A 72,089-nucleotide genomic window follows, 5' to 3' on the forward strand; every position below is an offset into this window, starting at 1 on the left:
TCTAGGTTTGCAGCTGAACTATTATAATTATCTATGCTGCAAACCAGACAGCTAAGATCCCAGATATGAGGCTGGTGTATCGCTGCAAGGGCACCGCCGTGTGCCAATATAAATCCCCTGTATGAATACAGATCAGGCAGATCTGTGGGGACCCCGCAGAATGGAATCAGCCGATGGCTGGCAAATCTCATTTCTGTCTTGTTAATAAATAGCATCTAATAACAGCTCTGATATTGACACTGAAGACAACACAAATGCACAAGTCTGGAATAGATAAAGCTATACGATACCTGTGTTACTATGGGGAGACTGCTGTGCCTGTGTAAGAGGCACAGGGGCAAGGCCTACACCTATGCTCGCTGCGCATACTCACCTCGCTGCCCTCCGTCTCTTACCTTCGGGCCGATGATGGTCCCGGTACCTGTAGGGGAAACGGGGAAAGGGGAATCCCACTGGGGGGGGGGGGGGGGGATGATCATCACAGGCACTAAAGGCCTCAGACTGGTTACACCCACTTGTGGAACACGGCCGGTGTAACTCGGGTGGGAGAACGCTCCGGGGAGGGAAAGGAGCACAAACAACACAACAACAGATGAGACACAGGTGATACTCACCAGCCGCCTACCGGTCTTCTGACTCGCTTAGGAAGCTGGTACCGGCACCTGAAAATGAACACACGTAACCTCCTGCTCCCTAGGGCAGGGCAATACGCCAACGCGCCTGTGGCTTAACGCCCTCAAAACGTGCGGCCTGAAGCTGTTTTATGTAACCTGCAACCTAGCGACGGATCTTCAGATGCCACGGCCTAGCGTCACGCAACCTGGCGTCCTACACCTGCGCAACCTGCAACCTAGCGCTGGATCCTTAGATGCCACAGCCTAGCATTGTGCAGCCTGGCGCCTAACGCCCGCGCAACCTGCGACCTAGCGTCGCGCAACCTGCGGAGAACACAATCTGCACAGGGCCACAATTGCATGAACCCAAGTACAGCATACAATACAGTGCAAAACAAAACAGTACAATGCAACAAGACAACACTGCACCAGCACCTAATGAGGGCTTACCTCCCTCTGGCTGCTCCCAGCCATACCACAGTAGTTCCTGTGGTGATACCTGGATTCACGGCCTGCTGCCGCAGACCTATTACCCCTACTGAGAGGCCTCAGACCTAGGAGGGTCTGGGCCTAGTACACAAGGGCCTAAATCACTTAGGTGAGGGCCAGGAGGGCCCCAGCGGTACTTGCTCATTGGCCTAAACTGACCCGGCTGCCGTCCCACAGACCAACGGGCCTAAGGGCCGGCTATATGGGCCTAAAGCCCAGAACACCTATGAGCCTAATGCCCGAAACACAAAAGGGGCCTACGGCCCGAGGATGGGCCTAATGCCCAAAACACAAAAGGGGCCTAATGCCCAACGCAACAAACCTAAGGTGCCCACGGGCCTAGAGCCCGACTATGGTGCCGCAGGCCTAGTGCCTGAATTGGGCCCACAAGCCTACTGCCCGAACACCTGGTGGTCTAGTGGGGGCCACATGTGGACTTACCCATCCTGGGGGCAGCTGCTGGACCAAGCCTGGTGCAGCTACACGTGCAGTGCAGTCTTCGCCCGGAGGTGGGATACCTCCCACCACCTCCGGGCTTGCTGAAGTCTTCACCAGGGCAGAGGGGGCCGGGGCAAGCTCTTTAGCGTTGCACCCCGCTGCATTGCACCCCGCTGAGTTGCACCCGCTGCGTTGAATAGGGTGTCAAGGAGGGCTGGCAGCGAATGCTCCAGCCCTCCGGAATCTCCACATATGGGCGTGTCTATGCTTAAATGCTTGTTGTTGCAAGATATATTTCTATATAACATTAGTAACAATATATTTTGGGAAGTTTTGTGAGTATTGATACTAACATTGCTGCCTGTAATACATGGTTTCTTGTTTGCAGTTATATATTTGCTGTGATATTTCTGTTTTTCTCCCACAGTACAGTATACGCCAGGGTAGCCTACTCCAGTCCTCAAGAGCTACTGTACCAACAGTTAACATTTTCCAGGTCTCCTCACAAAATCACAAGTGAAGTAATTATCTCTACCTGTGGATCTTTTGTAATTTGTCAGTGAGTAAGGAGTGCACCTGTGTACCTGCTAGGTTGTCTGGAAAACATGAGCTGTTAGTAGCTATTGAGCACTGGAGGCTACCCCTGGTATACACAATAAACGTGATGTCTATGCCATAAATTCCAAATGCAATTTGACCTTGTGTAAATTCATCACTAAGCATATAAGTCTTTGGATTTGGATTTTTTTTAAAATGGTCAAACGCCCAAATCACATAATTTTTATGGTTTTTTTACACCATTAACCTCAATAACATTTCCAGCCCTTTCCAGACAATTTTGACCACTTTACAGCTCACAATGTTGTTTTCATTCAATTTAGGCCAAGGTCTGCAGCAAGCTGGCTGGTAATTAACACACAGAACGTCTGACAGTATCAGTATGGTGGATTGGGGTGCAGTACACACAAACAATGAATAAAGAAGAGAAAAATTGTTTTAAATTTTTACTGTTGTTTTTTGTCATGTGCAGCTTTTATAATGCTGCGTGGAGGCAGAACAATCACACACAGAACTTATGATGTATACTATTGGGGTGCAGTACACACAAAAAAAAATTAAAGAAAAGCAACATTTTTTATGTTTTTTTTTTTTTTTTATGGACGGGGCTTGTATAACACTGCGTGGAGGCAGAACAATCACACCAGTGGCGTGCGGTGGGGTGAGGCAGGTGAGGCACAGCCTTTTTCTGTCATACTAGCATATATGCCGGAGTTTTGAGTTTATAAAGTATGTCAAAAATACAAAGAATATATAATAAAAATCTTATTTTTATTTTTCTAATAATTTTTATAGTCAAAACTCTGGAGTAAAAAGTCTATGGCAGGTGAGGCAGTACCTCTCCTGGCTACCTTTTCTGCACATCTCTTATAAAAACTCAGTGAATCTCCAGCAGTATATACTACTACACATGTGTATAATACCGGCATGTAGCCAGTCGCGTGTAAACTGAGAAATATACTGGGTCGGGGGGGCCCGGGCGGGTGGGCGGAGAGCCTGGTTTCACTCTATGCGGATGATTTACTGGTGGGGATGGCAAATTATAAACAGGATCTCCCTTTGGTGATGCAAACTCTCCAGGAATTTGGGTTATATTCAGGGCTAACAATAAATAGCAGTAAATCCCATTTATTAGTGGATGAATTGTATAACAGGGCAAGGGTGGAACCCAACGTAGTAATAGATATACCGAGGGTAGAAAGATTTGACTATTTGGGGGTAGTAATCTCTAAAGTTGCATGTGACTACGTCAAATATAATATAGACCCAGTAATTGTTTCAATTAGATCTAAATGTAAGAATTGGCTCAAACTACCTTTGACCGTGATAGGCAGGGTAAATCTCATCAAAATGATGATTTTACCAAAATTACTTTACCTAATGCAACATTCCCCTGTATATATCCCGGATACGATATTCAGGAAAATTAACGGGATAATAACCTCCTTCATATGGAGAAATAAACTAACCGAGAGTTAAACTAACCACTCTTATGAGATCAAGAGATCTCGGAGGGCTTGCCCTCCCTAATTTTAAACTGTATTACCTTTCAACGCAATTGGTACATCTCCGAGACTGGGTTGTAGATCCGTGTCAATCGGCAGAATTAACAAACTTAATAAATAAGTCCATTCCGGGCCACTCCCCAATACAAGCTATCCTGACGAATAAATGCTGCAAGAAACATCCCCCGATTCTCATCCAAGCAATTAAAATCTGGAAATGGATTTCCAAGGTAATGGGTTATAATGATATTGACCCTGAAACAAGTCTCTCATCCCTGGATTCCTTTAAAAATCTTAAAAAACACCAGGGAATGGCAGTCTGGTCGCAGTTTGGAATAGGGAATGTAGGCCATGTGGTCACGCAAAGTGGGGTTGAATCATTTGCCCAGCTGCAAATAGAATTGAAAATTCCAAATAGCATGTTTTTTCGTTTTCTGCAGCTCAGAAGTGCTATGGAAGAACACCTGCATGTATCCTCCTGTAATATAAAAGATCACCCAGTTAAAATATTCCTAAGGAATATGGGACCGTCTAAAGGTGTATCTAAATGCTATAAGTATATTTCATCCTTATTGCTGACCCCTGGCCTGTGTGACCTTATGACAAAATGGACCAGGGAAATCCCTGAGCTCACACCAGATGACTGGGACAGGGCTCTTACTATACCCAATTTAGCTACTACTTCTCTTAGGACCCAGCAGATCCAATTTAATATCCTGCACTGTACTTACATAACACCGATTAAATTAAAAAGTTTGCAAGGGATAAAAGTGACTCTTGCCCGAAATGTAGGGCTGTAGGATGTGACTTTTGGCACTTAATATGGCAGTGCACAACTCTGCAAAAATTCTGGAAGGAATTTGCGGATGTGCTGATAAATATAGGTATCCCTCGAGGGGAAATATGTCCCAAGGCGTTAATACTGGGTGTATGGTCTGGGTCGGGGCTGTCACCGGATTTAAGGCAGTTGGCCATTAATCTTGGCTCACTTGCCAAGACCTGCATCGCCAGACTCTGGATGGCAGAAAAGGCACCGGATATTAAGGACTGGGTCAATACGGTTAACTATACGTTCGAACGCGAGAGAGATGCTTTTCTCTCTAGAAATAATATTGGCAGATTTCACTTAATTTGGGATAAATGGTATGTCTCCCCATATTCTAAAAGAGTTTCGGACACTAATTGATACAATAATTGAAGATATACACACTACGTTTATAAAAAAAAAAAAAAAAGAGCACTAACACTTAAAATAAGTATATAATAAATTCACGATAGTTCGTAAGATCTAAACTCTAAACACTAAGATAAATAAAAGACTAACTCACGTGAGATAAACACTATGTACAATTTTTATCACTAGATAGATAAAGTAACTTTTTGTAACACTAGTAAAATTAAAGTAAAGCCAATATTGAAGGATAGACTGAAAACAAAGATAACCAAGGGGATTCAGTTGTCTGGACATATGTACCTAGGCAGAGAAGTGAAATAAATCCGAGGGGCCCAGGGTCGAGAGGTAGGGCGGGGGAGGATTGGAGGGACATGTGTCCTAGTGAGATCTTAGGGGTAGGACGATTCAAGGTTCAAGGGGGGGTACCGATCTAGAAGGAAAAAAATAGCAACTCACCAAATGTTGTATGTATGTTGTGTAATAATTGTAAGTTATGTCTTTTTGCTGTATTTATGTATGTGAAAGAGTATTGTATAGTGTATATGTATTTTGAATTTGCAAAAACAAATAAAGAAACAAATATATTACCGGCAAATCTGACTCTGGTACTTTGCCATGGACTCCTCAGCCATTTACCTCATCACACGTCCCTGAATCACACATACTTCTGACAGTAGTATATGGTGTATTGGCAGGGGTTAAAGTGAGGGGGAACGGGGTGGAACTGAGTTCCACCACCTCTAATGGTGAGGTGGAACATTTTAACCTCCACATTGGCCCTGCACAGTAATTCTCACAAAAAAAAACATTCTAGTTTGCAGGGGGATGCCAAAAACCCTACCACTGGCCCTGTCTCTGCCTAATGGGGGTAGGGAAGGGGGGTTAATTAGGTGGCATAAAGAAATTAGTTCCCCCCAGGGCCGGATTAACAATGGGCCTGATGGAGCTAAAGCTCCAGGCCTACTCTCCAAATAGAACCCGTTTTGTAGCTGAGAACCGGAGATACTGTAAGGCAAAGCTGGAACGTTTTCCCCATAGGATAACATGGGATTGCTAATTCCCCCAGTTCCAAAGACTGCCAGTTCCCCCTCCGGCATCACAGAAGCTTGGTGCCGGAGAGGGAGGTTGATCTTATTCGAACCCAAATCGCTGGGCCTTCAATCTGATACCAGAGTGATCCATATGGGTTAATTGATTCCAGAGATATTGCTGATTTTTTCATTTCTGCAATGAAATTTCATGGCTGTACATGTTTGAGGGCAGATTTCTCTAGAATCAAACAGCCCAGTTTCGAAGCCCACTCAAAAGTTCTTAAATATGATATTGGTCTCATGTAAACGGGTCAGTTGGTTCCAAAGATATAGCTGTTCGGTTAAAGGGAGGGGTGGATTTCTCTCCCCCTCACACCAGAAAATGCAGGGACTAGGCTGGTGTAAAAGGGGTAGAGAATTTCCCTGCACGATCCCGGATCCATATTCCCGGGTAAATCCCTGCATTTTCTGGTGTGAAAGGGGTATTATTTCAAATAGCCGGGACCTGCAGTGCTCTGAATACAGCCGGGCAGCCCCCTGATCTCTGCTGGCTGTCAATGGCTGTCATTTCTGTCCGGCGATGGCTGTCCCCCAGTTACTGCGAGCATGTATTCCCCCTTGGCAATGAGCATGTAATCCCACATGGCAATGATCATGGAACCCCCGGCAATGAGCCTGGAACCCCTGGCAATGAGCATGTAGGTAACCAGCACTTATGTAGCATAATTTTTAATAGCCATTATGGTGTTTGGCATAATACGTAATGGACATTATGGTGTGTGGCTTAACAGGTAATGGGCATTATGGTGTAAATTTTTAATCCGCGCCTTTGGCGCGCAATGCCCCTGTTTGTGAAGCATATTGTGCATTATTGCTCAATCCGTTTGGTATAGTGTGAATTTTGGCTCATTCCATGTGGCATAATGTGTAAGAGGCAAGTACAGTATAAGGGGGTTACTATTGTGTTTCATGATTTGTATAAGGAGTATATGGTGTGGTAAACTTAGGTAAACTTAGGTGACCACATAGAAGGTGCTGAAATGTTGTCTACCAAGTTTTGGGTTTCAGTATTATTTCTATGACTGGAGTACCACCTCACCCCGTATCTTAGGACATCGGGGTACTGCGGATGCACCTTTGGAGGGCACCAGCCAATATATTTCCCTGCATTTTTTCTTATGCCAGCCCCCTGCCTTTTCCAGGCATAAATAATTAGTTGAAAGTATTTACACAAATAGAAACACATAAATAGACCACCCAACCTGAGCACCTGGGTTGGGTTCGGAATCCGAACCACTCATCTCTAATCGGGACAGTTGGGAGGTATGCTCCAGGGCAGCACACAAGTGAAAACTAAGCTATAAATGTTTTAATAAGAACGAAGCAGAAGCTAGAGGTTAAAAAGTGAAGTGCTAGAAAGTATAATATTAGTGGAAAAAAAATAGTGCTAAATAAATGTTAGGGTGTGCCGAGGAGCAACTCAGCCACACCAACCCAAGGGGAGCCGTGTCCCAAATCCATCCAAAGACTAGCAATTAGTTTCAATTTTTAGGTCTTAGCTTCATTGTGCTTTCAGTTTGCAGTCCGTGGATACCAGGGACCAAACTGGTAAAATGATTTTCAGATCAGGTGGGTGGGGGGCTGGGGGCATGGCTAGAGGTTCACAGAGCCTCTGGGCCATGCCCCCACAGCGGCAAAATGGGGGCGTGGCCTCACAGGACAACGTAACTATAAGCCATACCCCCTTTCTAGGCTGTTTTTTTCTTTGCAGAACTACAAGTCCCAGCATGATAGCAACTCATGTAAATAGGGTGTGCATTCTAAGACACCCACCCCCACCCCCCCCCCCCCCCATATATTAAATTTTGAACACTGGTCTGTCGGCAACTTGTAGGCACTACCTATATTTATTGAATGCTCTGTTTTCCATACCATTATAGCATCAGCCAAGTCAGTAAGAACACCAGATATTTTAATTAACACTTTGTGGTCTAATTTTAGTTTCACTTTTTCCACAGGCACATTTTTTTGGGAACAAAAAGTACACAGAAGTGACTGTAGATGGCAGCAGTTTATTGGAATAGCATATAATCGCAGCGCTTTACTCAGTGGACCTCAGTTTGATCTTGGACTTCAAAATAGCACCAGGCCTGTCGAGTCTCACTAGATGTTGGACTGCAAATGGTTATTTATATGTGTTTAACTAAAGAAAGATTACAAAAAAAATCTTACCTTTACAGTTAACAGCATCAGCAGCATGCTATGGATAAGTGCACACCAGCACAGATAAGAAGACTCTGTGTGATCATGTTCTTCTGTGTCTCTCTTCTGTCAGGTGTTCCTATAAGGGGGGATAATGAGAGTCATCAGCAGGGGCTCCTGAGCAGCTACAGCAAATCACAATGATTACAGAAAATCACTGCTCTTGTAAAGAAACTCTTAGTGGCACCCCTGGCAAAATCCAAAGAATCCCAGAGATTAGGAGTGCAATGCATTGCAGCAGGAGATTTATGGCAAAGATGGGTAGAAAGAGGGTAGGAAACTTTGGAGAGTGGTAACAATGGTATTGTAGGTCCTTGTGATGCTCCGGTTCGGGGACTTAACCATTGTCTTTCAATACATACAATCATTACGCTTTATTTTTTTGTTACCTCTTTTTTCATTCCTGTAAAGAAACCGTTGGAACAAAACAATTCGGAATACAAGACAAAGATATTTATATTGGTGCACCATAGCCTGGGATTATATGCTTAAAGCAGATCTAAAATGACTATTGTGACAATGGTTTACTGATGTTTCCGGCAGATGACAGAGCTGCCGGATTGCCAAACTTGGCCTTGGATGTACTCTAGGAAGTGTTCACTGATTTAAATATATACACATATAAAAATAACTATATGCTGCTAGTAATTATCTGCCTGCCTCTATGAAAATGTCAATAATTAGCATGATCCTAGATCATCCAGCATTACAGCTCATTATAAACTAGTCTCAGCCCGACTAAAAGGATATCACATAAGCTCTGACAAGAATAAGGAATTTAATTCTAATTAAGGATCAAAATCATCAAATGGAATGTAATCGTCTGTTATTTCATGTAAATTACTGCATTTAGGCGATAAAAGAAAATAGTGTTTAGGACAAATACATCCAGCCTGTACAGTTCTTATGATACATTAGTGTTACTGATAATGGGATCTTAAGTAGTATCTCTTATATATTTGGCCAGATCTGTCAGTCAACGCAGTGTGGCAAACGGTGGGCGGGGTTTCACGGGTGATTGACAGGCCCATCCACCGTCAGCCACACTGCAGAAGCAAGGCACTTACGCACTTCCGTCCTACATGCTCTCCACAAGCACACACCCCTCCTCGCCCAACACTCCCCATGCCTGCCCACTAACTCCACACCCCTCCCTCAACACACTCATCCCCGGACCGCCCATAGGACAATAACAGGCCGCCCGCCCAGCCACCCCCCTCATACACCGCCCCGCAGGACATTTCGCACGCCCCCCCCTTCTCACTCACACCTAACAACGGCCAGCAATAATCACACAACGCCCGCCCATTAACTACAACACCCACAGCGGTCCCAGCCTACGGCAGCAAAGGCAGCGCTGTGTCGGGCGACGGACAGAGCCCGCCTGCACGACACCCCTTGACACAGCGCTCACTGGCAACTCCGCCCCCCCACACGTAACCACGCTCCCCGACACGTAGCGCGGTGTCGGGCGACGGACAGACCCCACACCTTCTCCCCGGCTACTACGCCCCCCGACACGTACACCTGTGTCTAACCCCGCCCCCCCCCCCAACCGCAGCGCTGTGTCGGGCGACTGACAGAGCCCGCCTGCACGACACCCCTTGACACAGCGCTCCCCGGCTACTCCGCCCCCCGACACCTAACCACGCCCCCCGACACGCAGCGCGCTGTCGGGCGACGGACAGACCCAAGATGCACCACACACCTTCTCCCCGGCTACTCCGCCCCCGACAAGTAGAACTGTGTCGGGCGACGGGCGAACACCGGCTGCACACACCACCTTATGCCACAGCGGTCACCGGCTAGCCCGCCCCCCGACACGCAGACCTGTGTCGGGCGACGGCCGGACCACGGCTGCGGCAGTCATCTGCCACAGCCTACGGCAGAAAAAATAACCCCGCCCCCCCGGCACACAGATCTGTGTCGCCCGACAGACGGACCCCGCCTCCGCCAGCAATAATAACCCACACTCGGAAAATGGATGCCATTTTCCGAGTGTCTGTTATTATATTAGCCCTGCAGCCGGAGCCGGGGACCGCCCCTCAACAAACATAGATCCTACCGCCTCCCCGCCACCAAGGGGGATGCGCCCAGTGCCCCAGCCGCATCCCCCAACGTCACCTCCCCTTCCTAGCATTATCACACTCAGGTCACACACCTGCACGGATCTACAGCCACGCTGCCTGCCTAACAAGCTGCCTGTCGCCCAGCTGAGACGCACACTCATCCTTCAAGCCAGAGACCCCTACCTGCCACCCAGGGGACCCACTGCCTAATGATGAGACTTGCCTCCCAGCTAGACACCACTACCTGCCGCCCAAGGGACCCGCTGCCTCACGCTCCCAGAAGGATCCCACCCGGACACCGCTACCTGCCGCCCAGGGGACCCGCTGCCTAACGCTCACACCTACCTCTGTCCGCTCCCAGGTAAGACACAAACGCTGCCTCCCAACCCCCCTCCCCACCAGACGCCCAACCTAGCCAGCACCATGTCTACACAACGCACACACCCCCCCCACAAGCACCCCAACGCTACCTGACGCCCAGGGGACCCACTGACTTACGCTCCTAACTAACGCTGTCCACTCCCAGGTCAGACTCAAACGCTGCCTCCCAGACACTGACTAACGCTCTCAACTAGGCCTCACAGGGAATCCGCTGCCTCAACACACTGCGCAACCCCCCTCCCCACCACCTGCCACACACAGCCAGCCACACGTCTACACAACGCAAGCACAACCCCCCCACACCCCCACCCCCCCCCCCCCAACACACACGCAGGCTCCCACCCACCCCTGCCTGCCACTCTCAGCAAGGCCTCCCAGGGGACCCGCTGCCTCACCCTCCCACGAAAAGCTGTCCGCTCCAAGCTGATACACACACGCTGCCTCCCAAACACCCACCGCTGCCTGGCACTCTCAGCAAACCTTCCCAGGGTACCCGCTGCCTCACACTCCCAGCTAAAGCTGTCCGCTCCTAGCTGAGACACACACACACACCAAACATTATCCTTACAGCAAGGCCTCCCGGGGCATACGCTCACACCTAACACAGATTTACCTACACCCCACCACAACCACCTTTAATTTTTTTCTCTCAAACCTGCAGCCGCAAAACACCACCCACCCGGATCGGATGCCAACAACCGACACCCTCCTGGAACGGATGCCACAGAACTCGACTTTCAAAGACCACCTGGACCACACCACATCGCTACCACTACCATCTACAAGTCCACTGTGCACCTCTACAAAATAACCACTACCCCCCCCCCCAAAACCCACCACACCCAAAACCCATTTCCCAAATTAACAATTTTCTTTCTCTTAAACCTGCAGCAACCGAACAACACCCACCAGCATCTGATGGCAACAAACAACACCCTACATGACCTGAGCACGCACAACTCTAATTTCCAGGACAACCTTTGCCACAACACATCACTACCACACCCATCTGTAAGTACTACCCACCACACCATACCAATACACCACCTCCAAACACAGCTCCGTTCCAGTTTAGCCTAGGCACCCAGCACCCCAGTACAACACTTTTAATACTTTCACACACTTCATGCCCTTTCACACATCAAGCTCTAACACACTACAGTCACCTATGTCTGCCCACTCATGCAACAACATATGACTCCAATAAACACACCTACACACACACACACACACACACATACACATCCATGCCTCAAAAACTCACACCTACACAGACACACCCATCAATGCATGTCACGGCAGTAACTGCAGCCTTTATTCTGTTTGCACACTTCAATTCAGGTCTTCTAACACCATCCTAGAGGCTGACTGTGGCAGCGGGGGACACGGGGACAAGGGCAGGGAAGTCCACTGTCCACCTCACCCAAATTACCCCCCACCCCTCCCAACACCAACCACCTTCACACTTTACCTTCCATTCGCTCAAACATGCAGCAGCCGACAACCCCCCACACCCACAACCACTTTACCACTTGATTTTTTACTTTCTCTCAAACCTGCAGCAACCGAACAACACCCACCAGCATCTGATGCCAACAAACAACACCCTACAGGACCTGAGACCACACAACTCTAATTTCTAGGACAACCTGTGCCACAACACATCTCTACCACACCCATCTGTAAGTACTACCCACCACACAATACCAATACACCAACTACAAACACAGCTCCCTTCCAGTTCAGCCCAGGCACACAGTACCCCAGTACAACACTTTTACTACTTTACCACACTTCATGCCCTTTCACACATCACGGTCTAACACACTACAGTCACCTATGTCTGGCCACTCATGCACCAACATGTGCCTCTAATCAACACACCTACACACACACACACACACACATCTATGCCTCCAAAACACACACCTACACAGACACACCCATCAATGCATCTCACGGCAGTAGCTGCAGCCTTTATTCCGTTTGCACACTTCAATTCAGTCCATCATAGAGCCTGACACAGCGGGGGCCACTGGGACAAGGGCAGGGAAGTCCACTGTCCACCTCAGCCAAATTACACCCCACCCCTACACCAACAACCACCTTCACACTTTTCTTTCCATTCGCTCAAACCTGCAGCAGCCGACCACCACACACCAGGATCTGATGCAAACAAGCAACACCCTCCAGGACCTAATGCCACACAACTCCACTTTACAAGACCACCACTGCCACACCACATCTCAACCACACCCATCTAGAAACCCACTGTGCACCTCAGCCAAATAACCCCATCCCCACCCAACACCCACATCCCAAACCCCCCCCCCCCCCAACCACAACCCCCTACCCACGTTTAGTTCCATTCTCTCAAACCTGCAGCAGCCAAACAACACCCACCAGCATCTAATGTCAAACAACACCCACCAGAATCTGATCCCAACAAGCAACACTCGCAACTCCACAACCTGCTGGCTAAAACCTCCACCCTCTAACACCTACACCACCCTATAACACCTGCTGCCGCCTACTGCACATTTGACGTGACGCCTGCCACAGAACCCAACTCTACCCCACCCATCTGTAAGTACTACCTACGTCCACATACCACTACACCACTAAGTCATCTACAAACACAGCTACCTTCCATTTTAGGCCAGGTCATGCTGCGTGACACCCCGCAACCCATACTCACAACACACACACATCCATAGCTCAAATACTCACACCTACACACACATATACACACACAAAAAAACACACACCCATCCATGCCTCTAATACTACCAACCTCACACCCACACACCCATCCATGACGACAATACTTACAACTACTTTTGCATTTCACCTACCTTCAAACTACACACTGTAACACAGCACACTTTACTACGTTTGGCCACTAATGCACCAACGTCATTGTCAAACTTACATCTATGCCTCCACACACACCCATCCATGCCTCCAATACTCACATCAACCCATATTTGTGTCTTCTAATAATTATTTTTGCTTTAAGGTTCCTTCAACAACGCCAACAACCTGCTGCAAATAAACAAAACCCTCTACGACCTGCTGCCGCCTCCTGCCAAATTCACCGGACGCCTGCCGGAAAACACAACTGTACCGCACCCATCTGTAAGTACTAACTAACACCCCATACCACTACACTAACAACTAATCTAATAACACAACTAACTTCCATTTCATGCCAGGAGCTGCTTCGTGGCACCCAGCACACCATACTCACCACACACCCATCCATACCTCCAATACTCCAACCAAAACACACACACACACCTCCATGCCTCTAATACTCACAAATACACACACACAAACATCCAAGGACACACAACCACACACCCATCCCAGCATCCAATACTCACAACTACACACACACATACACCCATCCATGCCTCCAATACTACCAAGTACACACCCACCCACCCATCCATGCCGGCAATACTCACAACTACTTTGCCATTAAATGTCCCTTCAAATCACACAGTCTAACACAGCACACTTTACTACATTTGCACACTAATACACCTATGTCATTGTCAAATACACACTCACATCTATGCCTCCACACACACACTTCCATGCCTACAATACTCACAACTCCACACACATACACCCATCCATGCCTACCATAATCACAACCACCCCATTCCACTGCACTAACAACATCTCTTCAAACAAAACTGTACTCCCTTCAACATTTCACAACTCCTATACTTTTACACACTTCCAGTTATGAGTTAAAATATTTACATTTGCTTACATGACCCTTACAAACTCACACTTTACAAGGGCTGCCCACTGACACACCACCTACATCGTCAACCACACACTCACATCTGTCCCTGCAATACTAACAAGTACAAACACACCCATCCATACCTACAATACTCACAACTATACACACGTATACACACACACAAATACACAACCATCCATGCCTCCAATACTCACACCTACACACCCATCCATGACTCCAATTCTCAAAACTACCCCATACCACTACACTACAAACTGCTCTTCTTATACAACATTCCGCTCTTAAACATTTCAAATCACACTATATTGTCACAACACTTTTAACACCACTACCGCACCAACATGATTTAAAGCCACACACACACACATCTATGCCACCAATACTCTCAACAACAAACACACACACACAACATGCAACCACCACACACACACCCAGCCATGCATACCACACTCACAACTACACACACCCCTGCATGTCTACAACACTTGATAATACACATACACACCCCCAGCCATGCATCCTAACATAAACACTACACACACACCCATCCAGCCATGCCTAACAAATTCAAAAATACACACACACAAACACACCCATCCATACCTCCAATACTCACTAATCAATTTAACCACTTCTATGTCCAGTATGTCTTACAATTTAACATTTCCGTCAAGGTGGCTTCAAAACTCTGTATGACACAGTAGTCTTTATTAACTTTCACCAATAACACAACAACATGCTTTTTACACACACTCACACATCCATCCCTACATTTATCACAATTACACACACCCATCCATGCCTCCAAAACTCACAACTACACACACACACACACATCCATGCTTCCAATAATCACATCTACACCCACACACAAACCCATCCGTTCCTCCAATACAGTACTACCAACCACACACACCCATCCATGCCTACAATACTCACAACTACACTCACACACACACACATCCATCCCTCAAATCCTCACAACCACACACACCCATCCATGTCTCCTATACTCACAACTACACACTCACCCATACGTGCCACCAATACTCAAAACTAATACACACACTCACACACACCCATACAATACTCACAACTACACACACTCACACATCCATCCATGGCTACAATACTCTCTACTACACACACACACACACACATCCATGCCTACAATACTCTCTACTACACACACACACACACACATCCCTCCAATAATCACAACTACACACAAACACACACACATCCCTACAATACTCACAAATACACACACACACCCATCCATGCCTACAATACTCACATCTACACCCACTCACACACACACACACACACATCCATGCCTACAATACTCACTACTACACTCACACACACACACACACACACACAAATCCATCCCTCAAATACTCACAACCACACACACACACACCCATCCATGCCTCCACTACTCACACTCCCTTTTATGCCTCCATTACTCACAACCACACACACTCTCACACCCATCCAGCCCTCCAATACTCACAACTACACACATACAAACACACGTCCAGCCCTGTAATACTCTATACTAAAAACAGCCAGTCATGCCTACAATACTCACTACTACACACACACACACACACACCAATGCGTAACACACTCACAACTACACACACCCACCAATGCATGCCTACAATACTCACAATTACACACACACACTCACACACAACCATCCATGCCTACAATACTCACAACATACACACATCCATGACTCCAATACTCACAACTACTCACACACCCATCCATGCCTACAATACTCACTACACACACACACACACACACATCCATCCAATACTCACAACTACACACACACGCATCCATCCCTCCAATCCTCACAACTACACACACATCCATCCATGCCTACAATAAGCACTACAACACACACATCCATCCCGCCAATACTCACAACTACACAGACACACACACATCCCTCCAATACTCACAACTTCACACACACCCATCCATGCCTACTATACTCACAACTACACACACCCCTCCATACCTCCAATACTCACAACTACACACAAATACACACATCCATGACTCCAATACTCACAACTACCCACACACACATCCATCCATGCCTACAATACTCACTACTACACACACACACACACACACATCCATCCCTCCAATACTCACAACTACACACACACCCACCCATGCCTCCAATACTCACAACTAAACACACATCCATCCATGCCTACAATACTCACTACACACACACACACACACACACACACACACACACACACATCCATCCAATACTAACATCTACACACACACCCATCCATACCTCCTATACTCACAACTACACACAACCATCCATGCCTCCCATACTCACAACTAAACACACAAATACACACACATCCATGCCTACAATACTCACAAATACACACACACAACCAGCCATGCCAACTACACACACACACCTATGCATGCCTACAATCCACACAATTACACACAAACATTCAAAACACACTCACAACTACAAACACACACCTATGCATGCCTACAGTACTCACAATTACACACACACCCCCATCCATGCCTCCAATACTCACATCTACATACACCCACACACCCATCCATCCCTCCTATATTCACAACTACTCACACACATCCATGCCTCCAATACTCACAAATACACTCACATCCATGCCTCAAATACTCAATACTACACACACACACACACACACACACACACACACCCATTCATGCCTCCAATACTCACAACTTCACCCAAACACATCTGCATGGCTACAATACTCACAATTACACACACATCCATCCATGTGTGCAATACTCACCACTACACACACATAAACACACACCCATCCATGCCTCCAAAAATACACAATACACACACACCCATCCATGCCACTAATACTTACAACTACACACACACACCCACCCATCCATGCCCCTAATACTCACAACTAAACACACACCCACCTATACATGGCTTCAATACTCACACATATATCCCTCCATAAATCACAACTACACACACACACATCCATGCCTCCTATACTCACAAATACACACCCACCCATCCATGCCTCCAATACTCACAACTACGCACTCACACATCCATGCCTGCTATACTCACAACTATACCCACACACACACACACACACACCCATCCATCCATAACTGCAATACTCACAACTACACACAAATCCATTCATCCAAAACTCACAACTACACACACACACACACCTATGCATGCATGCCTACAATACCCACAATTAATCACGCACACATCCATGCTTCCAATACTCACATCTACATCCACCCACACAATCAACCATCCCTCACCACCTTTCCAATTATATGCACTTTCATTTCTAAACATTTATGCTGTCACTCAAATTCACTAAAATAACATTATTCTCAAAAATACACTAGAACTCACACTCACATCTATTTCCACTTCAAATGGGGCAAAGCCCCTCACGACGGTGTGAAGAGCGCCCGGAGGGCGCGATGAATCACCTAGTTTTGTTATAATTGGAGAATAGTGAAATTATAAACAAACACCCTCAGTTAGCAAGGAACCACTGCCTTCAGTTAGTGAGGAGCCACCGCCTTCAGTCTGCAAGCAGCCTCCACCTTCAGTCAGCAAGGAGCCACCGTCTCAAGTCAGTAACCACCAACCACAGAATAAGGATCAACCCACCCACAGTCGGAAATAAACAGCAGGTATCTCTCAACCACAATCCAAAGGCTACCTCTGCAGAAGGCATGGAAGCCGTAACCGCAGTCAGCAAAAAACTCCCGCCTGCAGTCAGAAAGGAACACTCACCCACAGACAGCAAGGAACTCCCACTCATTCTCAGAAAGGAACCCCCACTGTCAGCAGTCTGAAAGGAATCCACATTGGCAGTCAGAAGGGAACCCATTCAGCATTGAATCGCATCTTCATTCAGCAAGGAACCCCTGCCCACAGTCAGCATGGAATCACCGCCCACAGTCAGCATGGAACTCCCGCCCACAGTCAGCATGGAATCACCACCTTCAGTCAGCAAGGAGCCCACACGAACAGTCAGCAAGGATCCCTCAGAGACAGTCAACGGGCCACCTCCACAGGTAGCAAGGAATACCGCTACACAGCCAACACAGTGCTGCCAGCAATAGATAGCAAGGAACCCCCACTCACAGTCAGCATGGAACCCTCTGCCATAGTAAGCAAAGAACTCCTACTGCCTACAGTCAGCAAGGAACCTCTACCCACAGCCATCATAGAACCCCCAACCATCCTCACCAAGAATACCCGTCCCACAGCTGGCAAGTAATCCCCACCCACAGTCACTAAAGAATCCCTGCATCACAGAATCCCCACTAGCAGACAGCGAGGAACCCACTGCCAGCATGGAACGCCCACTCGCAGCAGCAGGCTACATCCACAATCAACCAGTATGCCTCATGTAACATCTTGTACAAATAATTACCCCATATAAGTCAATATATATCTCTTATATATTTGGCCAGATCTGTCAGTCAACGCAGTGTGGCAAACGGTGGGCGGGGTTTCACGGGTGATTGACAGGCCCATCCACCGTCAGCCACACTGCAGAAGCAAGGCACTTACGCACTTCCGTCCTACATGCTCTCCACAAGCACACACCCCTCCTCGCCCAACACTCCCCATGCCTGCCCACTAACTCCACACCCCTCCCTCAACACACTCATCCCCGGACCGCCCATAGGACAATAACAGGCCGCCCGCCCAGCCACCCCCCTCATACACCGCCCCGCAGGACATTTCGCACGCCCCCCCCTTCTCACTCACACCTAACAACGGCCAGCAATAATCACACAACGCCCGCCCATTAACTACAACACCCACAGCGGTCCCAGCCTACGGCAGCAAAGGCAGCGCTGTGTCGGGCGACGGACAGAGCCCGCCTGCACGACACCCCTTGACACAGCGCTCACCGGCAACTCCGCCCCCCCACACGTAACCACGCCCCCCGACACGTAGCGCGGTGTCGGGCGACGGACAGACCCCACACCTTCTCCCCGGCTACTACGCCCCCCGACACGTACACCTGTGTCTAACCCCGCCCCCCCCCCAACCGCAGCGCTGTGTCGGGCGACTGACAGAGCCCGCCTGCACGACACCCCTTGACACAGCGCTCCCCGGCTACTCCGCCCCCCGACACCTAACCACGCCCCCCGACACGCAGCGCGCTGTCGGGCGACGGACAGACCCAAGATGCACCACACACCTTCTCCCCGGCTACTCCGCCCCCGACAAGTAGAACTGTGTCGGGCGACGGGCGAACACCGGCTGCACACACCACCTTATGCCACAGCGGTCACCGGCTAGCCCGCCCCCCGACACGCAGACCTGTGTCGGGCGACGGCCGGACCACGGCTGCGGCAGTCATCTGCCACAGCCTACGGCAGAAAAAATAACCCCGCCCCCCCGGCACACAGATCTGTGTCGCCCGACAGACGGACCCCGCCTCCGCCAGCAATAATAACCCACACTCGGAAAATGGATGCCATTTTCCGAGTGTCTGTTATTATATTAGCCCTGCAGCCGGAGCCGGGGACCGCCCCTCAACAAACATAGATCCTACCGCCTCCCCGCCACCAAGGGGGATGCGCCCAGTGCCCCAGCCGCATCCCCCAACGTCACCTCCCCTTCCTAGCATTATCACACTCAGGTCACACACCTGCACGGATCTACAGCCACGCTGCCTGCCTAACAAGCTGCCTGTCGCCCAGCTGAGACGCACACTCATCCTTCAAGCAAGAGACCCCTACCTGCCACCCAGGGGACCCACTGCCTAATGATGAGACTTGCCTCCCAGCTAGACACCACTACCTGCCGCCCAAGGGACCCGCTGCCTCACGCTCCCAGAAGGATCCCACCCGGACACCGCTACCTGCCGCCCAGGGGACCCGCTGCCTAACGCTCACACCTACCTCTGTCCGCTCCCAGGTAAGACACAAACGCTGCCTCCCAACCCCCCTCCCCACCAGACGCCCAACCTAGCCAGCACCATGTCTACACAACGCACACACCCCCCCCACAAGCACCCCAACGCTACCTGACGCCCAGGGGACCCACTGACTTACGCTCCTAACTAACGCTGTCCACTCCCAGGTCAGACTCAAACGCTGCCTCCCAGACACTGACTAACGCTCTCAACTAGGCCTCACAGGGAATCCGCTGCCTCAACACACTGCGCAACCCCCCTCCCCACCACCTGCCACACACAGCCAGCCACACGTCTACACAACGCAAGCACAACCCCCCCACACCCCCACCCCCCCCCCCCCAACACACACGCAGGCTCCCACCCACCCCTGCCTGCCACTCTCAGCAAGGCCTCCCAGGGGACCCGCTGCCTCACCCTCCCACGAAAAGCTGTCCGCTCCAAGCTGATACACACACGCTGCCTCCTAAACACCCACCGCTGCCTGGCACTCTCAGCAACCTTCCCAGGGTACCCGCTGCCTCACACTCCCAGCTAAAGCTGTCCGCTCCTAGCTGAGACACACACACACACCAAACATTATCCTTACAGCAAGGCCTCCCGGGGCATACGCTCACACCTAACACAGATTTACCTACACCCCACCACAACCACCTTTAATTTTTTTCTCTCAAACCTGCAGCCGCAAAACACCACCCACCCGGATCGGATGCCAACAACCGACACCCTCCTGGAACGGATGCCACAGAACTCGACTTTCAAAGACCACCTGGACCACACCACATCGCTACCACTACCATCTACAAGTCCACTGTGCACCTCTACAAAATAACCACTACCCCCCCCCCCCCCAAAACCCACCACACCCAAAACCCATTTCCCAAATTAACAATAAGCGTTACACAGTCAGATGCATGCACGCGTCATTCATACCCACTTATCTAAAAATAAAGACTCGGACAACTGCATTTGGCATGAAAGGGGTCGGCTTTTTATTTATTTGAAGAGGAAGGCCTATTTATAACTAACTCTTAATAAAAGGTCCCTTCCTCTAAACTAAGGTGGCGGTGAGAAGAATGGTTAAAATATGGACAAAAATTTATGCAAAAGATTATATAATTCAAATAAGAAAAAGGGGGGCCAACTGCCCTGATGGCCAAGGATTGACCATCTGCCACTATCCTTGGCCACCCTAAAATTAAGGATCGGCCTTCTGCCACTATCCTTTTCAAACGAGAAAATAACACCAACATTAAATTCAATCTACTAATGGGCCAACTGCCCCACAATGGTCAGGGATCGCCATCTGCCACTATCCCTGACCATGACCCAATCGGTAATGGCAGAGCTGATTACTCCACCCCAATAATTGGGCCAACTACCCGTCAATGGTCAGGGATCGACCATCTGCCACTATCCCTGACCACGGCACAAATGGCAAAGCTGATTACTCTGCCGCCTACGGGAATAATAATTGGGCCAACTGCCCCATTCATATAATTACGACAGTCAATCATAAAGTGGTGCGTGGACCCACCTGGACCGGTGATGCCCACCTTCGTGAGCTGATATACATGCCTAGCCACTTATATGACTAAACTGTCCTTCAACCAATATTTTAAATATAAGCAAAACATATAACCATTCTGAACCGGCCACCAATAAAGCCGACACAATGATTCCAATGTAAAAAACCCAACCACTTAGGGCGGGAGGGTGGGCAACGAATCTGACTGAAAAGAGATGGAACCTTCTAGATCATAGGCATATATCAGATGTAGAGCCACTCCCCTGATATTCCATCAACCAATCAAATCAGTACTCCCTTCACACAACGTTCCTCCCCTTAAAAGCTCAACCCCCACATGCCAGTGTATATGATTCCTTGTTACATGCCTATGCTGGTAAGCTTATGTTGCTTCAGATAAACTAGTTATCCTCTGCAATCTTAAGCGTTACACAGTCAGATGCATGCACGCGTCATTCATACCCACTTATCTAAAAATAAAGACTCGGACAACTGCATTTGGCATGAAAGGGGTCGGCTTTTTATTTATTTGAAGAGGAAGGCCTATTTATAACTAACTCTTAATAAAAGGTCCCTTCCTCTAAACTAAGGTGGCGGTGAGAAGAATGGTTAAAATATGGACAAAAATTTATGCAAAAGATTATATAATTCAAATAAGAAAAAGGGGGGCCAACTGCCCTGATGGCCAAGGATTGACCATCTGCCACTATCCTTGGCCACCCTAAAATTAAGGATCGGCCTTCTGCCACTATCCTTTTCAAACGAGAAAATAACACCAACATTAAATTCAATCTACTAATGGGCCAACTGCCCCACAATGGTCAGGGATCGCCATCTGCCACTATCCCTGACCATGACCCAATCGGTAATGGCAGAGCTGATTACTCCACCCCAATAATTGGGCCAACTACCCGTCAATGGTCAGGGATCGACCATCTGCCACTATCCCTGACCACGGCACAAATGGCAAAGCTGATTACTCTGCCGCCTACGGGAATAATAATTGGGCCAACTGCCCCATTCATATAATTACGACAGTCAATCATAAAGTGGTGCGTGGACCCACCTGGACCGGTGATGCCCACCTTCGTGAGCTGATATACATGCCTAGCCACTTATATGACTAAACTGTCCTTCAACCAATATTTTAAATATAAGCAAAACATATAACCATTCTGAACCGGCCAACTGCCAGGTTCCTCAAAACCTGCACCGCCACCACAACTAAACCTTAACTTAAAAAGAACAGCAACTCCTAAACGTAGCTATTGAAAATACAATCAAAAAGCAAGATAGGCCATCAAACGTATTGTCCTCACCTATCACTGCTCCTAAACCAATATTTGAACAATAGTATCGTTGCCCAGTAATTGAAAATTCAAAAATACGGGAACTCAAATTTCCCATAAAGCATACATAATGTTCCGCAGTTCATTGCAAACGAAGGGTCTACCAACCCATCCACGTAAAAGCCATAATTCTGTTAAGGATGTCACATTGAGCATACCAGGGCCATAAACAACCAATGTATAGATGGTCTATGAGCCCAAAAATGTTAGCGGCCATAACATCGCTCATGCTAGAATTTTGTATTGACGATAACATTTATAAAAAGGGGATTGTAAAAATTATAACCTGCATGATGAATGAGGGGGGGGGGGGTCACCCAGCTTGACTTGAGGCAAAAAAGGCTCCGCCAGCCAAACTTAAAACTGACGGTAACCCAAAAATTCCTCAAGGCCCCCGCAAAGGCAAAAGGCGTTTGCGACGAGCGGATAACTCCTCAAGGGGGTACACTGACAGACGGAGGTCCGCTGAAACGTAGAAACGCACCAGACCTCCGGCTACTCAGTGACCGGATTACGACTTAAGGCCAACCCGTGCCACGGTCACCTAAACAGCAACAATACAAACGGGTGTGCCCAGCAGTCGTCCGGTATAAGACCCAGATGCCGGATGCCGCGCTCCGAAACCAACCTGATTGAACTAGTAACCAAAACGTGAACCATTTAAAGAAATGAGTTCACCATGGCAAACAAGGACACCAAATCCAAATGAGCCCCAGCCATCACCACCAGACAAACTCGGCGCCCATGACAGGGACCCCTCCAGACCCAATGCCCCCCCGCCAACTATGCCAGTCCCGGGACGCTGCATCCAACATCATAACAATCCGACGGGGGCAAACGACGACAAAGCACGCCCACGTGGGCAACGCTGCTGTACTAGAATTAGACAGCAGCTCACCCATCCTGAGTGTACCATATAAAGCCAAAACGGAGTTCACTCAAAAAGACGAACTACGCCTGGCTAAAAAGTAAATGCTCCTTGGAATATATATTTTAGCAACAAGGCTGACATCAGGTAGTCCTACTCCAGGCAAGATGGAGCTATCTTGGAGAGCCCTGTAGATATCCTGAAAAAGAAAGACATGGTAATGCTCTTTGTCATGTGAATACTGATAATCAGGATAAGCGCACCCACAGCTGTCAGAAGCAGGAGTGCTATTTCCCAGCAGCATTAAGGGTATCACCCAAGAGCAGAATTAAGTAAGTCTCACCACTATCTCTGCTTGCTTTTTCCAAATGGGAAACTGAGCTTAAAATTCCTGCAAGACCGAATGCTACCCTACTAGCAGGCTCTATGTACCTATGCGCCCACATATATACACGGATGATAAACCCGCCACGTGTATTGCTCCTTTGGAGAGGGTGCATCTATTTAACAATGTCCAAAGATACTATTAAGGGCAATTGCTGCAGTACGCCAGCGGTGAACATGCAGAGTCTCGCAATATGCAATCCAGAGATAACTGCGTAGCTAGGGTATGCCTCTTGACCATGCATGCAAAGAACATCGGCAGACTATCGCGCAAACATCATATGCGCTAAAATGCAAATGCCACACACTCGGCTCACAAGGTGATAGTGATAATCGAGCCTATTAGACAACTTGTCTTAGCTTATCAATTAAACTTAGGATCGGAAATACATATATATAGTATGGCGTGCACTTTATATGGACATCATGAGGTGTTATGGCACTAATGTACATGATTTTGGCTGTCTAAAAGTCATAATAAAGGCTCTGATACTAGCCGAAATGTTGACCTATGATGTGGCAGCGTGATTGAATAAAGCCCAGATTTATTATCTTCAGGCTGGAGATTGGCCCCTTACTGTACTCATGTATATAATAGTTTCCATCAATGAATTTCTGAGTGTACACCCCAGCAAAAGTGGATTGGATTAGCGAGTGCCTCCTAACCCGCAGATATATATATATATATATATATAGGCCAGATATAACTACATAGTTTGAAATTAGGACCAAGAAGGAGTTATGTCTCCCAACCATGCATGCCAAGAAAACATCTGCCAGGACTATATGGCAACTATAATGAAGCCGCTTAAGACTCGCTGCCATTCTATCGACTATGGGCTACGTACTCTGTGCCCGCAGAAGTAACTGAGCCTGTTCATTAAACAAATTATAATTAGTTGACATGCTTATACGTAACTAGCCGCCTTGAGTGCCAAAACCGAAATATAAATCAAAACAGCGTACAAATTCTCCGTGTAAATTTCACCCTCACTGGGTACCAGGATCGGTAACAAATGGGAATCTACAATTCGTGGACTCTGCCTTCATCCTAGCAGTAAGAGAAGAACCATCGAGATCATAAGCTGATACATCCATCCGGACTGCGACCATCACCTCGACCACCAATGTCTGTTATTCTTCATCATGTGTACAGCATCTGAAAAAAAAAAAAAAAAAAAAAAAAAAAAAACAGGGGACTCAAAAACACGCACTTCCTTCCAAAAAATGAACAGTCCTGGCAACAACCCTTTCTATGAAATGCTGACGTGCGGCGAAGCTATGCCCACGAATTGCATACAGCGTGGCCCCACCTATAAATTGAAAAAACCCAAGAGCACGGTTGTAAAATGCCTGTGATTAACTAAATATCCTGTCTGATAACAATAATTTATAAATAATTATATAATTTATAAATAAAACTAAATCGCTGAAAAGGCCATAACAATAATTATAGGATTAAGTGCCTTGCAAATATATGCAGCTTTAAAATACACTGATAGGTTAATTGGCCAAAACCCCAAATGAAATACGTGTGCGTAGACATACGGCAGAGAACACAGCCTACAGGCCCCACTGGGGCAGGGCCCAACAAGAATGCCCAAACATATCTATGCAAAGTGCGCGGACCATGTGTGCGCTATAAAATTAACTGACAACAAATACTAATAATAAAAATCAGTTAATTCGAATGGGTATACCTGTGTATACTTGGAAAAAGGTTTGGATTGCTGTGCTTAGAAAACTAGGGACTGGGCCGATCTAAAGAGGGAAATGCGCTGCGAGGCCTTTGAACCAGACAGATGTCATTACATATGATTACATATGACGAAACCCACGGTACAAAATATGTTCAATCTCAAAAATATTAACCCTAGATCTAATATATGTGTGTAGAGTGCCAGCTACCTTTGCACAGGGACTGCGTGAATGTTACAAGCATCCTTGCAAAGTAAAGTTGTGAGTAAAGTGCGCTCTAAGATTTGCTAAGAAATTAACTAATAGAAATTGGTCACCCAACACTAACTGTACTAATAGTGGGCAAAATAGGCACTGTTGTTCTATTGAAACATAACTGTACAGTAAATATAAATGAATACCAATAAGAATCAGCTACAAATTGTCAGGTATAATTGCGTACCCTAGTAAATAAATATGGATTACTGTTCCCAGAACAAAGGAATGGCAGATATAGAGAGGGAACCGAGCTCTGAGATCACACTGATTGCACTGAGATCACGGGCCCGACCACAAACAATGCGCCAACGTACGAAGCCTGTACCACCTCCTTGCAATCAGGTACTCCACCCACACTGCAAAACTACACATTAGGCAAAATCGATGCCAACAATATTGACCCTAGAATGAATGTGTGTGTGTAGATTGCAAGCTACACTGGCTCAGGGCTGGTGTGAATGCTACACCACTCCCCGCAAAGCGCCGTGGGTTAAGTGCGCTACATAATAGCTGTTAATAAATTAATAAATAAAAATAATCACTGTCACATATTTTCCTTTAACATAATATACTAAGGGTGAGCAAAACCGGTACTGTTGGTGAACTGACAGCTATCTGTTCGGTGTATATAAATAATATTGCTTTATATTGCCAGGTATACTTGAGTATAATAGGAATTAGATTTGGAGTGCTGTGCTTAGAAATTTAAAGAGGGAACTGCGCTACCGGGCCTTTGATCACATATGCGTACCCTATGGCAGCCTATGAACTAACCAAGAATGCATTAACAGAACCTATTACTATTAATAATATAATAGTGATAATAATATTGCTTGCGAATGGAGGCTATTTGCATAATCAAGGAGTTTTGCGGTTTAATAGCATAACCACATCACCAAAGTGACCCCACTGATTCATAAAGAATTGATGGACAAACTAGTAGTCCACACGCAAAATTGCTGCCACCACTATACATAGGAAACAGAGAGGGTATGTGTGTCCTTAAAGTGTGTCCTGCAACATCCATCTCTACACATGCTCCCAGCAGGGGACATATAAGAATCACTTTATACTCTGAAATACCTGAACAGCCAAAGCAGCCAGGGAGCTATAAGGATGCCTCCTATACTGTATGCCCATAACAGCCCATCCCCTGCAGCTCTACCTGAGCTGGCTGAGCCCTGACACTGTACTGGCCACTATAATCCTGACTGTAGTAAGGTGAGGCCGTGGCAGCAGCCTATAAGGAAACAACAGGGGGGTGAAATCCTGACTGGGATGGAGGCCTGTACCATTATAGCCCACTGTGACTGGGATGGAGGCCTGTACCATTATAGCCCACTGTGACTGGGATGGAGGCCTGTACCATTATAGCCCACTGTGACTGGGATGGAGGCCTGTACCATTATAGCCCACTGTTAGAGGGGGGAGGTAAAATGGTGCTGACCTCTCCTACACTCTGTACCCATAACAGCCCATCACCTGCAGCTCTACCTGAGCTGGCTGAGCTCTTACACTGTACTGCCACTATAATCCTGACTGTAGTAAGCTGAGGCAATGGCAGCAGGGCTTCTGGCACAATAGCCTAATAAGGAAACAACAGGTGGATGTAATGCTGACTGGGATGGAGGCCTGTACCATTATAGCCCACTGTTAGAGGGGGGGAGGGAAGTAAATATCTCCTGCTATAACCAAATATTCATAAGCCCCCTGAAATTACCAGAACAAAAGGGGAAGCATAAAGGGGGAAAATAAGGACAGCAAATAAAGATAAAGGCCAGAAATGTAAGAAGGAAGATAGACATAGGAAAAGTAATATGACTCAGGAATATCATCCAGCTCATCTGACTAACTATCACTATGAGAGAAAAACAGAGAGAAAAAGAAGCTAGACAGAAGGGAAATATGGAGAGAGAAAAGAAGGATAAGGTACAGATAAAGCTGATGAATATGAGTCTGAGAGACTGCACTTATCTCCTCCAACGAATCTGACTGAAAAGAGATGGAACCTTCTAGATCATAGGCATATATCAGATGTAGAGCCACTCCCCTGATATTCCATCAACCAATCAAATCAGTACTCCCTTCACACAACGTTCCTCCCCTTAAAAGCTCAACCCCCACATGCCAGTGTATATGATTCCTTGTTACATGCCCATGCTGGTAAGCTTATGTTGCTTCAGATAAACTAGTTATCCTCTGCAATCTTTTTCTTTCTCTTAAACCTGCAGCAACCGAACAACACCCACCAGCATCTGATGGCAACAAACAACACCCTACATGACCTGAGCACGCACAACTCTAATTTCCAGGACAACCTTTGCCACAACACATCACTACCACACCCATCTGTAAGTACTACCCACCACACCATACCAATACACCACCTCCAAACACAGCTCCGTTCCAGTTTAGCCTAGGCACCCAGCACCCCAGTACAACACTTTTAATACTTTCACACACTTCATGCCCTTTCACACATCAAGCTCTAACACACTACAGTCACCTATGTCTGCCCACTCATGCAACAACATATGACTCCAATAAACACACCTACACACACACACACACACACACACACATACACATCCATGCCTCAAAAACTCACACCTACACAGACACACCCATCAATGCATGTCACGGCAGTAACTGCAGCCTTTATTCTGTTTGCACACTTCAATTCAGGTCTTCTAACACCATCCTAGAGGCTGACTGTGGCAGCGGGGGACACGGGGACAAGGGCAGGGAAGTCCACTGTCCACCTCACCCAAATTACCCCCCACCCCTCCCAACACCAACCACCTTCACACTTTACCTTCCATTCGCTCAAACATGCAGCAGCCGACAACCCCCCACACCCACAACCACTTTACCACTTGATTTTTTACTTTCTCTCAAACCTGCAGCAACCGAACAACACCCACCAGCATCTGATGCCAACAAACAACACCCTACAGGACCTGAGACCACACAACTCTAATTTCTAGGACAACCTGTGCCACAACACATCTCTACCACACCCATCTGTAAGTACTACCCACCACACAATACCAATACACCAACTACAAACACAGCTCCCTTCCAGTTCAGCCCAGGCACACAGTACCCCAGTACAACACTTTTACTACTTTACCACACTTCATGCCCTTTCACACATCACGGTCTAACACACTACAGTCACCTATGTCTGGCCACTCATGCACCAACATGTGCCTCTAATCAACACACCTACACACACACACACACACACATCTATGCCTCCAAAACACACACCTACACAGACACACCCATCAATGCATCTCACGGCAGTAGCTGCAGCCTTTATTCCGTTTGCACACTTCAATTCAGTCCATCATAGAGCCTGACACAGCGGGGGCCACTGGGACAAGGGCAGGGAAGTCCACTGTCCACCTCAGCCAAATTACACCCCACCCCTACACCAACAACCACCTTCACACTTTTCTTTCCATTCGCTCAAACCTGCAGCAGCCGACCACCACACACCAGGATCTGATGCAAACAAGCAACACCCTCCAGGACCTAATGCCACACAACTCCACTTTACAAGACCACCACTGCCACACCACATCTCAACCACACCCATCTAGAAACCCACTGTGCACCTCAGCCAAATAACCCCATCCCCACCCAACACCCACATCCCAAACCCCCCCCCCCCAACCACAACCCCCTACCCACGTTTAGTTCCATTCTCTCAAACCTGCAGCAGCCAAACAACACCCACCAGCATCTAATGTCAAACAACACCCACCAGAATCTGATCCCAACAAGCAACACTCGCAACTCCACAACCTGCTGGCTAAAACCTCCACCCTCTAACACCTACACCACCCTATAACACCTGCTGCCGCCTACTGCACATTTGACGTGACGCCTGCCACAGAACCCAACTCTACCCCACCCATCTGTAAGTACTACCTACGTCCACATACCACTACACCACTAAGTCATCTACAAACACAGCTACCTTCCATTTTAGGCCAGGTCATGCTGCGTGACACCCCGCAACCCATACTCACAACACACACACATCCATAGCTCAAATACTCACACCTACACACACATATACACACACAAAAAAACACACACCCATCCATGCCTCTAATACTACCAACCTCACACCCACACACCCATCCATGACGACAATACTTACAACTACTTTTGCATTTCACCTACCTTCAAAACACACACTGTAACACAGCACACTTTACTACGTTTGGCCACTAATGCACCAACGTCATTGTCAAACTTACATCTATGCCTCCACACACACCCATCCATGCCTCCAATACTCACATCAACCCATATTTGTGTCTTCTAATAATTATTTTTGCTTTAAGGTTCCTTCAACAACGCCAACAACCTGCTGCAAATAAACAAAACCCTCTACGACCTGCTGCCGCCTCCTGCCAAATTCACCGGACGCCTGCCGGAAAACACAACTGTACCGCACCCATCTGTAAGTACTAACTAACACCCCATACCACTACACTAACAACTAATCTAATAACACAACTAACTTCCATTTCATGCCAGGAGCTGCTTCGTGGCACCCAGCACACCATACTCACCACACACCCATCCATACCTCCAATACTCCAACCAAAACACACACACCTCCATGCCTCTAATACTCACAAATACACACACACAAACATCCAAGGACACACAACCACACACCCATCCCAGCATCCAATACTCACAACTACACACACACATACACCCATCCATGCCTCCAATACTACCAAGTACACACACACCCACCCATCCATGCCGGCAATACTCACAACTACTTTGCCATTAAATGTCCCTTCAAATCACACAGTCTAACACAGCACACTTTACTACATTTGCACACTAATACACCTATGTCATTGTCAAATACACACTCACATCTATGCCTCCACACACACACTTCCATGCCTACAATACTCACAACTCCACACACATACACCCATCCATGCCTACCATAATCACAACCACCCCATTCCACTGCACTAACAACATCTCTTCAAACAAAACTGTACTCCCTTCAACATTTCACAACTCCTATACTTTTACACACTTCCAGTTATGAGTTAAAATATTTACATTTGCTTACATGACCCTTACAAACTCACACTTTACAAGGGCTGCCCACTGACACACCACCTACATCGTCAACCACACACTCACATCTGTCCCTGCAATACTAACAAGTACAAACACACCCATCCATACCTACAATACTCACAACTATACACACGTATACACACACACAAATACACAACCATCCATGCCTCCAATACTCACACCTACACACCCATCCATGACTCCAATTCTCAAAACTACCCCATACCACTACACTACAAACTGCTCTTCTTATACAACATTCCGCTCTTAAACATTTCAAATCACACTATATTGTCACAACACTTTTAACACCACTACCGCACCAACATGATTTAAAGCCACACACACACACATCTATGCCACCAATACTCTCAACAACAAACACACACACACAACATGCAACCACCACACACACACCCAGCCATGCATACCACACTCACAACTACACACACCCCTGCATGTCTACAACACTTGATAATACACATACACACCCCCAGCCATGCATCCTAACATAAACACTACACACACACCCATCCAGCCATGCCTAACAAATTCAAAAATACACACACACAAACACACCCATCCATACCTCCAATACTCACTAATCAATTTAACCACTTCTATGTCCAGTATGTCTTACAATTTAACATTTCCGTCAAGGTGGCTTCAAAACTCTGTATGACACAGTAGTCTTTATTAACTTTCACCAATAACACAACAACATGCTTTTTACACACACTCACACATCCATCCCTACATTTATCACAATTACACACACCCATCCATGCCTCCAAAACTCACAACTACACACACACACACACATCCATGCTTCCAATAATCACATCTACACCCACACACAAACCCATCCGTTCCTCCAATACAGTACTACCAACCACACACACCCATCCATGCCTACAATACTCACAACTACACTCACACACACACACATCCATCCCTCAAATCCTCACAACCACACACACCCATCCATGTCTCCTATACTCACAACTACACACTCACCCATACGTGCCACCAATACTCAAAACTAATACACACACTCACACACACCCATACAATACTCACAACTACACACACTCACACATCCATCCATGGCTACAATACTCTCTACTACACACACACACACACACATCCATGCCTACAATACTCTCTACTACACACACACACACACATCCCTCCAATAATCACAACTACACACAAACACACACACATCCCTACAATACTCACAAATACACACACACACCCATCCATGCCTACAATACTCACATCTACACCCACTCACACACACACACACACACACACACACACATCCATGCCTACAATACTCACTACTACACTCACACACACACACACACACACAAATCCATCCCTCAAATACTCACAACCACACACACACACACCCATCCATGCCTCCACTACTCACACTCCCTTTTATGCCTCCATTACTCACAACCACACACACTCTCACACCCATCCAGCCCTCCAATACTCACAACTACACACATACAAACACACGTCCAGCCCTGTAATACTCTATACTAAAAACAGCCAGTCATGCCTACAATACTCACTACTACACACACACACACACACCAATGCGTAACACACTCACAACTACACACACCCACCAATGCATGCCTACAATACTCACAATTACACACACACACTCACACACAACCATCCATGCCTACAATACTCACAACATACACACATCCATGACTCCAATACTCACAACTACTCACACACCCATCCATGCCTACAATACTCACTACACACACACACACACATCCATCCAATACTCACAACTACACACACACGCATCCATCCCTCCAATCCTCACAACTACACACACATCCATCCATGCCTACAATAAGCACTACAACACACACATCCATCCCGCCAATACTCACAACTACACAGACACACACACATCCCTCCAATACTCACAACTTCACACACACCCATCCATGCCTACTATACTCACAACTACACACACCCCTCCATACCTCCAATACTCACAACTACACACAAATACACACATCCATGACTCCAATACTCACAACTACCCACACACACATCCATCCATGCCTACAATACTCACTACTACACACACACACACACACATCCATCCCTCCAATACTCACAACTACACACACACCCACCCATGCCTCCAATACTCACAACTAAACACACATCCATCCATGCCTACAATACTCACTACACACACACACACACACACACACACACACATCCATCCAATACTAACATCTACACACACACCCATCCATACCTCCTATACTCACAACTACACACAACCATCCATGCCTCCCATACTCACAACTAAACACACAAATACACACACATCCATGCCTACAATACTCACAAATACACACACACAACCAGCCATGCCAACTACACACACACACCTATGCATGCCTACAATCCACACAATTACACACAAACATTCAAAACACACTCACAACTACAAACACACACCTATGCATGCCTACAGTACTCACAATTACACACACACCCCCATCCATGCCTCCAATACTCACATCTACATACACCCACACACCCATCCATCCCTCCTATATTCACAACTACTCACACACATCCATGCCTCCAATACTCACAAATACACTCACATCCATGCCTCAAATACTCAATACTACACACACACACACACACACACACACACACACACACCCATTCATGCCTCCAATACTCACAACTTCACCCAAACACATCTGCATGGCTACAATACTCACAATTACACACACATCCATCCATGTGTGCAATACTCACCACTACACACACATAAACACACACCCATCCATGCCTCCAAAAATACACAATACACACACACCCATCCATGCCACTAATACTTACAACTACACACACACACCCACCCATCCATGCCCCTAATACTCACAACTAAACACACACCCACCTATACATGGCTTCAATACTCACACATATATCCCTCCATAAATCACAACTACACACACACACATCCATGCCTCCTATACTCACAAATACACACCCACCCATCCATGCCTCCAATACTCACAACTACGCACTCACACATCCATGCCTGCTATACTCACAACTATACCCACACACACACACACACACACACACACACACACCCATCCATCCATAACTGCAATACTCACAACTACACACAAATCCATTCATCCAAAACTCACAACTACACACACACACACACCTATGCATGCATGCCTACAATACCCACAATTAATAACGCACACATCCATGCTTCCAATACTCACATCTACATCCACCCACACAATCAACCATCCCTCACCACCTTTCCAATTATATGCACTTTCATTTCTAAACATTTATGCTGTCACTCAAATTCACTAAAATAACATTATTCTCAAAAATACACTAGAACTCACACTCACATCTATTTCCACTTCAAATGGGGCAAAGCCCCTCACGACGGTGTGAAGAGCGCCCGGAGGGCGCGATGAATCACCTAGTTTTGTTATAATTGGAGAATAGTGAAATTATAAACAAACACCCTCAGTTAGCAAGGAACCACTGCCTTCAGTTAGTGAGGAGCCACCGCCTTCAGTCTGCAAGCAGCCTCCACCTTCAGTCAGCAAGGAGCCACCGTCTCAAGTCAGTAACCACCAACCACAGAATAAGGATCAACCCACCCACAGTCGGAAATAAACAGCAGGGATCTCTCAACCACAATCCAAAGGCTACCTCTGCAGAAGGCATGGAAGCCGTAACCGCAGTCAGCAAAAAACTCCCGCCTGCAGTCAGAAAGGAACACTCACCCACAGACAGCAAGGAACTCCCACTCATTCTCAGAAAGGAACCCCCACTGTCAGCAGTCTGAAAGGAATCCACATTGGCAGTCAGAAGGGAACCCATTCAGCATTGAATCGCATCTTCATTCAGCAAGGAACCCCTGCCCACAGTCAGCATGGAATCACCGCCCACAGTCAGCATGGAACTCCCGCCCACAGTCAGCATGGAATCACCACCTTCAGTCAGCAAGGAGCCCACACGAACAGTCAGCAAGGATCCCTCAGAGACAGTCAACGGGCCACCTCCACAGGTAGCAAGGAATACCGCTACACAGCCAACACAGTGCTGCCAGCAATAGATAGCAAGGAACCCCCACTCACAGTCAGCATGGAACCCTCTGCCATAGTAAGCAAAGAACTCCTACTGCCTACAGTCAGCAAGGAACCTCTACCCACAGCCATCATAGAACCCCCAACCATCCTCACCAAGAATACCCGTCCCACAGCTGGCAAGTAATCCCCACCCACAGTCACTAAAGAATCCCTGCATCACAGAATCCCCACTAGCAGACAGCGAGGAACCCACTGCCAGCATGGAACGCCCACTCGCAGCAGCAGGCTACATCCACAATCAACCAGTATGCCTCATGTAACATCTTGTACAAATAATTACCCCATATAAGTCAATATATATCTCTTATATATTTGGCCAGATCTGTCAGTCAACGCAGTGTGGCAAACGGTGGGCGGGGTTTCACGGGTGATTGACAGGCCCATCCACCGTCAGCCACACTGCAGAAGCAAGGCACTTACGCACTTCCGTCCTACATGCTCTCCACAAGCACACACCCCTCCTCGCCCAACACTCCCCATGCCTGCCCACTAACTCCACACCCCTCCCTCAACACACTCATCCCCGGACCGCCCATAGGACAATAACAGGCCGCCCGCCCAGCCACCCCCCTCATACACCGCCCCGCAGGACATTTCGCACGCCCCCCCCTTCTCACTCACACCTAACAACGGCCAGCAATAATCACACAACGCCCGCCCATTAACTACAACACCCACAGCGGTCCCAGCCTACGGCAGCAAAGGCAGCGCTGTGTCGGGCGACGGACAGAGCCCGCCTGCACGACACCCCTTGACACAGCGCTCACCGGCAACTCCGCCCCCCCACACGTAACCACGCCCCCCGACACGTAGCGCGGTGTCGGGCGACGGACAGACCCCACACCTTCTCCCCGGCTACTACGCCCCCCGACACGTACACCTGTGTCTAACCCCGCCCCCCCCCCAACCGCAGCGCTGTGTCGGGCGACTGACAGAGCCCGCCTGCACGACACCCCTTGACACAGCGCTCCCCGGCTACTCCGCCCCCGACACCTAACCACGCCCCCCGACACGCAGCGCGCTGTCGGGCGACGGACAGACCCAAGATGCACCACACACCTTCTCCCCGGCTACTCCGCCCCCGACAAGTAGAACTGTGTCGGGCGACGGGCGAACACCGGCTGCACACACCACCTTATGCCACAGCGGTCACCGGCTAGCCCGCCCCCCGACACGCAGACCTGTGTCGGGCGACGGCCGGACCACGGCTGCGGCAGTCATCTGCCACAGCCTACGGCAGAAAAAATAACCCCGCCCCCCCGGCACACAGATCTGTGTCGCCCGACAGACGGACCCCGCCTCCGCCAGCAATAATAACCCACACTCGGAAAATGGATGCCATTTTCCGAGTGTCTGTTATTATATTAGCCCTGCAGCCGGAGCCGGGGACCGCCCCTCAACAAACATAGATCCTACCGCCTCCCCGCCACCAAGGGGGATGCGCCCAGTGCCCCAGCCGCATCCCCCAACGTCACCTCCCCTTCCTAGCATTATCACACTCAGGTCACACACCTGCACGGATCTACAGCCACGCTGCCTGCCTAACAAGCTGCCTGTCGCCCAGCTGAGACGCACACTCATCCTTCAAGCCAGAGACCCCTACCTGCCACCCAGGGGACCCACTGCCTAATGATGAGACTTGCCTCCCAGCTAGACACCACTACCTGCCGCCCAAGGGACCCGCTGCCTCACGCTCCCAGAAGGATCCCACCCGGACACCGCTACCTGCCGCCCAGGGGACCCGCTGCCTAACGCTCACACCTACCTCTGTCCGCTCCCAGGTAAGACACAAACGCTGCCTCCCAACCCCCCTCCCCACCAGACGCCCAACCTAGCCAGCACCATGTCTACACAACGCACACACCCCCCCCACAAGCACCCCAACGCTACCTGACGCCCAGGGGACCCACTGACTTACGCTCCTAACTAACGCTGTCCACTCCCAGGTCAGACTCAAACGCTGCCTCCCAGACACTGACTAACGCTCTCAACTAGGCCTCACAGGGAATCCGCTGCCTCAACACACTGCGCAACCCCCCTCCCCACCACCTGCCACACACAGCCAGCCACACGTCTACACAACGCAAGCACAACCCCCCCACACCCCCACCCCCCCCCCCCCAACACACACGCAGGCTCCCACCCACCCCTGCCTGCCACTCTCAGCAAGGCCTCCCAGGGGACCCGCTGCCTCACCCTCCCACGAAAAGCTGTCCGCTCCAAGCTGATACACACACGCTGCCTCCTAAACACCCACCGCTGCCTGGCACTCTCAGCAAACCTTCCCAGGGTACCCGCTGCCTCACACTCCCAGCTAAAGCTGTCCGCTCCTAGCTGAGACACACACACACACCAAACATTATCCTTACAGCAAGGCCTCCCGGGGCATACGCTCACACCTAACACAGATTTACCTACACCCCACCACAACCACCTTTAATTTTTTTCTCTCAAACCTGCAGCCGCAAAACACCACCCACCCGGATCGGATGCCAACAACCGACACCCTCCTGGAACGGATGCCACAGAACTCGACTTTCAAAGACCACCTGGACCACACCACATCGCTACCACTACCATCTACAAGTCCACTGTGCACCTCTACAAAATAACCACTACCCCCCCCCCCCCCCAAAACCCACCACACCCAAAACCCATTTCCCAAATTAACAATTTTCTTTCTCTTAAACCTGCAGCAACCGAACAACACCCACCAGCATCTGATGGCAACAAACAACACCCTACATGACCTGAGCACGCACAACTCTAATTTCCAGGACAACCTTTGCCACAACACATCACTACCACACCCATCTGTAAGTACTACCCACCACACCATACCAATACACCACCTCCAAACACAGCTCCGTTCCAGTTTAGCCTAGGCACCCAGCACCCCAGTACAACACTTTTAATACTTTCACACACTTCATGCCCTTTCACACATCAAGCTCTAACACACTACAGTCACCTATGTCTGCCCACTCATGCAACAACATATGACTCCAATAAACACACCTACACACACACACACACACACACATACACATCCATGCCTCAAAAACTCACACCTACACAGACACACCCATCAATGCATGTCACGGCAGTAACTGCAGCCTTTATTCTGTTTGCACACTTCAATTCAGGTCTTCTAACACCATCCTAGAGGCTGACTGTGGCAGCGGGGGACACGGGGACAAGGGCAGGGAAGTCCACTGTCCACCTCACCCAAATTACCCCCCACCCCTCCCAACACCAACCACCTTCACACTTTACCTTCCATTCGCTCAAACATGCAGCAGCCGACAACCCCCCACACCCACAACCACTTTACCACTTGATTTTTTACTTTCTCTCAAACCTGCAGCAACCGAACAACACCCACCAGCATCTGATGCCAACAAACAACACCCTACAGGACCTGAGACCACACAACTCTAATTTCTAGGACAACCTGTGCCACAACACATCTCTACCACACCCATCTGTAAGTACTACCCACCACACAATACCAATACACCAACTACAAACACAGCTCCCTTCCAGTTCAGCCCAGGCACACAGTACCCCAGTACAACACTTTTACTACTTTACCACACTTCATGCCCTTTCACACATCACGGTCTAACACACTACAGTCACCTATGTCTGGCCACTCATGCACCAACATGTGCCTCTAATCAACACACCTACACACACACACACACACACATCTATGCCTCCAAAACACACACCTACACAGACACACCCATCAATGCATCTCACGGCAGTAGCTGCAGCCTTTATTCCGTTTGCACACTTCAATTCAGTCCATCATAGAGCCTGACACAGCGGGGGCCACTGGGACAAGGGCAGGGAAGTCCACTGTCCACCTCAGCCAAATTACACCCCACCCCTACACCAACAACCACCTTCACACTTTTCTTTCCATTCGCTCAAACCTGCAGCAGCCGACCACCACACACCAGGATCTGATGCAAACAAGCAACACCCTCCAGGACCTAATGCCACACAACTCCACTTTACAAGACCACCACTGCCACACCACATCTCAACCACACCCATCTAGAAACCCACTGTGCACCTCAGCCAAATAACCCCATCCCCACCCAACACCCACATCCCAAACCCCCCCCCCCCCCAACCACAACCCCCTACCCACGTTTAGTTCCATTCTCTCAAACCTGCAGCAGCCAAACAACACCCACCAGCATCTAATGTCAAACAACACCCACCAGAATCTGATCCCAACAAGCAACACTCGCAATTCCACAACCTGCTGGCTAAAACCTCCACCCTCTAACACCTACACCACCCTATAACACCTGCTGCCGCCTACTGCACATTTGACGTGACGCCTGCCACAGAACCCAACTCTACCCCACCCATCTGTAAGTACTACCTACGTCCACATACCACTACACCACTAAGTCATCTACAAACACAGCTACCTTCCATTTTAGGCCAGGTCATGCTGCGTGACACCCCGCAACCCATACTCACAACACACACACATCCATAGCTCAAATACTCACACCTACACACACATATACACACACAAAAAAACACACACCCATCCATGCCTCTAATACTACCAACCTCACACCCACACACCCATCCATGACGACAATACTTACAACTACTTTTGCATTTCACCTACCTTCAAAACACACACTGTAACACAGCACACTTTACTACGTTTGGCCACTAATGCACCAACGTCATTGTCAAACTTACATCTATGCCTCCACACACACCCATCCATGCCTCCAATACTCACATCAACCCATATTTGTGTCTTCTAATAATTATTTTTGCTTTAAGGTTCCTTCAACAACGCCAACAACCTGCTGCAAATAAACAAAACCCTCTACGACCTGCTGCCGCCTCCTGCCAAATTCACCGGACGCCTGCCAGAAAACACAACTGTACCGCACCCATCTGTAAGTACTAACTAACACCCCATACCACTACACTAACAACTAATCTAATAACACAACTAACTTCCATTTCATGCCAGGAGCTGCTTCGTGGCACCCAGCACACCATACTCACCACACACCCATCCATACCTCCAATACTCCAACCAAAACACACACACACACCTCCATGCCTCTAATACTCACAAATACACACACACAAACATCCAAGGACACACAACCACACACCCATCCCAGCATCCAATACTCACAACTACACACACACATACACCCATCCATGCCTCCAATACTACCAAGTACACACACACCCACCCATCCATGCCGGCAATACTCACAACTACTTTGCCATTAAATGTCCCTTCAAATCACACAGTCTAACACAGCACACTTTACTACATTTGCACACTAATACACCTACGTCATTGTCAAATACACACTCACATCTATGCCTCCACACACACACTTCCATGCCTACAATACTCACAACTCCACACACATACACCCATCCATGCCTACCATAATCACAACCACCCCATTCCACTGCACTAACAACATCTCTTCAAACAAAACTGTACTCCCTTCAACATTTCACAACTCCTATACTTTTACACACTTCCAGTTATGAGTTAAAATATTTACATTTGCTTACATGACCCTTACAAACTCACACTTTACAAGGGCTGCCCACTGACACACCACCTACATCGTCAACCACACACTCACATCTGTCCCTGCAATACTAACAAGTACAAACACACCCATCCATACCTACAATACTCACAACTATACACACGTATACACACACACAAATACACAACCATCCATGCCTCCAATACTCACACCTACACACCCATCCATGACTCCAATTCTCAAAACTACCCCATACCACTACACTACAAACTGCTCTTCTTATACAACATTCCGCTCTTAAACATTTCAAATCACACTATATTGTCACAACACTTTTAACACCACTACCGCACCAACATGATTTAAAGCCACACACACATCTATGCCACCAATACTCTCAACAACAAACACACACACACACAACATGCAACCACCACACACACACCCAGCCATGCATACCACACTCACAACTACACACACCCCTGCATGTCTACAACACTTGATAATACACATACACACCCCCAGCCATGCATCCTAACATAAACACTACACACACACACACCCATCCAGCCATGCCTAACAAATTCAAAAATACACACACACAAACACACCCATCCATACCTCCAATACTCACTAATCAATTTAACCACTTCTATGTCCAGTATGTCTTACAATTTAACATTTCCGTCAAGGTGGCTTCAAAACTCTGTATGACACAGTAGTCTTTATTAACTTTCACCAATAACACAACAACATGCTTTTTACACACACTCACACATCCATCCCTACATTTATCACAATTACACACACCCATCCATGCCTCCAAAACTCACAACTACACACACACACACACATCCATGCTTCCAATAATCACATCTACACCCACACACAAACCCATCCGTTCCTCCAATACAGTACTACCAACCACACACACCCATCCATGCCTACAATACTCACAACTACACTCACACACACACACATCCATCCCTCAAATCCTCACAACCACACACACCCATCCATGTCTCCTATACTCACAACTACACACTCACCCATACGTGCCACCAATACTCAAAACTAATACACACACTCACACACACCCATACAATACTCACAACTACACACACTCACACATCCATCCATGGCTACAATACTCTCTACTACACACACACACACACACATCCATGCCTACAATACTCTCTACTACACACACACACACATCCCTCCAATAATCACAACTACACACAAACAAACACACATCCCTACAATACTCACAAATACACACACACACCCATCCATGCCTACAATACTCACATCTACACCCACTCACACACACACACACACACACACACACACATCCATGCCTACAATACTCACTACTACACTCACACACACACACACACACACACACACACACAAATCCATCCCTCAAATACTCACAACCACACACACACACCCATCCATGCCTCCACTACTCACACTCCCTTTTATGCCTCCATTACTCACAACCACACACACTCTCACACCCATCCAGCCCTCCAATACTCACAACTACACACATACAAACACACGTCCAGCCCTGTAATACTCTATACTAAAAACAGCCAGTCATGCCTACAATACTCACTACTACACACACACACACACACCAATGCGTAACACACTCACAACTACACACACCCACCAATGCATGCCTACAATACTCACAATTACACACACACACTCACACACAACCATCCATGCCTACAATACTCACAACATACACACATCCATGACTCCAATACTCACAACTACTCACACACCCATCCATGCCTACAATACTCACTACACACACACACACACATCCATCCAATACTCACAACTACACACACACGCATCCATCCCTCCAATCCTCACAACTACACACACATCCATCCATGCCTACAATAAGCACTACAACACACACATCCATCCCGCCAATACTCACAACTACACAGACACACACACATCCCTCCAATACTCACAACTTCACACACACCCATCCATGCCTACTATACTCACAACTACACACACCCCTCCATACCTCCAATACTCACAACTACACACAAATACACACATCCATGACTCCAATACTCACAACTACCCACACACACATCCATCCATGCCTACAATACTCACTACTACACACACACACACACACATCCATCCCTCCAATACTCACAACTACACACACACCCACCCATGCCTCCAATACTCACAACTAAACACACATCCATCCATGCCTACAATACTCACTACACACACACACACACACACACACACACACACACACACATCCATCCAATACTAACATCTACACACACACCCATCCATACCTCCTATACTCACAACTACACACAACCATCCATGCCTCCCATACTCACAACTAAACACACAAATACACACACATCCATGCCTACAATACTCACAAATACACACACACAACCAGCCATGCCAACTACACACACACACCTATGCATGCCTACAATCCACACAATTACACACAAACATTCAAAACACACTCACAACTACAAACACACACCTATGCATGCCTACAGTACTCACAATTACACACACACCCCCATCCATGCCTCCAATACTCACATCTACATACACCCACACACCCATCCATCCCTCCTATATTCACAACTACTCACACACATCCATGCCTCCAATACTCACAAATACACTCACATCCATGCCTCAAATACTCAATACTACACACACACACACACACACACACACACCCATTCATGCCTCCAATACTCACAACTTCACCCAAACACATCTGCATGGCTACAATACTCACAATTACACACACATCCATCCATGTGTGCAATACTCACCACTACACACACATAAACACACACCCATCCATGCCTCCAAAAATACACAATACACACACACCCATCCATGCCACTAATACTTACAACTACACACACACACCCACCCATCCATGCCCCTAATACTCACAACTAAACACACACCCACCTATACATGGCTTCAATACTCACACATATATCCCTCCATAAATCACAACTACACACACACACATCCATGCCTCCTATACTCACAAATACACACCCACCCATCCATGCCTCCAATACTCACAACTACGCACTCACACATCCATGCCTGCTATACTCACAACTATACCCACACACACACACACACACACACACCCATCCATCCATAACTGCAATACTCACAACTACACACAAATCCATTCATCCAAAACTCACAACTACACACACACACACACCTATGCATGCATGCCTACAATACCCACAATTAATCACGCACACATCCATGCTTCCAATACTCACATCTACATCCACCCACACAATCAACCATCCCTCACCACCTTTCCAATTATATGCACTTTCATTTCTAAACATTTATGCTGTCACTCAAATTCACTAAAATAACATTATTCTCAAAAATACACTAGAACTCACACTCACATCTATTTCCACTTCAAATGGGGCAAAGCCCCTCACAACGGTGTGAAGAGCGCCCGGAGGGCGCGATGAATCACCTAGTATATATATATATATATATATATATATATATAGTGTGCCCCATCAGACTTTTACCCATATTTACACGTATATGATATCTCATTTACACTCGATTTAACAACCCAATTTTCAGAACAGGGGCCATATCCTTTAAGAATACGGCCACCTTTAGGCTCATATCCTATATGTAGTAAGCGTGAGAGCAGGGCCCTCATACCTCATTGTCTGTCTGTATTCATCCCACTGACCATCCCTACTGTGTGATTGGAGGGTGCAGCCCACATTACCCCCATCTGGCCACCAATACATATGTAATATGTGGCACTTAGGCTCATGTATTAAACAGCTGTTATCCTATATGTAGTAAGCGTGCGAGCAGGGCCCTCACACCCAGTCTCCATTTGGGTATCCAAGTGGCAATTATAACGTAAATTTTGCACAGCCCATTTTGCATAAGAAAACAGCCACAGTAATGGGGTATTTAGCTGTAATTGAAAATGGAAAATAATTGCAGAAAATGCTGCAAATAAAGTTACTGTCCGCTCAGTATTTAGCTAACAGCTGTAAACAAGACTCCCAGAGGCTAATTCCCATTTCACATCCTGGTAAGCGGTAATGGCTGAATGAGCAACTGTAATAATAGGCAAGGTTAAATTGTCCTGTTATTTATGCTTTACCGACTCTGCAGACAGACAGAGGTAGAGAGCGGAGATTATACACATGCAGTGTAGGGAGAGTCCATATACAGTATGTTATGCTCTTATATCACATTGTTATTATTAAACATTTTTAAAATGTAATAATTACAATTCCCATGGGGAGTGATTGTCATTCCACCAGCTGATTCTTAATTACACTTGATTTCCCTATGCCTGTCATAAAACCTAATTGTAAAAACATCTAATTAACAGCTAGATAGGATACGGATAAAGTACAATCATCTGCTCACAATGAAGGAAGATGATTTGAATGAGTATGCAGTCTGGAATTAGTTCATTGCCTCAGTGATATCACAATGTTCTTGTGCCTCGTGCCTCAGTGATATCATATAGCCCCAGTACCTCATTCAGCAGAGATGATACAATGTTGTATCGCCTCAAATCTCATTGAAATGACTATCCCAGAGTCTCATTTCCCAATGATATACAGTGGTATGACCTAGTGTTTCAAGCTCAGTGATATCATAATGCCCCAATGCCTAATGCATGTGTCTCCACCCCCGCCGCCTCTCTTGACGCCTGGCCAGGGATGACCATCGATGCCAAAATTCTAAGTGACCATCAATGTTATGGATGACATTGATCGTTTTCACAACCAATGATCATCTCTGTCCTTTCAGTACTGTCCCTTGGGCCAATCGGAACATAAGGATGGGGCTTTTCAGCTGTCAGGGGGCAGAGTTATTCTCCATGTCCCGACACCGTATTAAAATTTTTTTTTATTATGCTGCGTCATCTTGTTCCCTCCCATCAATGGCAAAAGTATTCTACGTCAACCATAAACTATCGATGATTATGAACCGCAAATGGTCGATAGTCATCCCTACTAAGGGCTTCTCAGATGTGGATTCGAATATGAACTGATGCAATGTACTCTCCCTGCCCGAAATGTTGTATAAGAACTGGGACGAACGCAATGACCCCTGTAGCCAGCGGGAGCCAGGAACCATCCGACCTTTTGATCTTCTGTGTCGTTCCTGTAGCTTGGCCCTAGGCCTCCATAAAACATATATGAAAAGCTCCTCCAAATATATACATTAAGCAGTGTTGCCTACCTGACCCTCTCCATGCTCTGTTCCTGGACTTCCCTGGTGATGTAGGATTACCATCACCTGTGGGGAGCTAGGTAACTGATAAGAATGGTGTCACCACAGGTGATTAATTATTACCAGGGACAGTTGTCTCCGTCATGGAGAGGCTCAGGTAGGTGACCCTGACATAACCCAGCCACTGAAGTATGACTAACCCCCTCCTAACATGGGCAGGGATCAAGTACATATTTCCATGTAATATTATTAAACCATGATTGTGTGATAACATTCTCGCTAATCCTGGTATCATGGATCATTTGTCCTCGAGCAAAATGTATTTATTCTAGTCTTGCCAGATTTCTTTTGGTCTCTGTTCCTCGTATTTTGTTTAATAACTGATACACTTGAGATTTTACCCTGGAGGACAAACAAGCATCAGGCCGGTCATCAGTCCTTATACTGTATCTGTCAGATGAATGTCAGGGACTAAGTAAAAACCGGACCTGGACAAGACCCCGGAACGCCGGAGACATCAAACTCTGCATTCCGGAGCTTGTAATGTCCAGTCCTGGTAGGGGGGGGGGGGGGGGGGGGGTTGCCTGTGATAGCTTTCACCAGGGACATGAAGGGGAGATTACAGCCTCCTTGTGTTAAAGTTTTTGCTACATGCCCGGACCACACAGGGAGGCTTTATTCTCTCCCTCCTCCTCTCTCTGGTGACTGCTGTCCAGGGCCGGTGCAAGGCACCGGAGCACCCCAGGCGAGTCGGGGTGGGGGCGCCCCGGTGCCGGGGGGAGGGAGGGGGGGTGGTACCTGTGTAAAAAAATTGCTGCCCCGGCGTCCCTACAGTGCTGGGGCGGTCAGGGGTGTCCGTGCCGTAGGGGTACCTGCGGCGCCGTCATGTGTATAAAGCTGGCTGCGGCCGGCGGGGTCCCTGTAGTGAATAGCAAATAACTAGCGCTTCCCGCGCATAGCGCTAGTTATTTGCTATTCACTACAGGGACCCCGCCGGCCGCAGCCAGCTTTATACACATGACGGCGCCGCAGGTACCCCTACGGCACGGACACCCCTGACCGCCCCAGCACTGCAGGGATGCCGGGGCAGCAATTTTTTTATACAGTTCGCTGGGGGTGAGGGGCGAACTGCCGCCCTCCAGGTGCCGGCGCCCTAGGCAAATGCCTAGAGCTGCCTAGTGGTGGCGCCGGCCCTGCTGCTTTCAAAGACAGCCCCTCGGGACAGGACACCCCCCAGACTGGAAACTAAAAGCTCCGGAATGCAGAGTTTGATGTCCAGTTTATACCCATACCCGGAACGTCAGTATACAGATAATGGCCTATCCATGCACAGAGACACGGGACACATCATGGGTGACATTCTATGGGATGAGAATATTAGACTTTTGCGAGTTTTTTCGCAAAAACGAACGAAATCTCATTTTTTTCCATTTTCGCATATTTAATGAGCTGCGAAAATGTGAAAAAAGTGCGATTTTGGCTAACAAGTTGGACACACTGGAAATGCGATGGCTGCTTTTCGCAGCACATCGCATCCAGATGTTTTCACATGAAAAAGGATACAAATCGCATATTTAATGGTATGCGATTTGTATAAAGTGTGTCTATAATTCGCCCAAAAATCAGACCAGGTTCTGATGGGCGAATTAGCCAGAACCCTGCACAGATCGCAATGATCTGTGCAGGGTTCTGGTGTACAAATCAGTTTAAACAGTTAAAATAAAAAAAATAAAAAACAGCGCGGGGTCCCCCGCCAGAGCATAACCAGCCCCGGGCTCATTGAGCCGGTGCTGGTGACATAAAATCAGGGTCCCCGACAAATAGGGGTCCCCTTGATTTAATGAAACCAGCACCAGGCTCAAGGTCCGGCGCTGGTTCCCGAAATACGGGGGACAAAATGACTAGGGGTCCCCTGTATTTTAAGAACCAGCACCAGACCCAACCAGCCAGCAGGGTAATGCAACAGCCGGGGGACACTTATTATATAAGGTCCCGCGGCCAAAGCATTATCCCCCTGGCTGGTCAGCATGGGCAGGGGTCCTGGGGAAGTGGGGACCCCCCCCAATGAAGGGGTCCCCCCCCCCTCCAGGACTTACCAGCCCATGCTGAAAGTCCGGGGCTGTCCCCGATGCCCCTGGGCGGTGGGCATCGGGCTGATGGATAGTGTAAAAAATAGAAGAAAAACTATTGTTTTCTACTGTAGAACTATGAGTCCCAGCAAGCCTACCCCGCATGCTGGGACTTGGAGAACCACAAGTCCCAGCATGCGGGGCATTAAAGGGCCCGCTGGCACTTGTAGTTCTACAGTACAAAAAATAGTTAAATAAAACACACTGACACCCTGAAAAATAAAAGTTTAATACACACATAACACACACACTGATACTTACCTACCTTGAGCCCGTAGGTCGGTCCCGGGGACCGGGGCTCCTGGACAGAAGAGTCCGGTTCCGGGGCCTTGGTCCGGGTTCCGGGGCTGGTCCAGGGTCCTGGGCTCCAGGGCTGATGTCTCCGGGGTCCAGGATCCGAAGAAGTCCAAAAGGGGTACCTAAGGAAGGAAATCCTACTCACCTGGTCCCCGGCGACGACATCGGCATCCTCTCCGGCAGACGCGCTGCTCCCGGCTGGTACCCGCTCTCGGACTGAAGAGGCGCAGAGATTTTCATCTTCCGCGCCTTTCCTCCGGATGATTCTATTGGCCGCCTAGCGGCCAATCAGGAGCCGACTTTCTCAGCTCCTGATTGGCCGCTAGGCGGCCAATAGAATCATTCTGAGAAGAGGCGCGGAAGATGAAACATCTCTGCGCCTCTTCAGTCCGAGAGCGGGTACCAGCCGGGAGCAGCGCGTCTGCCGGAGAGGATGCCGATGTCGTCGCCGGGGACCAGGTGAGTAGGATTTCCTTCCTTAGGTACCCCTTAAAATACAGGGGACCCCTAGTCATTTTGTCCCTCGTATTTCGGGAACCAGCGCCGGACCTTGAGCCTGGTGCTGGTTTCATTAAATCAAGGGGACCCCTATTTGTCGGGGACCCTGATTTTATGTCACCAGCACCGGCTCAATGAGCCCGGGGCTGGTTATGCTCTGGCGGGGGACCCCGCGCTGTTTTTTTTTATTTTAATTTGCGATTTCCTGCAAACGTGTGATTTTCAGACATGAAAATCGCACATTTTCAGGACTAAACACATCGCACCAACTCGCACCTATTCGCAGTATTTGGCCCGTTTTTCGCATCTCATTAAATATGCGAAAAACGGGCCAATCTTGCGATTTTCAAAAGTGCGAAGTGGTGCGATAAAAAAAATGCGCATTTATGTCAATCCATAGAATGTCACCCCATATGTCAGGACAGACCAGACATCTGCTCAGCACAGCTGCTGCACACCTTCATTTACAGGACACATTGGATTAAAGGAACTCTTATAGATATTTAGATCCAGAATTGGATCTTCCCTATCTGATCTCATTATTAGCCAGATTTCACCAGATCCTCAGGACCTCTAACATTCCATGCATTCCAGACTTCCTAAACCAGCACAGGTGTAATCATTTATAATGGACACAAGAGATACACAGGTATTACTGTGCATTAGGTACAGGTTGAGTCTCCCATATCCAACATGATTCGGTACATGTAGGATTGATGGAATAGAGAGTAACTCTGGTGCACTGGGTGTTAGTACACACAAAAATGTATTTACAAAAATGTATGATTCGGAACATACTCGCCTACCCCCCCCCCCCCAGAATGGCCGAGAGACTTCCAAAAATTAGATCTGCCTCCAGACCCCCCCCCCAAAAGGTGAGCAAGTCCCCTGCATTGCAGTCTCTTTCAACCTCCCCTCTGTGGGGGGTCTGGTACTCTGGTACGCGGGTGCCATGCGAAGGGCGGCGATGTATATTAATACATCGCCACCCTTCGCATGGCAGCCGCCGCGATGCTGCCGCATATGTACTAACATATGCGGCTAGCATCGGGTTGTGGTGACGGAGACCCCCGCGATACCTTTGATGTGGTCTGCGGGGGTCTCCGTCACCTCCCGGCGGCTGCCAGCGTCCCCCTGTGTCTCCTCCTCCCCCTGAAGCCGGATGTCCTGCCGGCTGTAACACCTGCTGGGGGAGGAGATCAGGAGGACGGGGCGCGCGGACGGTGCACGTCGGGCGGCGATAGAAGCCCATAGGCTTCTATAGGGTATCGCCACATACCCTGCCAAGCGAAAACGGGGTGGACGGGTGATGGTAAATAGGAAAATGCGGTAAAACCCCCATTTTACCGCATTTTCCTGCACTCCCCGTCTCAGGACTAGTATCAGATGTTTCTGTTTGGAATATTTGCACATCATAATGAGATATCTTGGGGTCACGACCGAGTCTAATTACAGAATGCATTTATGTGATTACTTGCAGCGTCCCCATGGGCGGGGCATACGCCCAGGTGCAGCCCCCTCCTATGCAGGGTAATTCCTGCTGTCAGTGGATTAATAATAAATAATGAGAGATGGCGTATATTGTGATGTATAGCGCCAAGGGTGATTTATTTGCTGTGATTTGGGCATGTCACCAGAAACCTGCCAGCGCACAATGTCACCATGCTAATTTACAAGGCAGAGAAGCTTCCCGCTGATTTCCATCCAAGCATCTGACAAATACAGAGATGGAAACGTCTTAGATAGAAATCGGCTTTTTCATAAATGAAGCCACTGACAAAGTCGCCAATTTTATTCATAAATTCATTTACTTAGCAACAATAATTGGGAGATTAACTTCTTGTTGACCCCAGCATAAATAATGCCGCTTTAATGGAATTTCCCATAATAGGAACTGACCACATGCTGAGAAATGGGAATTAAAATATCTGGGGAGTATCTGTGTTTAATGTGAGTAAATCTTCCTGGGCATAGTGACCCGTGTAATATAGATGTAGATGAGGACAACGGCGTATCAGGGCTACACCGGGAGATGAAACCCCCCCGGCGCTGTGTCGGCTGTGACAACACAATAAAAGAAGTAAATATGGAACCAATAACTGCAAAGAGTTATAAAATGCAGCTGCTTCGGAGGTTGCATTCTCCTGACGACGCGTCAGCGCTGTAATGTAACTGAGGCAGTAAGGGATAGTCGGTAAATAATAGGAATAAATCAGTGAATTAATAGGGGCAGAATAGATATACAGAGCGAATAAAATATTCATTCAATAAAAAAATAAAACAGTCAGAGTAACGTATGTGTCATCCTCTCAGTAAATACAGGTTATTGTGAGTCTCACAGGCCACTCATACCCCTTTCCCACTGCAGCTCTTAAACGGTAAATTGCCGTTTTTTTTAGCCTTTTTAAACAGGTAAAGCTGCAGTGGGAATGCTCCAGGTTGCTTTACCCGTTTAACGAATACCGGTATTTGTTAAATGGGTAAAAAGCAGTGTTTTACCCGCTTAAGAGCCTTTTTTGGCAGTGGGAAAGGGTCTTAAATGGTATTTAGTAATATAATAATAAAGTTTAAGAATATGATTGGTTGATGACTGTACACAACACATCCTGTGGGGCAAGAAAAGTCCATTTTAATGACAGCCCATGTTTACTATGGGTTTAAACGGGTTGTTTTGTGGTTTAAACGGGTACAATGTGAATGTGAGAAAAACGGTATTTAAACGGCAATTTACAGTTTAAGAGCTGCAGTGGGAAAGGGTCTTTATGGCTCTTACCCATTTAAAGACCCCTTTACAAATACAGCATAACATGAAGATCAGAGGCCCACACAGACCCGTACTAATTCTCTGGATGCGACAAATACAGGCTGAGGACAGGATTCGATTACCTGGGGTTCTATACTGCAGGGGGATAAGGGTGGTAGCTACGAGATTTTATGCTCTGGGGCAGATATATTAAGCCTGGTGAAGTGATAAAGTGGTTGGTGGTAATGCACCAGCCAATCAGCTCCTAGCTGTCATTTTTCAAACCCAGGCAGTTAGGAGTTGATTTGGCTGGTGCGTTATCGCAAGACAGTTTATCACTTAACCAGGCTTAATACATTATTACTTTTTTTTGAACCCATAGGTTCTGGGAAAAGCACCCAAGGCTGTGGGTTACCGTGTTTGCAGCCCCAACGATAAGATCACTCCCTCAGGCTCAATTAGAAATCCACATGAAAAGCGGCTTGTGTGTTTATCATGGCTAATTGAATCTGGCTCTGAGGGCCTTATGTACTACTCCATGTAGGGAGAGAAAGTACCAACCTCCATGAGGGAGAACAGCCCCTGGACTGTCGGCATTTAACAGTCAGGATTCCAATGACTGTCATCATCGTGCACAAGGTATTTGCTGATGGTGATGTCTAAATTAACTCTGTCATGGACTTCTAGACTAGGGGGGAGATTCTGGGGGAGATTCTCTAAGCTAAAAATGTGGTAAAAACCCAGTTATCGGGGTTTTTACCGCATTTTGGGATGCTGTAAGCATCCCCCGCCGGGTTACCGCGGCGGGGGGGGGGGGGGCATCGCCAGAAAAATCTGGCGATGCCCCATAGAAGCCAATGGGCTTCTACCGCATCCCATCGCCGCCCCGCAACGACCCCCCGCCGCCCCGCATCGCCCCCTCACCTGTGTCCGGGCAGCACAGAGCTGTGCTGCCCGGACCTGTGACCTCCTCCATGCACTGATCCTCTTCCGGGTGCAGGGAGGAGGAGAGCCCGGTGCAGCAGCAGCAGCGCCGGGTGTGTGAGGGATGGGGGAGCCGCCAGGACCTGCAGGGACCCGGCGACTCTCACCGCAAAGCTCTTAAAGCAAGAGCTGTCCTTTGCTATAATTATCACATATGTTAGAACATATGCGATAATTATAAATGCGAAGAGAGGCGAAGGGGGGCGGAGATTCTTAGAGAATCTCCCCCTCTCTAAGCTAAAAATGCGGTAAAAACCCCGTTATCGGGTTTTTACCGCATTTTGGGATGCTGTAAGCATCCCCCGCCGGGTAGAACATATGCGATAATTATAAATGCGAAGAGAGGCGAAGGGGGGCGGAGATTCTTAGAGAATCTCCCCCTCTCTAAGCTAAAAATGCGGTAAAAACCCCGTTATCGGGTTTTTACCGCATTTTGGGATGCTGTAAGCATCCCCCGCCGGGTAGAACATATGCGATAATTATAAATGCGAAGAGAGGCGAAGGGGGGCGGAGATTCTTAGAGAATCTCCCCCAATATCTTTATAATGGGGTGGGGGGGGGGGTGCTCCCATATTACATCATACCTCCCAAATGTCCCAATTACAGTGAGACAGCCCTCCCCTAAATCCATTACTAACTCCCGGGGGGGGGGGGGCAAAGTTGGGAGATATGTTACACATCCCTGCCAATACACGGGAACCTTACTGTAGTTATATGAGATTTCTGATGCCTGTAAATGACATGCAGAGATTGGAGCCCTGTGATTTATATGACATGAAAATGTGTGGGGTGCTGTGCTGTGTTTGACTGAGCTGAATACCATATTTGTAATAACTGAAGTGTTTATACCTAAATATGCCCATCATGCTTCCTGCCAGTTCCCCATAGCTGGCTGCCATCTTAGTAACAGCTGCATATTATATTATCCCATCAGGAGAGCATTATATACAGCTCTGACCCATAGGAAAGCATTAGCACAAACCGTTCCTGTGGTGACTGGCAGATGGCATGCAAGGGAATAGTGATGTCACAACGGAGCTATTGCCCTCAAAGAGGAGGAGTCTTCCCCCTCATGTCATCCTGTCACCTCAACCCACGGAGGTGACTGAGATTGATGGAGGCATGAACTCATGTGACTGAGCAGGCATCAAGCTATCAGCATTGCTTGGTAGTACGTTCTCTGACCGGGCAGTATGCATCAGTACTACAGGAGGGGGAGAGCCACCTTTCAGTATATTATATTTATATAATAATTATGTGCTGATAACACTTATTTCCCATAAGACAGTAGAACACGCAGGGGGGGGGTTCTGAGTACCAAGAAGAATTTGACTTATGTGTGATAATGTTTCAGATACATAACACATTCATATCTCCTCACGAATTGAAAAATGGCATATTCATGATCAGGAGCACACGATTAATCGAAATCGACTTAAATCTCTGGCAACAGATTGACTGGTGTTTTCCATATTGTGTTCAGGAACCACATAAAATAAAATCAAACTATTGTGTGTTGTTTAGACACTGTGTTAAAAAATAAATGTAAAAAAGGAAGACTGCCGCGTGTTTGTGCCGCTGCTCTGTTGCTTAGTAACCCGCCGGCCTTTGGCCTAGTTGGAGAACAATATTGTGAGCTGTGAGGCGGTCATAATTGACTGGAAATTAATGTTATTGAGGTCCATTTTACATGTTTTACATAAACATCCATTTGCAGCCTGCGGGGAACACCTACATCATTCGATGGTCTCCTCATTCGCTCGCAGCTCAGCAAGAGCATTGGGGAGGTGGGGGGAAGGGGTGTGCATTCGCCGGGGCGGCGTTAACCTGCTTGCTAGGCTCCGAATATACGCCGCCTAGCGTGCAGCTCTGAATCAGGCCCCTTATGTACTGCCGCTAAACATGTATATCCGTCTCCTGATATAATAGCTGAATCTTCCTGGCTTAGACTTTAAATTACTGGTGGTTGATAATTACCTTCAGCTGTTCCTTTGATCTCGTTGACATATTTCTTCCATTTTCTTATCAAGCATTTTGGTGCGACCTGTAATTACGCAGCTTAGTGCGACAGGAACTCCGAATAAACGGAAGAATTAATATATACTTCCCCCAAATGTCAGCTGAGCTGGAGAAAGCTCTAACAACTGGTTACAGCATCAATGAAAGCAATGAATTATTTAAAGCCAATATTATAAAGCCAGTGGGAGATCCGTGCAGAAATGTAACACCATACTCTAGCGTGGATAAAGAATGTGACATAAATGGATAGAATAATAAATACTTGCACACACAATATGGGACAGGGATAGTTGCAGAACAATTCAGCCTCTATATGATTTGCTAAAACATTCCATCAAACAACTAATCTGTGACGCAAGTGCTGCAAAACATATGTATTTTCCAATAGCGTAGGAACTATTTAGGGAAATGGAAGGGAAGAAATATCCATTAGAGGCACTCAGAAATCACGTTGGTTCATCTCATAGGTCAATGTGACATGTTCTACCAGGAAAATGGTTTGTCTCTTTATTGATATACTCAACATAAACTGTAAACTGCCTTCTTCAGTGGCTAACATAGGGCTCACGCAGTGGCGTAATATTGGTACCCCCCCCCCCCCCACACACACACACACACGCACAGCACCTTATATAAATATATGAATGCATGTGTGTAAGTATGTATGTTATGTTTAAAATAAAAATAAAGAGAGTGTGATGTCTATGGTCCTACAAGTGTCAGGGCTCGGGTCACTGGTGTACCCGGCTGCGGTAGCAGTGAGCCAGTGGAGGATGCTGGGTACTGGAATTCAGGTGGTTTGAGGTATGGAGGGTTCTAATGACATGGGAACTGAGGACGCAGCCAGGTGGGGAATTGACGTGACTCTGATCAGAGGCGCGGAGTCTAACACCATCGACGGTCTTCACCCGGGACCCCCGCAAGGAGGTTTGGACTCCGCTGTGTTCGGTGGTGAGGTCGCGGCCCTCTGACCTGAGTTCCCACACCTGACTGGCCTAGCACAGGAGATGGACTGTGAGTGTCTATGGTCGTAGAGAATCGTAACCGATGAATGGCCTGGAAACTGCTGGAATGTCGTCAGTCTGGGAACTGCTGGGTTGTCGGCAGTCTGGGAACTGCTGGGAAGTCGGCAGTCAGGGAACTGCTGGATTTTTATGAAGTGTTGACACCTGTGTCGACTTGGGAGTTGAAAGTGGTGATGGCCCTTTAAGGGCAATGCAAACTTGCTGGCACTTGCTGGAGAGCTCTAGCTTCTGCAGATGGTATAAACAGCTGGAAGATGACCTGGCAGGTGAAGGGTGTCCAGGGAGCTTTCAGGAATCAACAGCAGCTGTAGCAACTCGGTGTTGTTCTTTACTCAGGTATAAAACCGACCTGGAAATTTTGAATTTTCTTCATGCCAGGATTACAGTATGTTCCTGTAATGTCTGTTGGAACTTCCTGGTGTGTTATTGTGTAGTGTTTATTAGTGTTTTTTCTCACTGATCTTTTCACTTTTCTATCTATCATTGTTTGATTGGTAATGTGTGTTATGTTTAACCTCTTTGGAAGTGTTTCTTTCTTCCAGCTCCCTTCGGGCACAATCCTTATGACTGCCTGGGAGGGGAATTAGAAGGGGAGGAGTTGGCCACACTCATTTAAATTTAAAGTGCCAATGCTCCCTGTAGTTGCCCTTCTATTCCCACTGTTACTCTCCAGTGACACCTGTGGATGTGGACTCGAAGGAAAGGATTTACGGTAAGTACAAAACCCCTCATATATATATATATATATATATATATATATATATATATATATATATATATATATCTTTGCACCTTGATAAAAAGGCCGGACGGCCTGGAAACGTCGGCTCTACAACTGCCTCTGGTGTTGTCATTTTTTTGAGTGCCGCCGTCAGGACAAATATATATATATATATATATATATATATATTACACACAGGTTATTACACAGCTGCCTGGTATTGCTTGCACCGGGCCCGTGCTAAATGGTTCAGCTGCTATATTAACGTTACACGATGAATGTCTCTGGCTATATTTTATTATTTTAGTACGGAAAGATACTCTGGCAAGTTCCAGCTGTTCCTGATATAATACAACGTTTAAATGACAGCGCGGTCTCCATAAAATACTCTGTAACAAACGGTCCCTGAATGGCGAGATTCCGAGGAGACCGTACTATTTATATAGCGTTGCCAGAGAACACAAGTGCGGATCATCGCATGTACAATACATCAGGATAATGAGATTTTGCCCTGTAACGTTGCTGCTAAATTTAGAGTCCCAGGCACTAGAAGTGACTTCCCTGTAGGCAGGGTTATGCCTCAGACATCATCGAACCACTAATGACGGCGATTCAACACTTGTAGCTATTGTTTTGTCACAAGTTTCCAGCCAGAGATTAAATAGCTTTTTAGGTCAGCCTGGAAATGAAAGGGTTAAAACAGTGGTTTCCAGCCATGGCCTTTGAGGCGTACTACCAGCCCAGGTGCAGTAGATTAGCCAGAATTGAGCACAGATTACTTATACCCCTTTTACACCACCGCACAAACCTGGGTTTTTGCCTTGTGGACCTGGGTCAGCGTCGGTGTAAAAGGGGTAGCTGGAAAAAAAAACCCTGGTGGTGGGGCAGTGTAAACGTGTATCCTGGGTCATCCGCCCTGGGACCCGTCTATACCAATGTGTGAGCCCATCCTCCCTACAGCAGTACAAAGGTTGGGCAGGGGCCCACACAGCCTCCGCTGCTGTGCTGTGCTGTGCAGACAGCAGCGGAGCCAGGGAGCAGGTGAATGGATGCCTGTGTTCAGCATCCATTCAGCTCACAGATGGGGGCTAGGGGGTGCACGGAGGCTGGGGGCAGCCCAGCAGCTTACCTTGGTGCTGGGCTCGCCTTCAGCATTGGCAAATGCAGGGGGGGGGGGGGGGTTTCTGGTAGCTCGAAAACCCCCACCTCTCAGCATGTGCCTTAAATTATGACAATAGCACTGGTATATAATATGATCATTACATGCAGTGTAAGGGTCAGAGCAGAGCTGCTGCACATGCCCAGTGTACCAGCTTCTTCTACCACTTTTACTGTATGTGTGGATCTGAGCCCTCAAACATCATGGACCAGAGAGCAGCTGCCAGGACGAAGTGACAGGAGCCTTACCATGAAGTGGGAGATTGTGAGCTTAGAAAAGCAGTACTGTTCTATTATGTTTATGTATTTATTTATTATATGTTTAATCTTTTCCTGACCACTTATCTTATTTAAATATTTGAAACAGCCAATACTATAGACCAGGCATAGTATTGCTATTAGGGAATGCTAAAACTATTGCAAGGCATGCTGGGATGTGTAGTTTCACAACAGCTGGAGGGCCGCAGGTTGGACATCTGTACTGTTAAATATCAATACTGTATTCCATACACTATCCAATGTATAAAAATACCAATTTTCAGGGCTGTTAACGCTCCCGCAGACTCCTGTACTTACTCCAATGCGCTATAGAAGATTCTGGATTATATTTGGAAACCCCCCTTTCAAAATCCTGCATTTGCCACTGTTCAGCATGGCGATCTGCGGTCCCGGCGCTTGGAGATGATGTCAACTCCAAGTGCCACCCCCTGCATCCGGGAATATTCCAGAGTGGCACTGCAGTGTAAATGGGGCAAATACCTGATCCAACCTGGATTGGAACTTAAATGGGTTGGATCCGAGATTTTGGTGTAAAAGGGGTTTATTTCACACTGCACAAATCTTTCCTTTTACACTGCACAAATATCCTGGGTCCAACCCAGCTTGTTGCCAGATTGACCCGGGCTACTGTGCGGTGTGCAAGGGCCTTTTGAAAAATCCCTGGTCTAGCAACCCAGCAAGCTGACCCGGGTTAAAAGGAGGGTCGCACTCGAGTTGCAGGGCAGTGTTAAATGATACCCCGGGTTGACCTGGACCCATTCACACTAATACCCCTTTTACACCAGAGCCTCGACCTGGGTTATTGCCGCTCCATTCCAGGCTGGAACTTGGTGTAAAAGGGGGAAAAAAGTACTGTTCCCTGCGGTCAGTCCAGAGGTTGGCAGGGGCGATGTACAGCCTTCGCTGGTGTCTTCAGGACTATGCAGACAGCAGCGGAGGCTGGGAGGAGGTGAACAGACTCCTGTGTGCGGCATCCATTCACCTCACAGAATGAAGCTGGGGGCGCACGCAGGCTGGGACAGCCCAGCAGCTTTACTGGGTGCTGGGCTCGCCCCCTGTGTGTCGGGCAGTGTCGTGGGGGTCCCGGCTGGTGGGTTTCCCGGCACTTGGAGATAATGTCATCTCCAAGCACCGGCTCATGGCCCGTCTTTGCAATCATCGCCCGCCTGGCATAATGTCGGGGGATGCGGTTGAAAAGTAATCAACTGCTGGGTCACAACAGCAGTTCTGGTGTAAAAGTGGTATATAGGGAGAAGGCAGCGTCAGCTCCAAGTGCTGCCTCCTTCTCTGCCCAACAGTGACGCGCTGCTGCTATTGCCCCACCCTCCCGATGATTGTTAGCCACTGCCAGTAGCATTGGCAGATGAAAGGGAGGTAGAGGTTCCTGCCCAGCTGCTCTGATTGTGTCTTGCTTTCCCCTAGAACTCCACAGCTTGGTGACTAATGATACAAAGCCCCGCCCATCTGTAACTCCAGGCTGGCACCCTACATATAACGCAGAGGGGATGACAGGGGATATGGGTCATAGCGTCAACAGAACTAAGATAGATGTGCATTGGGTTGACCACTGAAGGTTGACAAAGGCCAAGGTAGCCTCCTCAGAAGGTCAACAGGGTCAGTAGGTCGACATGGGTAAGGTCGACAGTCAAAAGGTCGACGTGTGGTTTTTCACTTTTTTTGCCCGGATATCGACACAGTCGACATGGACACCATATGGGTGCACAGCGTTTCCTCACATGGTTCGCTGCGCTCACCATGCTTCAGCAACACTATTTTATTCTCCCACCACGCTCTAGTGGATGGTAGGGCATGTCGGCACATGTTAGCTAAAAAAAAACTGAAAAACCCAATGTCGTCCAGTTGACTGTCGACCTTACCCATGTCTACCTAATGCTTGTGTCGAACTGACCCTGTCGATTTAAGCCCATGTCGACCTTCTGAGGTGTTGTCCTTGGCCCATGTCGACCTTCAGTGGTCAACACCGTGCATGACGATTCAAGTGCTTTCATCTAACAACCATATGCCATGAAAGGTACACAGGTTGCCAGATAGCCACCCTGATCGGTAAGAGGTTACATTGTGGAGATACAGATGGAGCCTTCTTCAGCTAGCCTTCTCTGGAGAGCCATGGCTCACCAAGCCTTATTGTTCTCAGCTGCGATACAATACATAAAACAATACAGTACGGGATAATTGTAGGTTCTACATGAGCTAGGTCCCCAGACTGCAAGAGGAATATAATATGAGTGACTCATACACAGGGGGAAAGGCCGGACTGCATGTAACTGCAGCCTGTAGGAGAGAGATTCGCAGCCACTGTAACAATAAGCGGGTCATAGATTTTATATACATAATAGAATGTATTAAAGGCAGAGTAAGCCTCTTCTTTCTTTTACTTTGTTATCCCACAAAATAAGGAATAACCTGAATGAATTTGGAATTGGAATATGACATAGGAGACCCCTTAGCCTGGGGGCCTGCAGATGCTGCTTGGCATCCAGCCCTCAGGTGCCAGTTACATTACTCCTTGTGGATGTTTGGGCACGATCATGAATCTGGCATGGAAGCGGATTATCTGGAGCAATATCTTCTTTGCTGAACAGACCAGAATTTAACATGAGTCAGCTCATAGCTGTCACCCCGGAGGTGAGACTCTGGGGGAAATTTACTAAGCTAAATACGGCTGAAAAACTCGTATTTGCATAGCAAAATACGATTTTATTCGGCGTATACATATTTTCAGGATTTACTATCCTGAAAATACGTAAATTCATATTGATGGCACATTCGTATTTGTAAATACAAATATGAAAGGATAAGCTATCGATAGAATACGATTAGGAATCGCCATTCAAAAGAATGGTGATTCCTAATTTACAAAAGGAAAATTTTTTTAGAGATAGCGCTGAGCCAGGTATGTATTTCTATTATTTTATTTTTAAAACAGATATAAGTGTACTGTTTATATATTCACACAATAAAATATACACAATAGAATATTCCAATACAGGTACCGGCCAGTACCACACAAATATATGAAAAAGCAATTGCAAAAAGAAAAAATATGTATAAAAAAGAAGGGTTCTAATGATAGGAACCTCTTTATAAAATAGTCTCTACTACACCTACAGTGTATATAGGGTTAGTGAGGTTAGCAATTAGTGAGGTTAGATATTCACCAAGTTAATATTTCCACGCTTCAAGCAGCAGTTTTTGCCCATTGGTTAGCTCTCTCACAGCTCCATGTTAGTAATTAGCATGCATGCTTTGAATAGTATGTGTTAATTATATGACACAAAGTATGGGGCTCAATTGAGCTGAAACTTGCCACTCCTCCGATTTTGACCTTTGGTGTAAGGTGGTGGTGTCCCGGCTGCTGATTCCCTGCACTGCAATGCAGCCTTTTGGGGTTCTTCCACACTTGGGAGTCGAGTGGCTGGAGTCTCTGCGTGGCGTGTTTGTACCGGCACCTAGCGAATTCCTGACGCGTTTCCCCGCCTTCAACTCAGCGCCTTCTTCAGAAGAGTAGGAAGCCGCTGAGTTGAAGGCGGGGAAACGCGTCAGGAATTCGCCAGGTGCCGGTACAAACACGCCACGCAGAGACTCCAGCCACTCGACTCCCAAGTGTGGAAGAACCCCAAAAGGCTGCATTGCAGTGCAGGGAATCAGCAGCCGGGACACCACCACCTTACACCAAAGGTCAAAATCGGAGGAGTGGCAAGTTTCAGCTCAATTGAGCCCCATACTTTGTGTCATATAATTAACACATACTATTCAAAGCATGCATGCTAATTACTAACATGGAGCTGTGAGAGAGCTAACCAATGGGCAAAAACTGCTGCTTGAAGCGTGGAAATATTAACTTGGTGAATATCTAACCTCACTAATTGCTAACCTCACTAACCCTATATATACTGTAGGTGTAGTAGAGACTATTTTATAAAGAGGTTCCTATCATTAGAACCCTTCTTTTTTATACATATTTTTTCTTTTTGCAATTGCTTTTTCATATATTTGTGTGGTACTGGCCGGTACCTGTATTGGAATATTCTATTGTGTATATTTTATTGTGTGAATATATAAACAGTACACTTATATCTGTTTTAAAAATAAAATAATAGAAATACATACCTGGCTCAGCGCTATCTCTAAAATGTTTTTTCCTTTTGTATCTTACTTTAAGGGGTGGGGTATCCCCTTATTATAGACAGCTGCAGACCCAGGTGGCTATATTATAGATCTGCGCTCTGACATTCCTGTCTTTCTATTTGATTCCTAACTTACTAAGCGGCCGTATTGAAAATACGGCCGCTAATTAGCGATAAACAACTGTTAATTGTTGGCCAAATACGCCAGGAAAATGCACTTCATTTTCCTGGCGTATTTAGCAGAAGCCTGCATGGATCAGTCAGATCCGTGCAGGCTTAACTGTGTAAAAAATAGAAAAATAAATCATTTAAAAAATGGCGTGCCCCCCCCCAAACCCATAACCAGCGCCAGGCTCACAGGTCCTGGTTGTAAAAAAATCAGGGAACAATATGTGTAGGGTTTCCCTTCTTTTTAACAACCAGCACCAGGCCCAAGGGCCGGACCTGGTTCCCAAAATACGGGGGACAAAACGAGTAGGGGTCCACCGTATTTTAAGAGCCAGCACCAGGCCCAACCAGCCAGCAGGGTAATGCCACAGTCAGGGGGAGACTTTTGACACAAGTCGCCCCGGCCAAAGCATTAACCCCATGACCGGTCAGCCTGGGCAGGGGTTCCGTGGGAGTGGGGACCCCCCCAATGAAGGGGTCCCCCGCTGCAGAATTACCCTACCTAGGCTGAAGCCTGGGGCTGTCCCCGATGCCCCTGCAGCGGTGGGCATCGGGCTGATAAAATGGTGTAAAAATAGAATGAACCTATTGTATATTGCCACTAATGTGTAGGGCACTATTACCCATTGCACAAATGTTTAGGGCACTATTACCCGTTGGCACCACTGTGTATGGCACTATTAACAATGTCCACCACTTTTGCCTAATAGTGGAAAAGCTAAAATCAGTCCCCATAAAATCAGCCGTGAAACCGCCACCCCGCTACAGTGAATTCCCGCCTTGTGAAGTAATCTAATCGCTGTGCAAAAACTTTGTGAGCAGCTCTCCGTGTAATGATTTTTCCACTGGGCACCACACATCGCAAGCTAGGAGTAGCCATAGACTTATTTGGCAGCTGCAATGAATACAGGCGTATCCGGCCTTTTGATGATGTCACACACCCACGTGGACGTGTCTGGTGTTTCCCCTGTCACTAGCACTGGTTTTTTTGTAGTCCTGCCTTTTTATTGGGACTCCGGTTACCACCCCCAGACGCCTACTTCCTGTCAATGACCTTGCGAACGGACAGCGATCAAAAAAGTAGTGCATGCGTACAATAAGCCATATGCACACACCGTGTATCAATAATCGTCTGCCTCACAAATCCATGACCGTATGATCAGGTCTGAATGACCCCCTATATGAGGTCCGAGCTGGGGCGTCTGTTTCTGCCTTCATAAGGAATCCAGGCAATACATTTTACTGAACACATATATACAAGTATTATTTTATCCGCTGTACAGTGAGACGCTTACCTCGTCTCCTAGCTGTCCCCGGCTGCCTTGCAAAGGCTCTGTCATGATCCTGCATATCTGGCCTGTCATCTTGCTCTGTTATCTGCTCTTCAGTTTCCCTGATTACACAGCTGTAATGCTTGTGTCTGGCAGAGTCCTGATTACTGGTGTTCTAAGACCAGCGAGTAACCATTCGCATTCCTGAGGCCAGTCTAGCTCCTGTGTGCACTCTATGATATGACCTAACATTGCTGCATTCCATGTTTTCCAGCATCACCAAGTCCAGCCCGCAAATTACCCTGCAGCCAATCAGCACAAGGCAAGGGGTTTAAGTATTATGTTCAAACTTACAGCCAGTGCCTTGAGCAATGTTGTTTTTCTGCTCCGTTGCTATATGTGCTCATACAGTGCTGTATGTTGTTATCCAGCTGATGAAACTCTGGTACTATCACCAACTGTAGTACCACCTGGTTCCCACAGCTAGCCTGAATAGGTTCATCCCAGTGTTCTCAGGTAGCTGTCCTGCAGTTCATGTCTACACTATGCTCATCAGTACATCCTGAAAACCAGCATCTCTACAGCTGTTTCACCCGGTCCAGTGTGTCTGGTAAAGTCTCCTATGTTCATACTTGCCTACTTTAGATTTCACCTCTCCGTGAGAAGCCCGGAGAGGCAACACGTCAGGGGGGGCGGGGGCAACACGTCATGGGGGTTCCCCGGCTGTCTTCTTTAGCAATGCACTGCAGGCAGGGACAGACAGGGGCAAAGTGAGCGGACAGAGGCTGAACCGTTCCGCCTCCAAAATGGAACTGACGGAACGCAGTTCCACCCCATTCCGGCTCACTTCAAACCCTGCATGAGACCAACAAATGAGGGAAATGGGATAGAGAGGAGAGACAGATGAGAGGACTGACAGGGAGAGACTGACTGGGGGGACAGAAATGGGGAGGTAGGAAAAGAGGCATAGCATGATAACTATGACCCAGCAGACAACGGTTTCATAACACTAATGCACTACAGTTCTAAGAACAATTCACAAAGAGTGACGCTTGTGCTATTACATAACAGTAAGTTACACTTGCCTTCTTTAAATTTCACCTCTCGGGGAGAAGCCCGGAGAGGCAACACGTCAGGGGGGCGGGGGCAATGCTGACATCACTTGGCCCCACCCCCCATGCCAGAAAACTCAGAGAGGGTCGGGGCTTAACTGACACAATCACATAATTTAAGCCCCACCCCCTTACCGTGGACACGCGATTTGCGGTAATTAAACCAGCGGGCAAGGGGGGAGAGGAGGCTCTGAACAGAAAGTGGGAGACTTGCCTACCTTCCTGGGGGGCCGGGAGGGGGACACGATTTTCGGGAGGCTCCCGGCCATTCCGGGAGGGTAGGCAAGCCTGCAGTAAGTACATTTGTATCACTGACATATTTATAGAATTCCTATTTTACACAGTATCTTATAAAGGAATAATTAGGTTGTGTGCTTGTAATGATAATGAGAGGAGATAACAGGGTGTTCTACGTCTGCTCCAGCTCAGGACTGACCTTCAGCGTGGAACATGACTGACCCCTCCTCAGACGTCACAACAAGACTCCCAGATTTAAGGGCCACATTCACTCGACCAGAAACCTTCAATGAAGAAAAATCACACGAAGTACTTTGTGGATTATGATAAAGATAAAAGTTGTTTTCAAAAACTGATGTCAGAGCGATAGGGATTAATTATGGAGGTGAGACTAGCACGCCAGCAGAGCGACGGATATAAAATACTGTATGCAACTAATGGATGACTGAAGATGTACCAGTTAGAAGTTTGTTTGGATGTCACCAGTTTAGGGTCCGGGAAATTAACAGGGATTCAAATCTGTGGTGAATTTGCAAATTGAGATCCCTTCATAGTATGCCATTGGTGAATGAAGTGCATTCTTTAAAATGAGCATTTGAAAATATTTTCAATTTAAAAGGCTAGTTATATAGGGAGGGATGTACGTAACTAATTGGAAAATGCGTTAAAAAAATATTTTCAACAGAAAGAAGAGGTAACGCCAGCAAATACTGGCATTACCATGGGTTTGGTATGGCTCGCCGGCGGTCAGAATCCCAACAGTCAATACTGTATATCGACATCAGAATCCCGACCGCCGGTATGCTGACAGGGAGGGCAGCACAAGGCCCCTTGCGGGCTTGGTGGCTCACCACAGGTTCTATTCTTCCTCTTTAGGGGTCATGGACCCCTACGAGGGAGAATAGCCCCTGTGGATCCCGATCACACCTGTTGGGCAGTTGAACAGTTGGGATCCCGACTATGGGCGAGTCATCCGGCCCCCCATTAACTACAACCCTGCGTGTTGGGCGGCTCACCGCAGCCTGTCTCCGGGAGTTGGAAAGAACCAATAATAATTCCAAAAGGTAAACAAAACAAAAACCCCATCAAAAGTTCTGCAGAAAGGGTTAAATCCCTCAGACGTATAAGATGTTAGGTCTCAGAGGGGCAATGTCAGCGGAGTGCTCTCCCCAAAGTGACTGGGAGATTGTTAGAATTCAGCAGTAATAAATTACCTGGCGAGGAAATAGAACAGGAGCCGATGGAGATTTACAGCCATACTGTGACAATGAATATTTCCCATGACTGCCAGGCTCCCTCATGTTGTGTATGAGTAGAGAATAAAATATGATATTGCTAACTTATGATAATGACTTGAATGTTGGGTACAAAAAAACAATATTGCCGGGAAGAGTACAGGTTGAAAGGATGAAGTTTATTTACTTAGAAAGGAGGAGGTGATGATGAAGGAAGATTGAGAAGAACACAACAGAGATACAGTTTGCAATGATATCAGAATAATAAATACTGGGCAAGAGTGGACTGTGTAACCCTGGCAACCACTGGCATAAGGCCTCCCATGGTACAGTTTACGACAATGAGTACCGATGAGATGTAGTCGCTCCAAAGGTGCTGCAGTGTGTGTGTGTGTGGGGGGGGGGCACGCCACCCTCCGGCGGTCCCTACCAGCACCACCGCTGCACCCACATCAGCCTAGTACTCACTTCCTTGCCAGTGAGAGCGAGTTCTTGCAACCATTAAGATATAGGAGGAGGAGATGCAGCGGAGAAGATACAGGAGGAGGAAATCTACATCACCATCCTGCCACCCTCTACCCCCTAACACACCCACACCACCATCCTGCCACCCACACCACCAGCCTGCCACCCTCTAACACACCCACATCACTATCCTGCCACCGTCTACCTCCTATCGGGGCTCGGGTTTCTGGTGTTCTGTGGCAGCAGTGGACCAGTGGTGGATGCTGGGAATTGGAACACTGGAGGCTTTAGGTAAGGACAGTTCATAGGAGTAACACTGACACTGTAGGAACAGCTAGGTGGGGGGATTTGAAGAGACTCGGAATCTAACACAACCGACGGTTTTCACCAGGGACCCCCGCAAGAAGGTTTGGACTCCCCTGCGTTCGGTGGCGAGGCCCTTTGACCTGAGTTCCCCACAGCTAACTGGCCAGTCACAGGAGATGGAAAGTGACTAGTGGGAACCGACACTGGGAATACAGGAATTGCAGAGTCGACACCTGTGTCGACTTGGGAGTCGCAGATGGTATGGCCCTTTCAGGGCAGTAGCCAACTACTGAGGGATGCTGTAATGCTCTGGAGAGCATTTAGTGAATATGATTTAAATTTTTTTTGAATGCCTACATTTTTTGACATATCTACATGTGATATTTTCATTTCATTGTGTCCTTAAAATTTCATTATTGTATGTAATATATATTGAAAATTGTAATGCTTATTATTTGTATTCAACGACTTGTCATTAATAAAATGTATACAAAGAGGGAGCTGGAGATGGTAGAAAGCAAGGAAGGTAACCTGGCAGGTGAGGAGAGCCAGGGAGCTTGAATATAGAAGCAGATAGCAGCAGATTGCACAGGGTTTCAACAGGGACTCTGAACAGGATCCTGGAGCCTTGGACTGCTGAGGACTGGACACAGGAATCAGACAAGTTGTTCAAGGTAGGGGAAAGGGGACAGAGGCCTCAGCTACATCCCCCCTGCTGGCCTGTTATTGGCTGCAAGCCACAGCAGCAATTAAATCCAGGAAGTACCTGTGCATACCTTTGGTCACATGGGTCAGTGCACAGGTCAGAGTATCAAGGTCACAGGGAAATCATTGGACAATAGAGTCATGAGATTGCAGGTGTCATGGCGGTGCCATCACCATCCTGCCACCCTCTACCCCTAACACACTCACATCACCATCCTGTCACCATCTACCTCCTAACACACCCACACCACCATCCTGCCACCCTCTACCTCCTAACACAACCATATCACCATCCTGCCAACCTCTACCCCCTAACACTCACATCACCATCCTGCCACCCTCAACCTCCTAACACATCCACATCACCAACCTGTCACCCTCTCCCTCTAACACACCCACAGCAGGAGCCTGCCACCCTCTACCTCCTAACACACCCACATCACCAGCCTCCCACTTTCTATCCCCCTAACACACCCACACCACTAGCCTGCCACACTCTAACCCTAACACACCTACACCACCATCCTGCCACCCTCTACCCCCTAACACACCCACACCACCAGCCTGCCACAATCTACCCCTAACACACCCACACCACCATTCTGCCACCCTCTACCCCCTAACACACTCACACCACCAACCTGCCACCGTCTACCTGCTAAAACACCCACACCACCAGCCTGCCACACTCTACCCCTAACACACCCACACCACTATCCTGCCACCCTCTACCCCTAACACACTCACACCACCAGCCTGCCACCTTCTCCCCCTAACACACCCACACCACCAGCCTGTCAACCTCTGCTCCCTAACACAGCCACACCACCCTGCCACTCTCTACGCCCTAACACACCCGCATCACTATCCTGCCACCCTCTACTCCCGAAAACACCAACAGCACCATCCTGCCACCCTCTACCTCCTAACACACCACCTTCACCATCCTGCCACCCTCTACCACCTAACAAACCCACATCACCATCCTGCCACCCTCTTCTCCCTAATACACCCACTCCACCTGCCTGCCACCCTCTACCACCTAACACACCCACATCACTATCCTGCCACTGTCTCCCCCTAACATACCCACACTACGTGCCTGCCACCCTCTCCCCCTAACACACCCACACCATCAGCCTGCCACCCTCTACCCCTTAACACACCCACATCACCATCATCACACCCTCTACCACCTAAGACACCAACATCACCACCCTGACATCCTCTACCACACCCATATCAACAGCCTCCCACCCTCTATCCCCCTAACACAACCACACCAGCCTGCCACCCTCTACCCCCTAACACACCCACATCACCATCCTGCCACCCTCTACCACACCCACATCACCATCCTCCCACCCTCTACCACCTAATATACCGACATCACCATCCTGCCATCCTCTACCACACCCACATCACCATCCTGCCACCCTCTACCACACCCACATCACCATCCTGCCACCCTCTACCAGCTAACACACCCACACCACCATCGTGCCATCCTCTACCCCCTAACACACCTACATCACCATCCTGCCACCCTCTACCCTCTAACATAATCACATCACCATCCTGCCACCCTCTACCCCCTAACACACCCACATCACCATCCTGCCACCCTCTACCCCCTAACACACCCACACCACCATCCTGCCACCTTCTACCCCCTAACACACTCTCACCACCAACCTGCCACCGTCTAACCCCTAACAGACCCACACCACCATCCTGCCACCCTCTACCCCTAACACACCCACACCACCAGCCTGCCACCCTCTACTCCCGAACACACCAACAGCACCATCCTGCCACCCTCTACCTCCTAACACAGCACCTTCACCATCCTGCCACCCTCTACCACCTAACAAACCCACACCACCAGCCTGCCACCCTCTCCCCCTAACACACCCACACCACCAGCCTGCCACCCTCTCCCCCTAACACACCCACATCACCAGCCTCCCACCCCCTAACACAGCCACACCACCATCCTGCCACCCTCTACGCCCTAACACACCCGCATCACTATCCTGCCACCCTCTACTCCCGAACACACCAACAGCACCATCCTGCCACCCTCTACCTCCTAACACACCACCTTCACCATCCTGCCACCCTCTACCACCTAACAAACCCACACCACCAGCCTGCCACCCTCTCCCCCTAACACACCCACACCACCAGCCTGCCACCCTCTCCCCCTAACACACCCACATCACCAGCCTCCCACCCCCTAACACACCCACACCACCAGCCTGCCACCCTCTACCCCTTAACACACCCACATCACCATCATCACACCCTCTACCACCTAAGACACCAACATCACCACCCTGACATCCTCTACCACACCCATATCAACAGCCTCCCACCCTCTATCCCCCTAACACAACCACACCAGCCTGCCACCCTCTACCCCCTAACACACCCACATCACCATCCTGCCACCCTCTACCACACCCACATCACCATCCTCCCACCCTCTACCACCTAATATACCGACATCACCATCCTGCCATCCTCTACCACACCCACATCACCATCCTGCCACCCTCTACCACACCCACATCACCATCCTGCCACCCTCTACCAGCTAACACACCCACACCACCATCGTGCCATCCTCTACCCCCTAACACACCTACATCACCATCCTGCCACCCTCTACCCTCTAACATAATCACATCACCATCCTGCCACCCTCTACCCCCTAACACACCCACATCACCATCCTGCCACCCTCTACCCCCTAACACACCCACACCACCATCCTGCCACCTTCTACCCCCTAACACACTCTCACCACCAACCTGCCACCGTCTAACCCCTAACAGACCCACACCACCATCCTGCCACCCTCTACCCCTAACACACCCACACCACCAGCCTGCCACCCTCTACCTTCTAACACACCCACACCACCAGCCTCCCACCCTCTCCCTAACACACCCACACCACCAGCCTGCCACCCTCTAACACACCCATGCCACCATCCTGCCACCCTCTACCTCCTAACATACCCACATCACCAGCCTGCCACCCTCTACCTCGTAACACACCCACATAGCCAACCTGACACCCTCTACCCCATAACACACCCACACCATGAGCCTGCCACCCTCTACCTCCTACCACACCAACATCACCAGCCTCCCACTCTCTAACCCCCTAACACTCCCACACCACCAGCCTGCCACCATCTACGCCCTAACACACCCACACCATCAGCCTGCCACCCTCTACCCCTAGCACACCACCATCCTGCCACCCTCTACCCCCTAACACACTCACACCACCAACCTGCCACTGTCTACCCGCTAACAAGCCCACACCACCAGCCTGCCACCATCTCCCCTTAACACACCCATACCACCAGCCTATCAACCTCTGCTCCCTAACACAGCCACACCACCATCCTGCCACCCTCTACGCCCTAACACACCCGCATCACTATCCTGCCACCCTCTACTCCCGAACACACCAACAGCACCATCCTGCCACCCTCTACCTCCTAACACAGCACCTTCACCATCCTGCCACCCTCTACCACCTAACAAACCCACACCACCAGCCTGCCACCCTCTCCCCCTAACACACCCACACCACCAGCCTGCCACCCTCTCCCCCTAACACACCCACATCACCAGCCTCCCACCCCCTAACACAGCCACACCACCATCCTGCCACCCTCTACGCCCTAACACACCCGCATCACTATCCTGCCACCCTCTACTCCCGAACACACCAACAGCACCATCCTGCCACCCTCTACCTCCTAACACACCACCTTCACCATCCTGCCACCCTCTACCACCTAACAAACCCACACCACCAGCCTGCCACCCTCTCCCCCTAACACACCCACACCACCAGCCTGCCACCCTCTCCCCCTAACACACCCACATCACCAGCCTCCCACCCCCTAACACACCCACACCACCAGCCTGCCACCCTCTACCCCCTAACACACCCACACCACCAGCCTGCCACCCTCTATCCCCTAACA

At 48.1% G+C, this 72,089-nt stretch overlaps 3 long non-coding RNA genes across 3 annotated transcripts; 2 read left to right on the plus strand and 1 right to left on the minus strand.

Moving 5' to 3' along the window:
* Positions 1-2,556: 2,556 nt before the first annotated feature.
* On the minus strand, positions 2,557-28,583 carry LOC146045344 (uncharacterized). The gene is made up of 3 exons (XR_014465420.1): positions 25,385-28,583; positions 8,042-8,150; positions 2,557-4,082 (listed from the first exon to the last, which is right to left on the minus strand). It is a non-coding gene; the product is annotated as an uncharacterized LOC146045344 (long non-coding RNA).
* A 721-nt stretch (positions 28,584-29,304) lies between these two features.
* Positions 29,305-38,324, plus strand: LOC146046139 (uncharacterized). The gene is made up of 3 exons (XR_014465757.1): positions 29,305-29,400; positions 30,736-30,854; positions 38,169-38,324. It is a non-coding gene; the product is annotated as an uncharacterized LOC146046139 (long non-coding RNA).
* A 76-nt stretch (positions 38,325-38,400) lies between these two features.
* LOC146046138 (uncharacterized) lies at positions 38,401-52,862 on the plus strand. Its single transcript, XR_014465756.1, has 4 exons — positions 38,401-38,522; positions 39,074-39,193; positions 40,531-40,649; positions 52,627-52,862. It is a non-coding gene; the product is annotated as an uncharacterized LOC146046138 (long non-coding RNA).
* Positions 52,863-72,089: the final 19,227 nt, after the last annotated feature.

This window comes from Crinia signifera, chromosome 11 (assembly GCF_055691185.1).
Source record: "Crinia signifera chromosome 11, ASM5569118v1, whole genome shotgun sequence".
NCBI lineage: Eukaryota > Metazoa > Chordata > Amphibia > Anura > Myobatrachidae > Crinia > Crinia signifera.